Raw genomic sequence first — 56,771 nt, forward strand, 5'->3', positions numbered from 1 at the left:
CCAGTCAGTCTACAGATATCTCCCTGAGAGAGAGAGAGAGGACTGAGAGACACCAGTCAGTGTACAGATATCTCCCTAAGAGAGAGAGGACTGAGAGACACCAGTCAGTGTACAGATATCTCCCTGAGAGAGAGAGGGGACTGAGAGTCACCAGTCAGTGTACAGATATCTCGCTGAGAGCGAGAGGGGACTGAGAGACGCCAGTCAGTATACAGATATCTCCCTGAGAGAGAGAGGGGACTGAGAGACACCAGTCAGTGTACAGATATCTCCCTGAGAGAGAGAGGGGACTGCGAGACACCAGTCAGTGTACAGATATCTGACTGAGAAACAGCAGTCAGTGTACAGATATCTCCCTGAGAGAGAGAGGGGACTGAGAGACACCAGCCAGTGTACAGATATCTCGCTAATAGAGAGAGGGGACTGAGAGACACCAGTCAGTATACAGATATCTCCCTGAGAGAGAGAGGGGACTGAGAGACACCAGTCAGTGTACAGATATCTCCCTGAGAGAGAGAGGGGACTGAGAGACACCAGTCAGTGTACAGATATCTCCCTGAGAGAGAGGGGACTGAGAAACACCAGTCAGTGTACAGATATCTCTCTGAGAGAGAGGGGACTGAGAGACACCAGTCAGTCTACAGATATCTCCCTGAGAGAGAGAGAGAGAGAGAGAGAGAGAGAGAGTGAGAGGGGACTGAGAGACACCAGTCAGTCTACAGACATCTCCCTGAGAGAGAGGGGGGACTGAGAGACACCAGTCAGTCTACAGATATCTCCCTGAGAGGGGACTGAGAGACACCAGTCAGTGTACAGATATCTCCCTGAGAGAGAGAGAGGGGACTGAGAGACACCAGTTAGTCTACAGATATCTCCCTGAGAGAGAGAGGGGACTGAGAGACACCAGTCAGTCTACAGATATCTCCCTGAGAGAGAGAGGGGACTGAGAGACACCAGTCAGTGTACAGATATCTCATTGAGTGGGGACTGAGAGACACCAGTCAGTGTACAGATATCTCCCTGAGAGAGAGAGGGACTGAGAGACACCAGTCAGTGTATAGATATCTCCCTGAGAGACAGAGGGGACTGAGAGACACCAGTCAGTGTACAGATATCTCTCTGAGAGAGAGAGGGACTGAGAAACACCAGTCAGTGTACAGATATCTCCCTGAGAGAGAAAGGGGGTCTGAGAGACACCAGTCAGTGTACAGATATCTCCCTGAGAGAGAGAGGGGACTGAGAGACACCAGTCAGTGTACAGGTATCTCCCTGAGAGAGAGAGGGGACTGAGAGACACCAGTCAGTGTACAGATATCTCCCTGAGAGAGAGAGGGACTGAGAGACACCAGTCAGTGTATAGATATCTCCCTGAGAGACAGAGGGGACTGAGAGACACCAGTCAGTCTACCGATATCTCCCTGAGAGAGAGAGGGGACTGAGAGACACCAGTCAGTGTACAGATATCTCCCTGAGAGAGAGAGGGGACTGAGAGACACCAGTCAGTGTACAGATATCTCCCTGAGAGAGAGAGGGGACTGAGAGACACCAGTCAGTGTACAGATATCTCCCTGAGAGAGAGAGGGACTGAGAGACACCAGTCAGTGTACAGATATCTCCCTGAGAGAGAGAGGGGACTGAGAGACACCAGCCAGTGTACAGATATCTCGCTGAGAGAGAGAGGGGTGAGAGACACCAGTCAGTATACAGATATCTCCCTGAGAGAGAGAGGGGACTGAGGGACACCAGTCAGTGTACAGATATCTCCCTGAGAGAGAGAGGGGACTGAGAGACACCAGTCAGTGTACAGATATCTCCCTGAGAGAGAGGGGACTGAGAAACACCAGTCAGTGTACAGATATCTCTCTGAGAGAGAGGGGACTGAGAGACACCAGTCAGTGTACAGATATCTCCCTGAGAGAGAGGGGACTGAGAAACACCAATCAGTGTACAGATATCTCTCTGAGAGAGAGGGGACTGAGAGACACCAGTCAGTGTACAGATATCTCCCTGAGAGAGAGAGAGAGAGAGAGAGAGAGAGAGAGTGAGAGGGGACTGAGAGACACCAGTCAGTCTACAGATATCTCCCTGAGAGAGAGGGGGGACTGAGAGACACCAGTCACTCTACAGATATCTCCCTGAGAGGGGACTGAGAGACACCAGTCAGTGAACAGATATCTCCCTGAGAGAGAGAGGGGACTGAGAGACACCAGTCAGTGTACAGATATCTCCCTGAGAGAGAGAGAGAGAGAGAGAGAGAGAGAGAGAGAGTGAGAGGGGACTGAGAGACACCAGTCAGTCTACAGATATCTCCCTGAGAGAGAGGGGACTGAGAGACTCCAGTCAGTGTATAGATATCTCCCTGAGAGAGAGAGAGGGGACTGAGAGACACCAGTCAGTGTACATATATCTCCCTGAGAGAGAGAGAGGGGACTGAGAGACACCAGTCAGTGTACAGATATCTCCCTGAGAGAGAGAGAGAGAGAGAGAGAGAGAGAGAGAGAGAGTGAGAGGGGACTGAGAGACACCAGTCAGTCTACAGATATCTCCCTGAGAGAGAGGGGACTGAGAGACTCCAGTCAGTGTATAGATATCTCCCTGAGAGAGAGAGAGGGGACTGAGAGACACCAGTCAGTGTACAGATATCTCCCTGAGAGAGAGAGAGAGAGAGAGAGAGAGAGAGAGAGAGTGAGAGGGGACTGAGAGACACCAGTCAGTCTACAGATATCTCCCTGAGAGAGAGGGGACTGAGAGACTCCAGTCAGTGTATAGATATCTCCCTGAGAGAGAGAGAGGGGACTGAGAGACACCAGTCAGTCTACAGATATCTCCCTGAGAGAGAGAGAGAGCGAGAGAGTGAGAGGGGACTGAGAGACACCAGTTAGTCTACAGATATCTCCCTGAGAGAGAGAGGGGACTGAGAGACACCAGTCAGTCTACAGATATCTCCCTGAGAGAGAGAGGGCACTGAGAGACACCAGTCAGTGTACAGATATCTCCCTGAGAGAGAGAGGGACTGAGAGACACCTGTCAGTGTATAGATATCTCCCTGAGAGACAGAGGGGACTGAGAGACACCAGTCAGTCTACAGATATCTCCCTGAGAGAGAGAGGGGACTGAGAGACACCAGTCAGTGTCCAGATATCTCCCTGAGAGAGAGACGGGACTGAGAGACACCAGTCAGTGTACAGATATCTCCCTGAGAGAGAGAGGGGACTGAGAGACACCAGTCAGTGTACAGATATCTGACTGAGAAACAGCAGTCAGTGTACAGATATCTCCCTGAGAGAGAGAGGGGACTGAGAGACACCATCCAGTGTACAGATATCTCCCTGAGAGAGAGAGAGGGGACTGAGAGACACCAGTCAGTATACAGATATCTCCCTGAGAGAGAGAGGGGACTGAGAGACACCAGTCAGTGTACAGATATCTCCCTGAGAGAGAGAGGGGACTGAGAGACACCAGTCAGTGTACAGATATCTCCCTGAGAGAGAGGGGACTGAGAAACACCAGTCAGTGTACAGATATCTCTCTGAGAGAGAGGGGACTGAGAGACACCAGTCAGTCTACAGATATCTCCCTGAGAGAGAGAGAGAGAGAGAGAGAGAGAGAGTGAGAGGGGACTGAGAGACACCAGTCAGTCTACAGATATCTCCCTGAGAGAGAGGGTGGACTGAGAGACACCAGTCAGTCTACAGATATCTCCCTGAGAGGGGACTGAGAGACACCAGTCAGTGTACAGATATCTCCCTGAGAGAGAGAGGGGACTGAGAGACACCAGTCAGTGTACAGATATCTCCCTGAGAGAGAGAGAGGGGACTGAGAGACACCAGTCAGTGTACAGATATCTCCCTGAGAGAGAGAGAGGGGACTGAGAGACACCAGTCAGTATACAGATATCTCCCTGAGAGAGGGAGGGGACTGAGAGACACCAGTCAGTCTACAGATATCTCCCTGAGAGTGAGAGAGAGAGAGAGAGTGAGAGGGGACTGAGAGACACCAGTTAGTCTACAGATATCTCCCTGAGAGAGAGAGGGGACTGAGAGACACCAGTCAGTCTACAGATATCTCCCTGAGAGAGAGAGGGGACTGAGAGACACCAGTCAGTGTACAGATATCTCATTGAGTGGGGACTGAGAGACACCAGTCAGTGTACAGATATCTCCCTGAGAGAGAGAGGGACTGAGAGACACCAGTCAGTGTATAGTTATCTCCCTGAGAGACAAAGGGGACTGAGAGACACCTGTCAGTCTACAGATATCTCCCTGAGAGAGAGAGGGGAATGAGAGACACCAGTCAGTGTACAGATATCTCCCTGAGAGAGAGAGGGGACTGAGAGACACCAGTCAGTGTACAGATATCTCCCTGAGACAGAGAGGGACTGAGAGACACCAGTCAGTGTACAGATATCTCCCTGAGAGAGAGAGAGGGGACTGAGAGACACCAGTCAGTGTACAGATATCTCCCTAAGAGAGAGAGGGCTGAGAGACACCAGTCAGTGTACAAATATCTCCCTGAGAGAGAGAGGGGACTGAGAGACACCAGTCAGTGTACAGATATCTCGCTGAGAGAGAGAGGGGACTGAGAGACACCAGTCAGTATACAGATATCTCCCTGAGAGAGAGAGGGGATTGAGAGACACCAATCAGTGTACAGATATCTCCCTGAGAGAGAGAGGGGACTGAGAGACACCAGTCAGTGTACAGATATCTCCCTGAGAGAGAGGGGACTGAGAAACACCAGTCAGTGTACAGATATCTCCCTGAGAGAGAGGGGACTGAGAGACACCAGTCACTCTACAGATATCTCCCTGAGAGGGGACTGAGAGTCACCAGTCAGTGTACAGATATCTCCCTGAGAGAGACAGGGGACTGAGAGACACCAGTCAGTGTACAGATATCTCCCTGAGAGAGAGGGGACTGAGAGACACCAGTCAGTGTACAGATATCTCCCTGAGAGAGAGGGGGACTGATAGACAAGAGTCAGTCTACAGATATCTCCCTGAGAGAGAGGGGACTGAGAGATACCAGTCAGTGTACAGATATCTCCCTGAGAGAGAGAGAGGGCTGAGAGACACCAATCAGTGTACAGATATCTCCCAGAGAGAGAGAGAGGGGGACTGAGAGACACCAGTCAGTCTACAGATATCTTCCTGAGAGAGAGAGAGAGAGAGTGAGTTAGAGGGGACTGAGAGACACCAGTCAGTCTACAGATATCTCCCTGAGAGAGAGAGGGGACTGTGAGACACCAGTCAGTGTACAGATATCTCGCTGAGAGAGAGAGGGGACTGAGAGACACCAGTCAGTATACAGATATCTCCCTGAGAGAGAGAGGGGACTGATAGAAACCAGTCAGTGTACAGATATCTCCCTGAGAGAGAGAGAGGACTGAGAGACACCAGTCAGTGTACAGATATCTCCCTGAGAGAGAGGGGACTGAGAGACACCAGTCAGTCTACAGATATCTCCCTGAGAGGGGACTGAGAGACACCAGTCAGTGTACAGATATCTCCCTGAGTGGGGACTGAGAGACACCAGTCAGTGCACAGATATCTCCCTGAGAGAGAAAGGGACTGAGAGACACCAGTCAGTGTACAGATATCTCCCTAAGAGAGAGAGGACTGAGAGACACCAGTCAGTGTACAGATATCTCCCTGAGAGAGAGAGGGGACTGAGAGACACCAGTCAGTGTACAGATATCTCGCTGAGAGCGAGAGGGGACTGAGAGACGCCAGTCAGTATACAGATATCTCCCTGAGAGAGAGAGGGGACTGAGCGACACCAGTCAGTGTACATATATCTCCCTGAGAGAGAGAGGGGGCTGAGAGACACCTGTCAGTGTACAGATATCACCCTGAGAGAGAGGGGACTGAGAAACACCAGTCAGTGTACAGATATCTCCCTGAGAGAGAGAGGGGACTGTGAGACACCAGTCAGTGTACAGATATCTCGCTGAGAGAGAGAGGGGACTGAGAGACACCAGTCAGTATACAGATATCTCCCTGAGAGAGAGAGGGGACTGAGAGACACCAGTCAGTGTACAGATATCTCCCTGAGAGAGAGAGGGGACTGAGAGACACCAGTCAGTGTACAGATATCTCCCTGAGAGAGAGGGGACTGAGAAACACCAGTCAGTGTACAGATATCTCCCTGAGAGAGAGGGGACTGAGAGACACCAGTCAGTCTACAGATATCTCCCTGAAAGAGAGAGAGAGAGAGAGAGAGAGAGGGGACTGAGAGACACCAGTCAGTCTACAGATATCTCCCTGAGAGAGAGAGGGGACTGAGAGACACCAGTCAGTCTACAGATATCTCCCTGAGATAGAGGGGACTGAGAGACACCAGTCAGTGTACAGATATCTCCCTGAGAGAGAGGGGACTGAGAGACACCAGTCAGTGTACAGATATCTCCCTGAGAGAGGGAGGGGACTGAGAGACACCAGTCAGTCAACAGATATCTCCCTGAGAGAGAGAGGGGACTGAGAGACACCAGTCAGTGTACAGATATCTCCCTGAGAGAGAGAGAGGGGACTGAGAGACACCAGTCAGTGTACAGATATCACCCTGAGAGAGAGGGGACTGAGAGACACCAGTCAGTGTCCAGATATCTCCCTGAGAGAGAGAGGGGACTGAGAGACACCAGTTTGTGTACAGATATCTCCCTGAGAGAGAGGGACTGAGAGACACCAGTCAGTGTACAGATATCTCCCTGAGAGAGAGAGAGGGGACTGAGAGACACCAGTCAGTCTACAGATATCTCCCTGAGAGATAGAGAGAGAGAGAGTTAGAGGGGACTGAGAGACACCAGTCAGTCTACAGATATCTCCCTGAGAGAGAGACGGGACTGAGAGACACCAGTCAGTCTACAGATATCTCCCTGAGAGAGAGAGGGGACTGAGAGACACCAGTCAGTGTACAGATATCTCCCTGAGAGGGGACTGAGAGACACCAGTCAGTGTACAGATATCTCCCTGAGAGGGGACTGAGAGACACCAGTCAGTGTACAGATATCTCCCTGAGAGGGGACTGAGAGACACCAGTCAGTGTACAGATATCTCCCTGAGAGGGGACTGAGAGACACCAGTCAGTGTACAGATATCTCCCTGAGAGAGAGGGGACTGAGAGACACCAGTCAGTGTACAGATATCTCCCTGAGAGAGAGGGGACTGAGAGACACCAGTCAGTGTACAGATATCTCCTGAGAGAGAGGGGAGTGAGAGACACCAGTCAGTGTACAGATATCTCCCTGAGAGGGGACTGAGAGACACCAGTCAGTGTACAGATATCTCCCTGAGAGAGAGAGAGGGGACTGAGAGACACCAGTCAGTGTACAGATATCTCCCTGAGAGAGGGAGTGGACTGAGAGACACCATTCAGTCTACAGATATCTCCCTGAGAGAGAGAGGGAGAGAGAGAAAGAGAGTGAGAGGGGACTGAGAGACACCAGTTAGTCTACAGATATCTCCGTGAGAGAGAGAGGGTACTGAGAGACACCAGTCAGTCTACAGATATCTCCCTGAGAGAGAGAGGGGCATGAGAGACACCAGCCAGTGTACAGATATCTCCTTGAGTGGGGACTAAGAGACACCAGTCAGTGTACAGATATCTCCCTGAGAGAGAGAGGGACTGAGAGACAGCAGTCAATATACAGATATCTCCCTGAGAGAGAGAGGGGACTGAGAGACACCAGTCAGTGTATAGATATCTCCCTGAGAGGGGACTGAGAGACACCAGTCAGTGTACAGATATCTCCCTGAGAGAGAAGGAGGGGACTGAGAGACACCAGTCAGTGTATAGATATCTCCCTGAGATAGAGAGAGGGGACTGAGAGACACCAGTCAGTCTACAGATATCTCCCTGAGAGAGAGAGGGGACTGAGAGACACCAGTGTACAGATATCTCCCTAAGAGAGAGAGGGGACTGAGAGACACCAGTCAGTGTACAGATATCTCCCTGAGAGAGAGTGAGAGAGAGAGAGAGAGGGGACTGAGACACACCAGTCAGTGTACAGATATCTCCCTGAGAGAGAGAGAGGACTGAGAGACACCCGTCAGTGTACAGATATCTCCCTGAGAGAGAGGGGACTGAGAGACACCAGTCAGTATACAGATATCTTCCTGAGAGAGAGGGGACTGAGAGACACCAGTCAGTGTACAGATATCTCCCAGAGAGAGAGGGGACTGAGAGACACCAGTCAGTGTACAGATATCTCCCTGAGAGAGAGAGGGGACCGTGTGACACCAGTCAGTGTACAGATATCTCGCTGAGAGAGAGAGGGGACTGAGAGACACCAGTCAGTCTACAGATATCTCCCTGAGAGAGAGAGGGGACTGATAGAAACCAGTCAGTGTACAGATATCTCCCTGAGAGACAGAGAGGACTGAGAGACACCAGTCAGTGTACAGATATCTCCCTGAGAGAGAGGGGACTGAGAGACACCAGTCAGTGTACAGATATCTCCCTGAGAGAGAGAGGGGACTGAGAGACACCAGTCAGTCTACAGATATCTCCCTGAGAGAGAGAGGGGACTGAGAGACACCAGTCAGTCTACAGATATCTCCCTGAGAGGGGACTGAGAGACACCAGTCAGTGTACAGATATCTCCCTGAGAGAGAGAGGGGACTGAGAGACACCAGTCAGTGTGCAGATATCTCCCTGATTGGGGACTGAGAGACACCAGTCAGTGTACAGATATCTCCCTGAGAGAGAGAGGGACTGAGAGACACCAGTCAGTATACAGTTATCTCCCTAAGAGAGAGAGGACTGAGAGACACCAGTCAGTGTACAGATATCTCCCTGAGAGAGAGAGGGGACTGAGAGACACCAGTCAGTGTACAGATATCTCCCTGAGAGAGAGGGGACTGAGAAACACCTGTCAGTGTACAGATATCTCCCTGAGAGAGAGAGGGGTCTGTGAGACACCAGTCAGTGTACAGATATCTCCCTGAGAGAGAGAGGGGACTGAGAGACACCAGTCAGTATACAGATATCTGCCTGAGAGAGAGAGGGGACTGAGAGACACCAGTCAGTGTACAGATATCTCCCTGAGAGAGAGAGGGGACTGAGAGACACCAGTCAGTGTACAGATATCTCCCTGAGAGAGAGGGGATTGAGAAACACCTGTCAGTGTACAGATATCTCCCTGAGAGAGAGAGGGGTCTGTGAGACACCAGTCAGTGTACAGATATCTCGCTGATAGAGAGAGGGGACTGAGAGACACCAGTCAGTGTACAGATATCTCCCTGAGAGAGAGAGGGGACTGAGAGACACCAGTCAGTCTACAGATATCTCCCTGAGAGAGAGAGGGGACTGATAGAAACCAGTCAGTGTACAGATATCTCCCTGAGAGACAGAGAGGACTGAGAGACACCAGTCAGTATACAGATATCTCCCTGAGAGAGAGGGGACTGAGAGACACCAGTCAGTGTACAGATATCTCCCTGAGAGAGACGGGACTGAGAGACACCAGTCAGTCTACAGATATCTCCCTGAGAGAGAGAGGGGACTGAGAGACACCAGTCAGTGTACAGATATCTCCCTGAGAGGGGACTGAGAGACACCAGTCAGTGTACAGATATCTCCCTGAGAGAGAGAGGGGACTGAGAGACACCAGTCAGTGTACAGATATCTCCCTGAGAGAGAGGGGACTGAGAGACACCAGTCAGTGTACAGATATCTCCCTGAGAGAGAGGGGACTGAGAGACACCAGTCAGTGTACAGATATCTCCCTGAGAGAGGGAGGGGACTGAGAGACACCAGTCAGTGTACAGATATCTCCCTGAGAGAGGGAGGGGACTGAGAGACACCAGTCAGTGTACAGATATCTCCCTGAGAGAGAGAGGGGACTGAGAGACACCAGTCAGTGTACAGATATCTCCCTGAGAGAGAGAGGGGACTGAGAGACACCAGTTAGTGTGCAGATATCTCCCTCAGAGAGAGAGAGGGGACTGAGAGACACCAGTCAATGTACAGATATCTCCCTGAGAGAGAGAGGGGACTGAGAGACACCAGTTTGTGTACAGATATCTCCCTGAGAGAGAGGGACTGAGAGACACCAGTCAGTGTACAGATATCTCCCTGAGAGAGAGAGAGGGGACTGAGAGACACCAGTCAGTGTACATGATATCTCCCTGAGAGGGAGAGGACTGAGAGACACCAGTTAGTGTACAGATATCTCCCTGAGAGAGAGAGGGGACTGAGAGACACCAGTCAGTGTACAGATATCTCCCTGAGAGAGAGGGGGACTGATAGACAAGAGTCAGTCTACAGAAATCTCCCTGAGAGAGAGGGGACTGAGAGACACCAGTCAGTGTACAGATAACTCCCTGAGAGAGAGGGGACTGAGAGACACCAGTTAGTGTGCAGATATCTCCCTCAGAGAGAGAGAGGGGACTGAGAGACACCAATCAGTGTACAGATATCTCCCTGAGAGAGAGAGAGGGGGACTGAGAGACACCAGTCAGTCTACAGATATCTCCCTGAGAGAGAGAGAGAGAGAGTTAGAGGGGACTGAGAGACACCAGTCAGTCCACAGATATCTCCCTGAGAGAGAGAGGGGACTGTGAGACACCAGTCAGTGTACAGATATCTCCCTGAGAGAGAGAGAGGACTGAGAGACACCAGTCAGTGTACAGATATCTCCCTGAGAGAGAGGGGACTGAGAGACACCAGTCAGTGTACAGACATCTCCCTGAGAGAGAGAGAGGGGACTGAGAGACACCAGTCAGTGTACAGACATCTCCCTGAGAGAGAGAGAGGGGACTGAGAGACACCAGTCAGTGTACAGACATGTCCCTGAGAGAGAGAGAGGGGACTGAGAGACACCAGTCAGTGTACAGACATATCCCTGAGAGAGAGAGAGGGGACTGAGAGACACCAGTCAGTGCACAGATATCTCCCTGAGAGAGAGGGGACTGAGAGACACCAGTCAGTCTACAGATATCTCCCTGAGAGAGAGAGGGGACTGAGAGACACCAGTCAGTGTACAGATATCTCCCTGAGAGAGAGGGGACTGAGAGACACCAGTCAGTGTACAGATATCTCCCTGAGAGAGAGGGGACTGAGAGACACCAGTCAGTGTACAGATATCTCCCTGAGAGAGAGGGGACTGAGAGACACCAGTCAGTGTACAGATATCTCCCTGAGAGAGAGGGGACTGAGAGACACCAGTCAGTGTACAGATATCTCCCTGAGAGAGAGGGGACTGAGAGACACCAGTCAGTGTACAGATATCTCCCTGAGAGAGAGAGAAGGGATTGAGAGACACCAGTCAGTCTACAGATATCTCCCTGAGAGAGAGAGGGGACTGAGAGACACCAGTCAGTCTACAGATATCTCCCTGAGAGGGGACTGAGAGTCACCAGTCAGTGTACAGATATCTCCCTGAGAGAGAGAGAGGGGACTGAGAGACACCAGTCAGTCTTCAGATATCTCCCTGAGAGAGAGAGAGAGAGAGAGAGAGAGAGAGAGTGAGAGGGAACTGAGAGACACCAGTTAGTCTACAGATATCTCCCTGAGAGAGAGAGGGTACTGAGAGACACCAGTCAGTGTACAGATATCTCGCTGAGAGCAAGAGGGGACTGAGAGACGCCAGGCAGTATACAGATATCTCCCTGAGAGAGAGAGGGGACTGAGAGACACCAGTCAGTGTACAGATATCTCCCTGAGAGAGAGAGGGGACTGAGAGACACCAGTCAGTGTACAGATATCACCCGGAGAGAGAGGGGACTGAGAAACACCAGTCAGTGTACAGATATCTCCCTGAGAGAGAGAGAGAGAGAGAGAGAGTGAGAGGGGACTGAGAGACACCAGTCAGTCTACAGATATCTCCCTGAGAGAGAGAGGGGACTGAGAGACACCAGTCAGTATACAGATATCTGCCTGAGAGAGAGAGGGGACTGAGAGACACCAGTCAGTGTACAGATATCTCCCTGAGAGACAGAGGGGACTGAGAGACACCAGTCAGTGTACAGATATCTCCCTGAGAGAGAGGGGATTGAGAAACACCTGTCAGTGTACAGATATCTCCCTGAGAGAGAGAGGGGTCTGTGAGACACCAGTCAGTGTACAGATATCTCGCTGAGAGAGAGAGGGGACTGAGAGACACCAGTCAGTGTACAGATATCTCCCTGAGAGAGAGAGGGGACTGAGAGACACCAGTCAGTGTACAGATATCTCCCTGAGAGAGAGGGGACTGAGATACACCAGTCAGTGTACAGATATCTCCCTGAGAGAGACGGGACTGAGAGACACCAGTCAGTCTACAGATATCTCCCTGAGAGAGAGAGGGGACTGAGAGACACCAGTCAGTGTACAGATATCTCCCTGAGAGGGGACTGAGAGACACCAGTCAGTGTACAGATATCTCCCTGAGAGAGAGGGGGACTGATAGACAAGAGTCAGTCTACAGAAATCTCCCTGAGAGAGAGGGGACTGAGAGACACCAGTCAGTGTACAGATATCTCCCTGAGAGAGAGGGGACTGAGAGACACCAGTTAGTGTGCAGATATCTCCCTCAGAGAGAGAGAGGGGACTGAGAGACACCAATCAGTGTACAGATATCTCCCTGAGAGAGAGAGAGGGGGACTGAGAGACACCAGTCAGTCTACAGATATCTCCCTGAGAGAGAGAGAGAGAGAGTTAGAGGGGACTGAGAGACACCAGTCAGTCCACAGATATCTCCCTGAGAGAGAGAGGGGACTGTGAGACACCAGTCAGTGTACAGATATCTCCCTGAGAGAGAGAGAGGACTGAGAGACACCAGTCAGTGTACAGATATCTCCCTGAGAGAGAGGGGACTGAGAGACACCAGTCAGTGTACAGACATCTCCCTGAGAGAGAGAGAGGGGACTGAGAGACACCAGTCAGTGTACAGACATCTCCCTGAGAGAGAGAGAGGGGACTGAGAGACACCAGTCAGTGTACAGACATGTCCCTGAGAGAGAGAGAGGGGACTGAGAGACACCAGTCAGTGTACAGACATGTCCCTGAGAGAGAGAGAGGGGACTGAGAGACACCAGTCAGTGTACAGATATCTCCCTGAGAGAGAGGGGACTGAGAGACTCCAGTCAGTCTACAGATATCTCCCTGAGAGAGAGAGGGGACTGAGAGACACCAGTCAGTGTACAGATATCTCCCTGAGAGAGAGGGGACTGAGAGACACCAGTCAGTGTACAGATATCTCCCTGAGAGAGAGGGGACTGAGAGACACCAGTCAGTGTACAGATATCTCCCTGAGAGAGAGGGGACTGAGAGACACCAGTCAGTGTACAGATATCTCCCTGAGAGAGAGGGGACTGAGAGACACCAGTCAGTGTACAGATATCTCCCTGAGAGAGAGGGGACTGAGAGACACCAGTCAGTGTACAGATATCTCCCTGAGAGAGAGAGAGGGGACTGAGAGACACCAGTCAGTCTACAGATATCTCCCTGAGAGGGGACTGAGAGTCACCAGTCAGTGTACAGATATCTCCCTGAGAGAGAGAGAGGGGACTGAGAGACACCAGTCAGTCTTCAGATATCTCCCTGAGAGAGAGAGAGAGAGAGAGAGAGAGAGAGTGAGAGGGAACTGAGAGACACCAGTTAGTCTACAGATATCTCCCTGAGAGAGAGAGGGTACTGAGAGACACCAGTCAGTGTACAGATATCTCGCTGAGAGCAAGAGGGGACTGAGAGACGCCAGGCAGTATACAGATATCTCCCTGAGAGAGAGAGGGGACTGAGAGACACCAGTCAGTGTACAGATATCTCCCTGAGAGAGAGAGGGGACTGAGAGACACCAGTCAGTGTACAGATATCACCCTGAGAGAGAGGGGACTGAGAAACACCAGTCAGTGTACAGATATCTCCCTGAGAGAGAGAGAGAGAGAGAGAGAGTGAGAGGGGACTGAGAGACACCAGTCAGTCTACAGATATCTCCCTGAGAGAGAGAGGGGACTGAGAGACACCAGTCAGTATACAGATATCTGCCTGAGAGAGAGAGGGGACTGAGAGACACCAGTCAGTGTACAGATATCTCCCTGAGAGAGAGAGGGGACTGAGAGACACCAGTCAGTGTACAGATATCTCCCTGAGAGAGAGGGGATTGAGAAACACCTGTCAGTGTACAGATATCTCCCTGAGAGAGAGAGGGGTCTGTGAGACACCAGTCAGTGTACAGATATCTCGCTGAGAGAGAGAGGGGACTGAGAGACACCAGTCAGTGTACAGATATCTCCCTGAGAGAGAGAGGGGACTGAGAGACACCAGTCAGTGTACAGATATCTCCCTGAGAGAGAGGGGACTGAGATACACCAGTCAGTGTACAGATATCTCCCTGAGAGAGACGGGACTGAGAGACACCAGTCAGTCTACAGATATCTCCCTGAGAGAGAGAGGGGACTGAGAGACACCAGTCAGTGTACAGATATCTCCCTGAGAGGGGACTGAGAGACACCAGTCAGTGTACAGATATCTCCCTGAGAGAGAGGGGACTGAGAGACACCAGTCAGTGTACAGACATCTCCCTGAGAGAGAGAGAGGGGACTGAGAGACACCAGTCAGTCTACAGATATCTCCCTGAGAGAGAGAGAGAGAGAGTTAGAGGGGACTGAGAGACACCAGTCAGTCCACAGATATCTCCCTGAGAGAGAGAGGGGACTGTGAGACACCAGTCAGTGTACAGATATCTCCCTGAGAGAGAGAGAGGACTGAGAGACACCAGTCAGTGTACAGATATCTCCCTGAGAGAGAGGGGACTGAGAGACACCAGTCAGTGTACAGACATCTCCCTGAGAGAGAGAGAGGGGACTGAGAGACACCAGTCAGTGTACAGACATCTCCCTGAGAGAGAGAGAGGGGACTGAGAGACACCAGTCAGTGTACAGACATGTCCCTGAGAGAGAGAGAGGGGACTGAGAGACACCAGTCAGTGTACAGACATGTCCCTGAGAGAGAGAGAGGGGACTGAGAGACACCAGTCAGTGTACAGATATCTCCCTGAGAGAGAGGGGACTGAGAGACACCAGTCAGTCTACAGATATCTCCCTGAGAGAGAGAGGGGACTGAGAGACACCAGTCAGTGTACAGATATCTCCCTGAGAGAGAGGGGACTGAGAGACACCAGTCAGTGTACAGATATCTCCCTGAGAGAGAGGGGACTGAGAGACACCAGTCAGTGTACAGATATCTCCCTGAGAGAGAGGGGACTGAGAGACACCAGTCAGTGTACAGATATCTCCCTGAGAGAGAGGGGACTGAGAGACACCAGTCAGTGTACAGATATCTCCCTGAGAGAGAGGGGACTGAGAGACACCAGTCAGTCTACAGATATCTCCCTGAGAGGGGACTGAGAGTCACCAGTCAGTGTACAGATATCTCCCTGAGAGAGAGAGAGGGGACTGAGAGACACCAGTCAGTCTTCAGATATCTCCCTGAGAGAGAGAGAGAGAGAGAGAGAGAGAGAGTGAGAGGGAACTGAGAGACACCAGTTAGTCTACAGATATCTCCCTGAGAGAGAGAGGGTACTGAGAGACACCAGTCAGTGTACAGATATCTCGCTGAGAGCAAGAGGGGACTGAGAGACGCCAGGCAGTATACAGATATCTCCCTGAGAGAGAGAGGGGACTGAGAGACACCAGTCAGTGTACAGATATCTCCCTGAGAGAGAGAGGGGACTGAGAGACACCAGTCAGTGTACAGATATCACCCGGAGAGAGAGGGGACTGAGAAACACCAGTCAGTGTACAGATATCTCCCTGAGAGAGAGAGAGAGAGAGAGAGAGAGTGAGAGGGGACTGAGAGACACCAGTCAGTCTACAGATATCTCCCTGAGAGAGAGAGGGGACTGAGAGACACCAGTCAGTATACAGATATCTGCCTGAGAGAGAGAGGGGACTGAGAGACACCAGTCAGTGTACAGATATCTCCCTGAGAGAGAGAGGGGACTGAGAGACACCAGTCAGTGTACAGATATCTCCCTGAGAGAGAGGGGATTGAGAAACACCTGTCAGTGTACAGATATCTCCCTGAGAGAGAGAGGGGTCTGTGAGACACCAGTCAGTGTACAGATATCTCGCTGAGAGAGAGAGGGGACTGAGAGACACCAGTCAGTGTACAGATATCTCCCTGAGAGAGAGAGGGGACTGAGAGACACCAGTCAGTGTACAGATATCTCCCTGAGAGAGAGGGGACTGAGATACACCAGTCAGTGTACAGATATCTCCCTGAGAGAGACGGGACTGAGAGACACCAGTCAGTCTACAGATATCTCCCTGAGAGAGAGAGGGGACTGAGAGACACCAGTCAGTGTACAGATATCTCCCTGAGAGGGGACTGAGAGACACCAGTCAGTGTACAGATATCTCCCTGAGAGAGAGGGGGACTGATAGACAAGAGTCAGTCTACAGAAATCTCCCTGAGAGAGAGGGGACTGAGAGACACCAGTCAGTGTACAGATATCTCCCTGAGAGAGAGGGGACTGAGAGACACCAGTTAGTGTGCAGATATCTCCCTCAGAGAGAGAGAGGGGACTGAGAGACACCAATCAGTGTACAGATATCTCCCTGAGAGAGAGAGAGGGGGACTGAGAGACACCAGTCAGTCTACAGATATCTCCCTGAGAGAGAGAGAGAGAGAGTTAGAGGGGACTGAGAGACACCAGTCAGTCCACAGATATCTCCCTGAGAGAGAGAGGGGACTGTGAGACACCAGTCAGTGTACAGATATCTCCCTGAGAGAGAGAGAGGACTGAGAGACACCAGTCAGTGTACAGATATCTCCCTGAGAGAGAGGGGACTGAGAGACACCAGTCAGTGTACAGACATCTCCCTGAGAGAGAGAGAGGGGACTGAGAGACACCAGTCAGTGTACAGACATCTCCCTGAGAGAGAGAGAGGGGACTGAGAGACACCAGTCAGTGTACAGACATGTCCCTGAGAGAGAGAGAGGGGACTGAGAGACACCAGTCAGTGTACAGACATGTCCCTGAGAGAGAGAGAGGGGACTGAGAGACACCAGTCAGTGTACAGATATCTCCCTGAGAGAGAGGGGACTGAGAGACACCAGTCAGTCTACAGATATCTCCCTGAGAGAGAGAGGGGACTGAGAGACACCAGTCAGTGTACAGATATCTCCCTGAGAGAGAGGGGACTGAGAGACACCAGTCAGTGTACAGATATCTCCCTGAGAGAGAGGGGACTGAGAGACACCAGTCAGTGTACAGATATCTCCCTGAGAGAGAGGGGACTGAGAGACACCAGTCAGTGTACAGATATCTCCCTCAGAGAGAGGGGACTGAGAGACACCAGTCAGTGTACAGATATCTCCCTGAGAGAGAGGGGACTGAGAGACACCAGTCAGTGTACAGATATCTCCCTGAGAGAGAGAGAAGGGATTGAGAGACACCAGTCAGTCTACAGATATCTCCCTGAGAGAGAGAGAGGGGACTGAGAGACACCAGTCAGTCTACAGATATCTCCCTGAGAGGGGACTGAGAGTCACCAGTCAGTGTACAGATATCTCCCTGAGAGAGAGAGAGGGGACTGAGAGACACCAGTCAGTCTTCAGATATCTCCCTGAGAGAGAGAGAGAGAGAGAGAGAGAGAGAGAGAGTGAGAGGGAACTGAGAGACACCAGTTAGTCTACAGATATCTCCCTGAGAGAGAGAGGGTACTGAGAGACACCAGTCAGTGTACAGATATCTCGCTGAGAGCAAGAGGGGACTGAGAGACGCCAGGCAGTATACAGATATCTCCCTGAGAGAGAGAGGGGACTGAGAGACACCAGTCAGTGTACAGATATCTCCCTGAGAGAGAGAGGGGACTGAGAGACACCAGTCAGTGTACAGATATCACCCTGAGAGAGAGGGGACTGAGAAACACCAGTCAGTGTACAGATATCTCCCTGAGAGAGAGAGAGAGAGAGAGAGAGTGAGAGGGGACTGAGAGACACCAGTCAGTCTACAGATATCTCCCTGAGAGAGAGAGGGGACTGAGAGACACCAGTCAGTATACAGATATCTGCCTGAGAGAGAGAGGGGACTGAGAGACACCAGTCAGTGTACAGATATCTCCCTGAGAGAGAGAGGGGACTGAGAGACACCAGTCAGTGTACAGATATCTCCCTGAGAGAGAGGGGATTGAGAAACACCTGTCAGTGTACAGATATCTCCCTGAGAGAGAGAGGGGTCTGTGAGACACCAGTCAGTGTACAGATATCTCGCTGAGAGAGAGAGGGGACTGAGAGACACCAGTCAGTGTACAGATATCTCCCTGAGAGAGAGAGGGGACTGAGAGACACCAGTCAGTGTACAGATATCTCCCTGAGAGAGAGGGGACTGAGATACACCAGTCAGTGTACAGATATCTCCCTGAGAGAGACGGGACTGAGAGACACCAGTCAGTCTACAGATATCTCCCTGAGAGAGAGAGGGGACTGAGAGACACCAGTCAGTCCACAGATATCTCCCTGAGAGAGAGAGGGGACTGTGAGACACCAGTCAGTGTACAGATATCTCCCTGAGAGAGAGAGAGGACTGAGAGACACCAGTCAGTGTACAGATATCTCCCTGAGAGAGAGGGGACTGAGAGACACCAGTCAGTGTACAGACATCTCCCTGAGAGAGAGAGAGGGGACTGAGAGACACCAGTCAGTGTACAGACATCTCCCTGAGAGAGAGAGAGGGGACTGAGAGACACCAGTCAGTGTACAGACATGTCCCTGAGAGAGAGAGAGGGGACTGAGAGACACCAGTCAGTGTACAGACATGTCCCTGAGAGAGAGAGAGGGGACTGAGAGACACCAGTCAGTGTACAGATATCTCCCTGAGAGAGAGGGGACTGAGAGACACCAGTCAGTCTACAGATATCTCCCTGAGAGAGAGAGGGGACTGAGAGACACCAGTCAGTGTACAGATATCTCCCTGAGAGAGAGGGGACTGAGAGACACCAGTCAGTGTACAGATATCTCCCTGAGAGAGAGGGGACTGAGAGACACCAGTCAGTGTACAGATATCTCCCTGAGAGAGAGGGGACTGAGAGACACCAGTCAGTGTACAGATATCTCCCTGAGAGAGAGGGGACTGAGAGACACCAGTCAGTGTACAGATATCTCCCTGAGAGAGAGGGGACTGAGAGACACCAGTCAGTGTACAGATATCTCCCTGAGAGAGAGAGAAGGGATTGAGAGACACCAGTCAGTCTACAGATATCTCCCTGAGAGAGAGAGAGGGGACTGAGAGACACCAGTCAGTCTACAGATATCTCCCTGAGAGGGGACTGAGAGTCACCAGTCAGTGTACAGATATCTCCCTGAGAGAGAGAGAGGGGACTGAGAGACACCAGTCAGTCTTCAGATATCTCCCTGAGAGAGAGAGAGAGAGAGAGAGAGAGAGAGAGTGAGAGGGAACTGAGAGACACCAGTTAGTCTACAGATATCTCCCTGAGAGAGAGAGGGTACTGAGAGACACCAGTCAGTGTACAGATATCTCGCTGAGAGCAAGAGGGGACTGAGAGACGCCAGGCAGTATACAGATATCTCCCTGAGAGAGAGAGGGGACTGAGAGACACCAGTCAGTGTACAGATATCTCCCTGAGAGAGAGAGGGGACTGAGAGACACCAGTCAGTGTACAGATATCACCCTGAGAGAGAGGGGACTGAGAAACACCAGTCAGTGTACAGATATCTCCCTGAGAGAGAGAGAGAGAGAGAGAGAGTGAGAGGGGACTGAGAGACACCAGTCAGTCTACAGATATCTCCCTGAGAGAGAGAGGGGACTGAGAGACACCAGTCAGTATACAGATATCTGCCTGAGAGAGAGAGGGGACTGAGAGACACCAGTCAGTGTACAGATATCTCCCTGAGAGAGAGAGGGGACTGAGAGACACCAGTCAGTGTACAGATATCTCCCTGAGAGAGAGGGGATTGAGAAACACCTGTCAGTGTACAGATATCTCCCTGAGAGAGAGAGGGGTCTGTGAGACACCAGTCAGTGTACAGATATCTCGCTGAGAGAGAGAGGGGACTGAGAGACACCAGTCAGTGTACAGATATCTCCCTGAGAGAGAGAGGGGACTGAGAGACACCAGTCAGTGTACAGATATCTCCCTGAGAGAGAGGGGACTGAGATACACCAGTCAGTGTACAGATATCTCCCTGAGAGAGACGGGACTGAGAGACACCAGTCAGTCTACAGATATCTCCCTGAGAGAGAGAGGGGACTGAGAGACACCAGTCAGTGTACAGATATCTCCCTGAGAGGGGACTGAGAGACACCAGTCAGTGTACAGATTTCTCCCTGAGAGAGAGAGGGGACTGAGAGACACCAGTCAGTGTACAGATATCTCCCTGAGAGAGAGGGGACTGAGAGACACCAGTCAGTGTACAGATATCTCCCTGAGAGAGAGGGGACTGAGAGACACCAGTCAGTGTACAGATATCTCCCTGAGAGAGGGAGGGGACTGAGAGACACCAGTCAGTGTACAGATATCTCCCTGAGAGAGGGAGGGGACTGAGAGACACCAGTCAGTGTACAGATATCTCCCTGAGAGAGAGAGGGGACTGAGAGACACCAGTCAGTGTACAGATATCTCCCTGAGAGAGAGAGGGGACTGAGAGACACCAGTTAGTGTGCAGATATCTCCCTCAGAGAGAGAGAGGGGACTGAGAGACACCAGTCAATGTACAGATATCTCCCTGAGAGAGAGAGGGGACTGAGAGACACCAGTTTGTGTACAGATATCTCCCTGAGAGAGAGGGACTGAGAGACACCAGTCAGTGTACAGATATCTCCCTGAGAGAGAGAGAGGGGACTGAGAGACACCAGTCAGTGTACATGATATCTCCCTGAGAGGGAGAGGACTGAGAGACACCAGTTAGTGTACAGATATCTCCCTGAGAGAGAGGGGGACTGATAGACAAGAGTCAGTCTACAGAAATCTCCCTGAGAGAGAGGGGACTGAGAGATACCAGTCAGTGTACAGATATCTCCCTGAGAGAGAGAGAGCACTGAGAGACACCAATCAGTGTACAGATATCTCCCTGAGAGAGAGAGAGGGGGACTGAGAGACACCAGTCAGTCTACAGATATCTCCCTGAGAGAGAGAGAGAGAGAGAGTTAGAGGGGACTGAGAGACACCAGTCAGTCCACAGATATCTCCCTGAGAGAGAGAGGGGACTGTGAGACACCAGTCAGTGTACAGATATCTCCCTGAGAGAGAGAGAGGACTGAGAGACACCAGTCAGTGTACAGATATCTCCCTGAGAGAGAGGGGACTGAGAGACACCAGTCAGTGTACAGACATCTCCCTGAGAGAGAGAGAGGGGACTGAGAGACACCAGTCAGTGTACAGACATCTCCCTGAGAGAGAGAGAGGGGACTGAGAGACACCAGTCAGTGTACAGACATCTCCCTGAGAGAGAGAGAGGGGACTGAGAGACACCAGTCAGTGTACAGATATCTCCCTGAGAGAGAGGGGACTGAGAGACACCAGTCAGTCTACAGATATCTCCCTGAGAGAGAGAGGGGACTGAGAGACACCAGTCAGTGTACAGATATCTCCCTGAGAGAGAGGGGACTGAGAGACACCAGTCAGTGTACAGATAACTCCCTGAGAGTGAGGGGACTGAGAGACACCAGTCAGTGTACAGATATCTCCCTGAGAGAGAGGGGACTGAGAGACACCAGTCAGTGTACAGATATCTCCCTGAGAGAGAGGGGACTGAGAGACACCAGTCAGTGTACAGATATCTCCCTGAGAGAGAGGGGACTGAGAGACACCAGTCAGTGTACAGATATCTCCCTGAGAGAGAGAGAAGGGATTGAGAGATACCAGTCAGTCTACAGATATCTCCCTGAGAGAGAGAGAGGGGACTGAGAGACACCAGTCAGTCTACAGATATCTCCCTGAGAGGGGACTGAGAGACACCAGTCAGTGTACAGATATCTCCCTGAGAGAGAGAGAGGGGACTGAGAGACACCAGTCAGTGTACAGATATCTCCCTGAGAGAGAGAGAAGGGATTGAGAGACACCAGTCAGTCTACAGATATCTCCCTGAGAGAGAGAGAGGGGACTGAGAGACACCAGTCAGTCTACAGATATCTCCCTGAGAGGGGACTGAGAGACACCAGTCAGTCTACAGATATCTCCCTGAGAGGGGACTGAGAGTCACCAGTCAGTGTACAGATATCTCCCTGAGAGAGAGAGAGGGGACTGAGAGACACCAGTCAGTCTTCAGATATCTCCCTGAGAGAGAGAGAGAGAGAGAGAGAGAGAGAGAGAGTGAGAGGGAACTGAGAGACACCAGTTAGTCTACAGATATCTCCCTGAGAGAGAGAGGGTACTGAGAGACACCAGTCAGTGTACAGATATCTCGCTGAGAGCAAGAGGGGACTGAGAGACGCCAGGCAGTATACAGATATCTCCCTGAGAGAGAGAGGGGACTGAGAGACACCAGTCAGTGTACAGATATCTCCCTGAGAGAGATAGGGGACTGAGAGACACCAGTCAGTGTACAGATATCACCCTGAGAGAGAGGGGACTGAGAAACACCAGTCAGTGTACAGATATCTCCCTGAGAGAGAGAGAGAGAGAGAGAGAGAGTGAGAGGGGACTGAGAGACACCAGTCAGTCTACAGATATCTCCCTGAGAGAGAGAGGGGACTGAGAGACACCAGTCAGTATACAGATATCTGCCTGAGAGAGAGAGGGGACTGAGAGACACCAGTCAGTGTACAGATATCTCCCTGAGAGAGAGAGGGGACTGAGAGACACCAGTCAGTGTACAGATATCTCCCTGAGAGAGAGGGGATTGAGAAACACCTGTCAGTGTACAGATATCTCCCTGAGAGAGAGAGGGGTCTGTGAGACACCAGTCAGTGTACAGATATCTCGCTGAGAGAGAGAGGGGACTGAGAGACACCAGTCAGTGTGCAGATATCTCCCTGAGAGAGAGAGGGGACTGAGAGACACCAGTCAGTGTGCAGATATCTCCCTGAGAGAGAGGGGACTGAGATACACCAGTCAGTGTACAGATATCTCCCTGAGAGAGACGGGACTGAGAGACACCAGTCAGTCTACAGATATCTCCCTGAGAGAGAGAGGGGACTGAGAGACACCAGTCAGTGTACAGATATCTCCCTGAGAGGGGACTGAGAGACACCAGTCAGTGTACAGATATCTCCCTGAGAGAGAGAGGGGACTGAGAGACACCAGTCAGTGTACAGATATCTCCCTGAGAGAAAGGGGACTGAGAGACACCAGTCAGTGTACAGATATCTCCCTGAGAGAGAGGGGACTGAGAGACACCAGTCAGTGTACAGATATCTCCCTGAGAGAGGGAGGGGACTGAGAGACACCAGTCAGTGTACAGATATCTCCCTGAGAGAGGGAGGGGACTGAGAGACACCAGTCAGTGTACAGATATCTCCCTGAGAGAGAGAGGGGACTGAGAGACACCAGTCAGTGTACAGATATCTCCCTGAGAGAGAGAGGGGACTGAGAGACACCAGTTAGTGTGCAGATATCTCCCTCAGAGAGAGAGAGGGGACTGAGAGACACCAGTCAATGTACAGATATCTCCCTGAGAGAGAGAGGGGACTGAGAGACACCAGTTTGTGTACAGATATCTCCCTGAGAGAGAGGGACTGAGAGACACCAGTCAGTGTACAGATATCTCCCTGAGAGAGAGAGAGGGGACTGAGAGACACCAGTCAGTGTACATGATATCTCCCTGAGAGGGAGAGGACTGAGAGACACCAGTTAGTGTACAGATATCTCCCTGAGAGAGAGAGGGGACTGAGAGACACCAGTCAGTGTACAGATATCTCCCTGAGAGAGAGGGGGACTGATAGACAAGAGTCAGTCTACAGAAATCTCCCTGAGAGAGAGGGGACTGAGAGATACCAGTCAGTGTACAGATATCTCCCTGAGAGAGAGAGAGCACTGAGAGACACCAATCAGTGTACAGATATCTCCCTGAGAGAGAGAGAGGGGGACTGAGAGACACCAGTCAGTCTACAGATATCTCCCTGAGAGAGAGAGAGAGAGAGAGTTGGAGGGGACTGAGAGACACCAGTCAGTCCACAGATATCTCGCTGAGAGAGAGAGGGGACTGTGAGACACCAGTCAGTGTACAGATATCTCCCTGAGAGAGAGAGAGGACTGAGAGACACCAGTCAGTGTACAGATATCTCCCTGAGAGAGAGGGGACTGAGAGACACCAGTCAGTGTACAGACATCTCCCTGAGAGAGAGAGAGGGGACTGAGAGACACCAGTCAGTGTACAGACATCTCCCTGAGAGAGAGAGAGGGGACTGAGAGACACCAGTCAGTGTACAGACATCTCCCTGAGAGAGAGAGAGGGGACTGAGAGACACCAGTCAGTGTACAGATATCTCCCTGAGAGAGAGGGGACTGAGAGACACCAGTCAGTCTACAGATATCTCCCTGAGAGAGAGAGGGGACTGAGAGACACCAGTCAGTGTACAGATATCTCCCTGAGAGAGAGGGGACTGAGAGACACCAGTCAGTGTACAGATAACTCCCTGAGAGAGAGGGGACTGAGAGACACCAGTCAGTGTACAGATATCTCCCTGAGAGAGAGGGGACTGAGAGACACCAGTCAGTGTACAGATATCTCCCTGAGAGAGAGGGGACTGAGAGACACCAGTCAGTGTACAGATATCTCCCTGAGAGAGAGGGGACTGAGAGACACCAGTCAGTCTACAGATATCTCCCTGAGAGAGAGAGAGGGGACTGAGAGACACCAGTCAGTCTACAGATATCTCCCTGAGAGGGGACTGAGAGACACCAGTCAGTGTACAGATATCTCCCTGAGAGAGAGAGAGGGGACTGAGAGACACCAGTCAGTGTACAGATATCTCCCTGAGAGAGAGAGAGAGAGAGAGAGAGAGAGTGAGAGGGGACTGAGAGACACCAGTTAGTCTACAGATATCTCCCTGAGAGAGAGAGGGTACTGAGAGACACCAGTCAGTCTACAGATATCTCCCTGAGAGAGAGAGTGGACTGAGAGACACCAGTCAGTGTACAGATATCTCCTTGAGTGGGGACTGAGAGACACCAGTCAGTGTACAGATATCTCCCCGAGAGAGAGGGACTGAGTGACACCAGTCAGTGTATAGATATCTCCCTTAGAGAGAGAGAGGACTGAGAGACACCAGTCAGTGTACAGATATCTCCCTGAGAGAGAGAGGGGACTGAGAGACACCAGTCAGTGTGTAGATATCTCCCTGAGAGAGAGAGAGGGGACTGAGAGACACCAGTCAGTGTACAGATATCTCCCTGAGAGAGAGAGAGAGAGAGAGAGAGAGAGGACTGAGACACACCAGTCAGTGTACAGATATCTCCCTGAGAGAGAGAGGACTGAGAGACACCCGTCAGTGTACAGATATCTCCCTGATAGAGAGGGGACTGAGAGACACCAGTCAGTATACAGATATCTCCCTGAGAGAGAGGGGACTGAGAGACACCAGTCAGTGTACAGATATCTCCCAGAGAGAGGGGACTGAGAGACACCAGTCAGTGTACAGATATCTCCCTGAGAGAGAGAGGAGACTGAGAGGCACCAGTCAGTGTACAGATATCTCCCTGAGAGAGAGAGGGGACTGAGAGACACCAGTCAGTGTACAGATATCTCCCTGAGAGAGAGAGGGGACTGAGAGACACCAGTCAGTATACAGATATCTGCCTGAGAGAGAGAGGGGACTGAGATACACCAGTCAGTGTACAGATATCTCCCTGAGAGAGAGAGAGAGAGGGGACTGAGAGACACCAGTCAGTGTACAGACATCTCCCTGAGAGAGAGAGGGGACTGAGAGACACCAGTCAGTGTACAGATATCTCCTTGAGTGGGGACTGAGAGACACCAGTCAGTGTACAGATATCTCCCCGAGAGAGAGGGACTGAGTGACACCAGTCAGTGTACAGATATCTCCCTGAGAGAGAGAGGGGACTGAGAGACACCAGTCAGTGTACAGATATCTCCCTGAGAGAGAGAGAGAGAGGGGACTGAGAGACACCAGTCAGTGTACAGACATCTCCCTGAGAGAGAGAGGGGACTGAGAGACACCAGTCAGTGTACAGATATCTCCCTGAGAGAGAGAGGGGGACTGAGACACACCAGTCAGTGTACAGATATCTCCCTGAGAGAGAGAGTGGACTGAGAGACACCAGTCAGTGTACAGATATCTCCTTGAGTGGGGACTGAGAGACACCAGTCAGTGTACAGATATCTCCCCGAGAGAGAGGGACTGAGTGACACCAGTCAGTGTACAGATATCTCCCTGAGAGAGAGAGGGGACTGAGAGACACCAGTCAGTGTACAGAAACCTACCTGAGAGAGAGAGAGGGGACTGAGAGACGCCAGTCAGTGCACAGATATCTCCCTGAGAGAGAGAGGGACTGAGAGACCCCAGTCAGTGTACAGATATCTCCCTGAGAGAGAGGGACTGAGAGACACCAGTCAGTGTACAGATATCTCTCTGAGAGAGAGGGGACTGAGAGACACCAGTCAGTGTACAGATATCTCCCAGAGAGAGAGAGAGGGGACTGAGAGACACCAGTCAGTGTACAGAAACCTACCTGAGAGAGAGAGAGGGGACTGAGAGACGCCAGTCAGTGCACAGATATCTCCCTGAGAGAGAGAGGGACTGAGAGACACCAGTCAGTGTACAGATATCTCCCTGAGAGAGAGAGAGAGGGGACTGAGAGACGCCAGTCAGTGTACAGATATCACCCTGAGAGAGAGAGGGACTGAGAGACACCAGTCAGTGTACAGATATCTCCCTGAGAGAGAGAGGGACTGAGAGACACCAGTCAGTGTACAGATATCTCCCTGAGAGAGAGAGGGGTCTGAGAGACACCAGTCAGTGTACAGATATCTCCCTGAGAGAGAGAGGGACTGAGAGACACCAGTCTGTTGAGATATTTTTATTCGATCACTGTCTGGTTTTTGCTGGGTGGGTGGGATTTGACTAGCAGCCTCTGATTTTTCCCGAAGATTGTGACCTGCCCTGGAGAGAGTGGGTTTGTCTGCTGATCATGTCCTGGTGGTCACCTTCCTCTGATCGTAGGCAGAGGTTCCAGGATTTGCACTCCGTCCGAGGCTGAATGGCCTCCTCCTGTTCCTGTGTAACAGGCTCGAGGAGAGGGGCTGAATGGCCTCCTCCTGTTCCTGTGTAACAGGCTCGAGGAGAGGGGCTGAATGGCCTCCTCCTGTTCCTGTGTAACAGGCTGGAGGAGAGGGGCTGAATGGCCTGACCGTGTGTATTTTCTCTGGTTTGTGCCCTGTGAGTCTGTGATCTTTCTCTGATCTCTTGTCTTTTTGATATTATTTTTCTATTATGATCATTAATATACACGAACAGCAAGAGGATCATTAACCTTGGACCCATTCACCCCGGCCCGAGCAGCCCAGAACCTCCCCCGTCCGGGATTCGGGTCATCTGTGGGCACTGCAGAAACACATTCCTGGTGAGTTGCCCCTTCTGTCCTGGGCAGGGTGGGGTCCTTGTCCATTTAGTGCACAGGCACTCGAGGGCGTGTGTGAGGGTGCACGTGATGTCTTGTGCGCGTGAGGGCGGGTGTGTGTGCGCGAGGGCGCGAGTGTGCGCGCGCGTGTGAGGGTGGGTGTGTGTGCGCACGCGCCTGAGGGCGCGTGAGTGTGTGGGCGCGTGTGGCGCATGTGTGTGAGGGCGCGTGTGTGCGCGCGAGGGCGGGTGTGTGTGTGCGCGCCTGAGGACGCGTGTGCCAGGGCGCGAGAGTGTGCGCGCGTGCGAGGGCGCGAGTGTGTGTGTGCGCGCGTGAGGGTGCGAAGGCGCGAGTGTGTGCGTGCGAGGGCGCGTGTGTGCGAGGGCGCGAGTGTGTGCACGCGTGAGGGCGCATGTGTGCGAGGGCGCGAGTGTGTGGGTGCGAGGGCGGGTGTGTGTGCGCGCCTGAGGGCGCGTGAGTGCGAGGGCGCGCGAGGGCGCGAGTGTGTGCACGCGTGAGGGCGCGCGAGGGCGCGAGTGTGTGTGTGCGCGCCTGAGGGCGGGTGTGTGTGCGCGCCTGAGGGCGCGTGTGCGAGGGCGCGTGAGTGCGAGGGCGCGTGTGCGAGGGCGCGTGAGTGCGAGGGCGCGAGTGTGTGCATGCGTGAGGGCGCATGTGTGCGAGGGCGCGAGTGTGTGTGCGCGCGAGTGCGCGTGTGTGCGAGGGCGCGAGTGTGTGCACGCGCGTGGGAGTGTGTGGGTGCCTGAGGGCGCATGTGTGTGAGGGCGCGAGTGTGCGAGGTCATGAGTGTCTGTGTGCGCGTGCGAGTGCGCACGTGTGCGCGCCTGAGGGCAATGGCGTGTGCGTGCGCGCCTGAGGGCGATGGCGTGTGTGTGCGTGTGTGCACACGCGTGCGCCTGAGGGCAATGGCGTGTGCGTGCGCACCTGAGGGCGATGGCGTGTGTGCGTGTGTGCGCACGCGTGCGTCTGAGGGCGATGGCGTGTTTGCGCGCGCGAGTGTGTGTGTGGGCGTGAGCATTTTGATTGGAACATGATGAGTTGAGTTTTGCTGCTGTAACCTATGTAAGTGAACGTGATAAGTAATTAAAATACAGATAGAAAGACGCGAGGGTTTCAGATGGGCCTGTGAAAGATACAGCCGTGGGCCCATCACTTGCGGTGGAACTGTCGTTTGCCTGGGGAGTGAAGGTTTGCGTTCAGCAGCTGTGATGGCTTCTACAGCCGATGGGCGGGCGTCTGCCTTTTCAGCAGGTACAGCAGCTCCGAGGTGAGAGTGCAGGCCCCCCCCTCCCCACCCTTTGGCTTTACCGGTGCTGCTGGTGGGCGGTGCGAGCGAAGCCAGCCTGGATGCCTTCCCCAGCCAATCAGCCGTGATTTTGGGGACAAGCTCCGCTGGGAGCCACGGAGGCAGAGGGGAAAACCAGCCCCTTCACTGGCTGCTCGGAGTTGAGCCGGCCGCCCTCCCAGGTTTGAGGAGTTGGGAGCTTCTTCTCGCCACTGGGGGGGGTCAACGAGAAGATCGACTGCCTCGGAGGGGTATAAACTTCAGGTGACGCTAGGCAGCCATCGTTTAAGGTTTCTTGGTGACCAGGGAGAGAGTTTCACAGGGGACGCAGCATCGCACCCAGGCGTTGGTGACACCCCCTCCTTTTGTGTATTTTTTTGCAGTGGAGGGAGTTCACAGACAGAACGTTAGCCCGGTGTCCGCACTGCCGCCGTGTGTAAGTATAACTCCGGTCCCTGGTGTGCACCTTTTCCCACAGGAACCGGACTGCTTCCCGTGCACTGCCCGCACCTCTCGGGGACTGAGGGCCCCTGATGTCCGGGGTCGCTCACCCTCCCTCCCCCCTGCTGCCTGGCACGTCTCTCTCTCTCTCTTTGTCTGTCTGTCTCTCACTTTGTCTGTCTGTCTCTCTCTTTGTCTGTCTGTCTCTCTCTTTGTCTGTCTGTCTCTTCTTTGTCTGTCTGCGCCTCTCTCTTTGTCTGTCTGCGCCTCTCTCTTTGTCTGTCTGCGCCTCTCTCTCTGTCTGTCTGCGCCTCTCTCTCTGCCTGTCTGCGCCTCTCTCTCTGCCTGTCTGCGCCTCTCTCTCTGCCTGTCTGCGCCTCTCTCTCTGCCTGTCTGCGCCTCTCTCTCTGCCTGTCTGCGCCTCTCTCTCTGCCTGTCTGCGCCTCTCTCTCTGCCTGTCTGCGCCTCTCTCTCTGCCTGTCTGCGCCTCTCTCTCTGCCTGTCTGCGCCTCTCTCTCTGCCTGTCTGCGCCTCTCTCTCTGCCTGTCTGCGCCTCTCTCTCTGCCTGTCTGCGCCTCTCTCTCTGCCTGTCTGCGCCTCTCTCTCTGCCTGTCTGCGCCTCTCTCTCTGCCTGTCTGCGCCTCTCTCTCTGCCTGTCTGCGCCTCTCTCTCTGCCTGTCTGCGCCTCTCTCTCTGCCTGTCTGCGCCTCTCTCTCTGCCTGTCTGCGCCTCTCTCTCTGCCTGTCTGCGCCTCTCTCTCTGCCTGTCTGCGCCCCTCTCTCTGCCTGTCTGCGCCCCTCTCTCTGCCTGTCTGCGCCCCTCTCTCTGCCTGTCTGCGCCCCTCTCTCTGCCTGTCTGCGCCCCTCTCTCTGCCTGTCTGCGCCCCTCTCTCTGCCTGTCTGCGCCCCTCTCTCTGCCTGTCTGCGCCCCTCTCTCTGCCTGTCTGCGCCCCTCTCTCTGCCTGTCTGCGCCCCTCTCTCTGCCTGTCTGCGCCCCTCTCTCTGCCTGTCTGCGCCCCTCTCTCTGCCTGTCTGCGCCCCTCTCTCTGCCTGTCTGCGCCCCTCTCTCTGCCTGTCTGCGCCCCTCTCTCTGCCTGTCTGCGCCCCTCTCTCTGCCTGTCTGCGCCCTCTCTCTGCCTGTCTGCGCCCCTCTCTCTGCCTGTCTGCGCCCCTCTCTCTGCCTGTCTGCGCCCCTCTCTCTGCCTGTCTGCGCCCCTCTCTCTGCCTGTCTGCGCCCCTCTCTCTGCCTGTCTGCGCCCCTCTCTCTGCCTGTCTGCGCCCCTCTCTCTGCCTGTCTGCGCCCCTCTCTCTGCCTGTCTGCGCCCCTCTCTCTGCCTGTCTCTGCCCCTCTCTCTGCCTGTCTGCGCCCCTCTCTCTGCCTGTCTGCGCCCCTCTCTCTGCCTGTCTGCGCCCCTCTCTCTGCCTGTCTGCGCCCCTCTCTCTGCCTGTCTGCGCCCCTCTCTCTGCCTGTCTGCGCCCCTCTCTCTGCCTGTCTGCGCCCCTCTCTCTGCCTGTCTGCGCCCCTCTCTCTGCCTGTCTGCGCCCCTCTCTCTGCCTGTCTGCGCCCCTCTCTCTGCCTGTCTGCGCCCCTCTCTCTGCCTGTCTGCGCCCCTCTCTCTGCCTGTCTGCGCCCCTCTCTCTGCCTGTCTGCGCCCCTCTCTCTGCCTGTCTGCGCCCCTCTCTCTGCCTGTCTGCGCCCCTCTCTCTGCCTGTCTGCGCCCCTCTCTCTGCCTGTCTGCGCCCCTCTCTCTGCCTGTCTGCGCCCCTCTCTCTGCCTGTCTGCGCCCCTCTCTCTGCCTGTCTGCGCCCCTCTCTCTGCCTGTCTGCGCCCCTCTCTCTGCCTGTCTGCGCCCCTCTCTCTGCCTGTCTGCGCCCCTCTCTCTGCCTGTCTGCGCCCCTCTCTCTGCCTGTCTGCGCCCCTCTCTCTGCCTGTCTGCGCCCCTCTCTCTGCCTGTCTGCGCCCCTCTCTCTGCCTGTCTGCGCCCCTCTCTCTGCCTGTCTGCGCCCCTCTCTCTGCCTGTCTGCGCCCCTCTCTCTGCCTGTCTGCGCCCCTCTCTCTGCCTGTCTGCGCCCCTCTCTCTGCCTGTCTGCGCCCCTCTCTCTGCCTGTCTGCGCCCCTCTCTCTGCCTGTCTGCGCCCCTCTCTCTGCCTGTCTGCGCCCCTCTCTCTGCCTGTCTGCGCCCCTCTCTCTGCCTGTCTGCGCCCCTCTCTCTGCCTGTCTGCGCCCCTCTCTCTGCCTGTCTGCGCCCCTCTCTCTGCCTGTCTGCGCCCCTCTCTCTGCCTGTCTGCGCCCCTCTCTCTGCCTGTCTGCGCCCCTCTCTCTGCCTGTCTGCGCCCCTCTCTCTGCCTGTCTGCGCCCCTCTCTCTGCCTGTCTGCGCCCCTCTCTCTGCCTGTCTGCGCCCCTCTCTCTGCCTGTCTGCGCCCCTCTCTCTGCCTGTCTGCGCCCCTCTCTCTGCCTGTCTGCGCCCCTCTCTCTGCCTGTCTGCGCCCCTCTCTCTGCCTGTCTGCGCCCCCCTCTCTGCCTGTCTGCGCCCCTCTCTCTGCCTGTCTGCGCCCCCCTCTCTGCCTGTCTGCGCCCCTCTCTCTGCCTGTCTGCGCCCCTCTCTCTGCCTGTCTGCGCCCCTCTCTCTGCCTGTCTGCGCCCCTCTCTCTGCCTGTCTGCGCCCCTCTCTCTGCCTGTCTGCGCCCCTCTCTCTGCCTGTCTGCGCCCCTCTCTCTGCCTGTCTGCGCCCCTCTCTCTGCCTGTCTGCGCCCCTCTCTCTGCCTGTCTGCGCCCCTCTCTCTGCCTGTCTGCGCCCCTCTCTCTGCCTGTCTGCGCCCCTCTCTCTGCCTGTCTGCGCCCCTCTCTCTGCCTGTCTGCGCCCCTCTCTCTGCCTGTCTGCGCCCCTCTCTCTGCCTGTCTGCGCCCCTCTCTCTGCCTGTCTGCGCCCCTCTCTCTGCCTGTCTGCGCCCCTCTCTCTGCCTGTCTGCGCCCCTCTCTCTGCCTGTCTGCGCCCCTCTCTCTGCCTGTCTGCGCCCCTCTCTCTGCCTGTCTGCGCCCCTCTCTCTGCCTGTCTGCGCCCCTCTCTCTGCCTGTCTGCGCCCCTCTCTCTGCCTGTCTGCGCCCCTCTCTCTGCCTGTCTGCGCCCCTCTCTCTGCCTGTCTGCGCCCCTCTCTCTGCCTGTCTGCGCCCCTCTCTCTGCCTGTCTGCGCCCCTCTCTCTGCCTGTCTGCGCCCCTCTCTCTGCCTGTCTGCGCCCCTCTCTCTGCCTGTCTGCGCCCCTCTCTCTGCCTGTCTGCGCCCCTCTCTCTGCCTGTCTGCGCCCCTCTCTCTGCCTGTCTGCGCCCCTCTCTCTGCCTGTCTGCGCCCCTCTCTCTGCCTGTCTGCGCCCCTCTCTCTGCCTGTCTGCGCCCCCCTCTCTGCCTGTCTGCGCCCCCCTCTCTGCCTGTCTGCGCCCCTCTCTCTGCCTGTCTGCGCCCCTCTCTCTGCCTGTCTGCGCCCCTCTCTCTGCCTGTCTGCGCCCCTCTCTCTGCCTGTCTGCGCCTCTAACTCCTCCCTCTTTTCTCGTTTCCCTCAGCTCCTCGATAGGTCGTCAATACCCTCGGAAGCGCTGCATGTGGATATTCGCCGTGGGATTGCTGTTCGCCATTGTGGCTGCCGGGGTCACAGTGAGTATCCGATCAGTCATGTTCCCCCGCCCAACCACTCCGTCCGGGATATTAACCCCCCCGTCCGCCTGGGATATTAACCCCTCTGCCTGTCTGCCTGTCTGGGTTATTGACCCCTCTGCCTGTCTGGGTTATTGACCCCTCTGCCTGTCTGGGTTATTGACCCCTCTGCCTGTCTGGGTTATTGACCCCTCTGCCTGTCTGGGATATTGACCCCTCTGCCTGTCTGGGATATTGACCCCTCTGCCTGTCTGGGATATTGACCCCTCTGCCTGTCTGGGATATTGACCCCTCTGCCTGTCTGGGATATTGACCCCTCTGCCTGTCTGGGATATTGACCCCTCTGCCTGTCTGGGATATTGACCCCTCTGCCTGTCTGGGATATTGACCCCTCTGCCTGTCTGGGATATTGACCCTCTGCCTGTCTGGGATATTGACCCCTCTGCCTGTCTGGGATATTGACCCCTCTGCCTGTCTGGGATATTGACCCCTCTGCCTGTCTGGGATATTGACCCCTCTGCCTGTCTGGGATATTGACCCCTCTGCCTGTCTGGGATATTGACCCCTCTGCCTGTCTGGGATATTGACCCCTCTGCCTGTCTGGGATATTGACCCCTCTGCCTGTCTGGGATATTGACCCCTCTGCCTGTCTGGGATATTGACCCCTCTGCCTGTCTGGGATATTGACCCCTCTGCCTGTCTGGGATATTGACCCCTCTGCCTGTCTGGGATATTGACCCCTCTGCCTGTCTGGGATATTGACCCCTCTGCCTGTCTGGGATATTGACCCCTCTGCCTGTCTGGGATATTGACCCCTCTGCCTGTCTGGGATATTGACCCCTCTGCCTGTCTGGGATATTGACCCCTCTGCCTGTCTGGGATATTGACCCCTCTGCCTGTCTGGGATATTGACCCCTCTGCCTGTCTGGGATATTGACCCCTCTGCCTGTCTGGGATATTGACCCCTCTGCCTGTCTGGGATATTGACCCCTCTGCCTGTCTGGGATATTGACCCCTCTGCCTGTCTGGGATATTGACCCCTCTGCCTGTCTGGGATATTGACCCCTCTGCCTGTCTGGGATATTGACCCCTCTGCCTGTCTGGGATATTGACCCCTCTGCCTGTCTGGGATATTGACCCCTCTGCCTGTCTGGGATATTGACCCCTCTGCCTGTCTGGGATATTGACCCCTCTGCCTGTCTGGGATATTGACCCCTCTGCCTGTCTGGGATATTGACCCCTCTGCCTGTCTGGGATATTGACCCCTCTGCCTGTCTGGGATATTGACCCCTCTGCCTGTCTGCCTGCCTGTCTGGGATATTGACCCCTCTGCCTGTCTGCCTGCCTGTCTGGGATATTGACCCCTCTGCCTGTCTGCCTGCCTGTCTGGGATATTGACCCCTCTGCCTGTCTGCCTGCCTGTCTGGGATATTAACCCGTCTGTCCGTCTGTCCGTCTGTCCGTCTGTCCGTCTGTCCGTCTGTCCGTCTGTCCGTCTGTCCGTCTGTCCGCCTGTCTGGGATATTAACCCCTCCGCCTGTCTGTCTGCCTGCCTGCCTGTCTGGGATATTAACCCCCTCCGCCTGTATGTCTGCCTGTCTGCCTGTCTGGGATATTAACCCCTCCGCCTGTCTGTCTGTCTGTCTGCCTGTCTGGGATATTAACCCCTCCGCCTGTCTGTCTGGGATATTAACCCCTCCGCCCGTCTGTCTGCCTGCCTGTCTGGGATATTAACCCCTCCGCCTGTCTGTCTGTCTGCCTGCCTGTCTGCCTGTCTGGAATATTAACCCCTCCGCCTGCCTGTCTGTCTGCCTGCCTGTCTGTGATATTAACCCCTCCGCCTGTCTGTCTGCCTGTCTGGGATATTAACCCCTCCGCCTGTCTGCCTGGGATATTAACCCCTCCGCCTGTCTGTCTGGGGCATTAACCCCTCTGTCTGGGATATTAACCCCTCTGTCCGTCTGTCTGTCCGTCTGTCTGTTCGGGATATTAACCCCTCTGCCTGTCTGTCTGTGCCTTCCCCAGGCTGCCACTTGGAAACATGCTGAGGAGTACCACGGGATCTATGCGGGCTGGGTTGTGCTGGTTATCCTGTCCGTCTGCTGTCTGGCTCGTGCCTGTTACTGGAGCTGTTTAAAGATCAGTCACCCCATCCAGAACTACTCCTGACTTCCCTCTCTCTCAATCTCTCTCACCATCTCTCACTCTGTCTCCCTCTCTCTCAATCTCTCTCACCATCTCTCTGTCTCTCTCTCTCTCAATCACTCTCACCATCTCTCTCGCTCACTGTCTCTCAATCTCTCTCACCATCTCTGTCTCTCTCTCTCTCAATCTCTCTCACCATCTCTCTCTATCAATCTCTCTCACCATCTCTCTCTCTGTCTCTGTCTCAATCTCTCTCACCATCTCTCTGTCTCCCACTCTCTCCCTCTCTCTCACCATCTCTCTCTCTCTCCCTCTCTCTCACCTCTCTCTCTCTCCCTCTCTCTCCATCTCTCTCTCTGTCTCCCTCTATGTCTCTCTCTCACAATCTCTCTCTCTCCTTCTCTCACCATCTCTCTCTCTGTCTCCTCTTTCTCACTCTCTCTCACCATCTCTCTCTCTCCTCTCTCTCTCCTCTCTCTCTCTCCTCTCTCTTTCTCTCTCCAGTAACACCCCCTCTCACTACAGACCCTGTCTGTGTGTCCCAGTAAAGTCCCCTCTCACTACAGACCCTGTCTCTGTGTCCCAGTAACGTCCCCTCTCACTACAGACCCTGTCTCTGTGCCCAGTAACACCCCCTCTCACTACAGACCCTGTCTATGTCCCAGTAACACACCCTCTCACTACAGACCCTGTCTCTGTGCCCAGTAAGACCCGTTTCCTGTCCTGCTGCCCTCGATCTTGATGCTCCGTTCTCATTAATAACTAACGTTGAGAGGGGAGTTTTCCTTGTGAGTCCTCGCTCAGCCTGGACCCAGCTGCTGGACTCATCTCCGCCCCCATCTCCTGGTCTGGCCGCTAGACACCGCAGTAGATGAAAACATGACTTGTCGGTCTGGGACCAGCTTCAGAAACTCTGCGCTCGCTGTCTCTGACGTGAGACCCTCACCGTGTCAGTGTCGATTAGTTAAACCCCCGCTTGACCTCTGTCTGGTACCCTGGGGGCAGCGAGAGATGCCGTCTCCCACCCTCAGCACAGGCGCTGAATGCAATCGGGGTTCATCGTCCCCCTCCCCCCCACCTTCAAACTGACCACCACTCACCGTCCCCCTCTCCCCCCGTCAAACTGACCACCACTCACCGTCCCCCTCCCCCCCCATCAAACTGACCACTACTCACCGTCCCCCTCCCCCCCTTCAAACTGACCACCACTCTCCGTCCCCCTCCCCCCATCAAACTGACCACTACTCACCGTCCCCCTCCCCCCCCATCAAACTGACCACTACTCACCGTCCCCCTCCCCCCCTTCAAACTGACCACCACTCTCCGTCCCCCTCCCCCCCCATCAAACTGACCACTACTCACCGTCCCCCTCCTCCCCCATCAAACTGACCACTACTCACCGTCCCCCTCCCCCCCATCAAACTGACCACTACTCACCGTCCCCCTACCCCCCCATCAAACTGACCACCACTCACCGTCCCCCTCCCCCCCATCAAACTGACCACCACTCTCCGTCCCCCTCCACCCCTTCAAACTGACCACCACTCTCCGTCCCCCTCCCCCCATCAAACTGACCACCACTCACCGTCCCCCTCCCCCCCTTCAAACTGACCACCACTCACCGTCCCCCTCTCCCCCCGTCAAACTGACCACCACTCTCCGTCCCCCTCCCCCCATCAAACTGACCACCACTCACCGTCCCTCTCCCCTCCCCCCCCTTCAAACTGACCACCACTCTCCGTCCCTCTCCCCTCCCCCCCTTCAAACTGACCACCACTCTCCGTCCCCCTCCCCCCCCTTCAAACTGACCACCACTCTCCGTCCCCCTCCCCCCATCAAACTGACCACCACTCACCGTCCCCCTCCCCCCCTTCAAACTGACCACCACTCACCGTCCCCCTCTCCCCCCGTCAAACTGACCACCACTCTCCGTCCCCCTCCCCCCATCAAACTGACCACCACTCACCGTCCCTCTCCCCTCCCCCCCCTTCAAACTGACCACCACTCTCCGTCCCTCTCCCCTCCCCCCCTTCAAACTGACCACCACTCTCCGTCCCCCTCCCCCCCCTTCAAACTGACCACCACTCTCCGTCCCCCTCCCCCCATCAAACTGACCACCACTCACCGTCCCCCTCCCCCCCTTCAAACTGACCACCACTCACCGTCCCCCTCTCCCCCCGTCAAACTGACCACCACTCTCCGTCCCCCTCCCCCCATCAAACTGACCACCACTCACCGTCCCTCTCCCCTCCCCCCCCTTCAAACTGACCACCACTCTCCGTCCCTCTCCCCTCCCCCCCTTCAAACTGACCACCACTCTCCGTCCCCATCCCCCCCCCTTCAAACTGACCACCACTCTCCGTCCCTCTCCCCTCCCCCCCTTCAAACTGACCACCACTCTCCGTCCCCCTCCCCCCCCTTCAAACTGACCACCACTCTCCGTCCCCCTCCCCCCCCCACCCTTCAAATTGACCACCACTCACTGTCCCCCTCCCCCCCCCACCAAACTGACCACCACTCACCGTCCCCCTCCCCCCTCTTCAAACTGACCACCACTCTCCGTCCCCCTCCCCCCATCAAACTGACCACCACTCACCGTCCCTCTCCCCTCCCCCCCTTCAAACTGACCACCACTCTCCGTCCCCCTCCCCCCCCATCAAACTGACCACCACTCTCCGTCCCCCTCCCCCTCCTTCAAACTGACCACCACTCTCCGTCCCCCTTCAAACTGACCACCACTCACCGTCCCCCTCCCCCCCATCAAACTGACCACCACTCTCCGTCCCCCTCCCCCTCCTTCAAACTGACCACCACTCTCCGTCCCCCTTCAAACTGACCACCACTCTCCGTCCCCCTCCCCCCCATCAAACTGACCACTACTCACCGTCCCCCTCCCCCCCCCATCAAACTGACCACCACTCTCCGTCCCCCTCCCCCCTTCAAACTGACCACCACTCACCGTCCCCCTTCAAACTGACCACTCACTCTCCATCCCTGCTCCCGTACAAACTGACCGGAACATTCCCTTGTCGGGGGTCCGAGGTGTTGGATCCTCCCCCTCCCTGCATCCCCCTCGCTTGGTGGGGGTCCTGTTTGCCCTGATGGACATACCCACCCTGGGTGGGGTGGGTTAGAGCAGGGGAACTGCAGACCACCCTCCCCCTCTGCATCGTGCTGTACCCCAGTGGTCTCAGGCTGGGAATCATGTTGACTGTATTACTCGATGTATCATGCACCCTATTTAAATTGTCGGAAATGAGTTCCACATTGCTTTAAGATAATAAAAACATAACCGATTTTAGATCTTAACCCAGCCCCTTTCCTCTCAGCTCCTTGTCCTCCGCTGGGTCGGGTAGTGTGTCCTGGCTCGGAGGGAGGCTCGGGGTGGGGACACTATTCCCCTCCCCCCTCCCGGGGTTTGAGCACGTGACGGGTGGTCAGCACCACGAGGTGGACAGCAGGCACTATGGCTGCTGCCTGTTCATACCGGGTTTGAGCACGTGGCGGGTGGTCAGCACCACGAGGTGGACAGCAGGCACTATGGCTGCTGCCTGTTCGCGCCGGGTTTGAGCACGTGGCGGGTGGTCAGCACCACGAGGTGGACAGCAGGCACTATGGCTGCTGCCTGTTCGCGCTGGGTTTGAGCACGTGGCCGGTGGTCAGCACCACGAGGTGGACAGCAGGCACTATGGCTGCTGCCTGTTCACACCGGGTTTGAGCACGTGGCGGGTGGTCAGCACCACGAGGTGGACAGCAGGCACTATGGCTGCTGCCTGTTCGCGCTGGGTTTGAGCACGTGGCCGGTGGTCAGCACCACGAGGTGGACAGCAGGCACTATGGCTGCTGCCTGTTCACACCGGGTTTGAGCACGTGGCGGGTGGTCAGCACCACAAGGTGGACAGCAGGCGCTATGGCTGCTGCCTGTTCACGCCGGGTTTGAGCACGTGGCCGGTGGTCAGCACCACGAGGTGGACAGCAGGCACTATGGCTGCTGCCTGTTCGCGCCGGGTTTGAGCACGTGGCCGGTGGTCAGCACCACGAGGTGGAGAGCAGGCACTATGGCTGCTGCCTGTTCGCGCCGGGTTTGAGCACGTGGCCGGTGGTCAGCACCACGAGGTGGAGAGCAGGCACTATGGCTGCTGCCTGTTCGCGCCGGGTTTGAGCATGTGGCCGGTGGTCAGCACCACGAGGTGGACAGCAGGCGCTATGGCTGCTGCCTGTTCACGCCGGGTTTGAGCACGTGGCCGGTGGTCAACACCACGAGGTGGAGAGCAGGCACTATGGCTGCTGCCTGTTCGCGCCGGGTTTGAGCACGTGGCCGGTGGTCAGCACCACGAGGTGGAGAGCAGGCACTATGGCTGCTGCCAGTTCACGCCCTGGGTTGCAGGTCGGTGTAGAGAGCGCGCATGGCAGGCTGGGGGGTGAGGGGTGGTGTTAGAGAGCCCGAGGGCATCGGAGAGCCCGATTTCTCTTTCTCCTCCTCCTCCTCCCAACCCCCCATGGCAGATGGTGGGATTTGAATTCAATCAAAATCAGGAATGAAAAGTCTTGACGGTGACCGACTGCCGATCGTTGTTTGAAAAAAAAACCCCATCTGGTTCACTCATCCCTTGTTTACCAAAAAAACCCCATCTGGTTCACTCATCCCTTGTTTATAAAAAAAAAACCCCATCTGGTTCACTCATCCCTTGTTTATAAAAAAAAAACCCCCATCTGGTTCACTCATCCCTTGTTTATAAAAAAAAAAACCCATCTGGTTCACTCATCCCTTGTTTATAAAAAAAAAAACCCCCATCTGGTTCACTCATCCCTTGTTTACCAAAAAAACCCCATCTGGTTCACTCATCCCTTGTTTACCAAAAAAACCCCATCTGGTTCACTCATCCCTTGTTTACCAAAAAAACCCCAAAAAAACCCCATCTGGTTCACTCATCCCTTGTTTATAAAAAAAAACCCCATCTGGTTCACTCATCCCTTGTTTACCAAAAAAACCCCATCTGGTTCACTCATCCCTTGTTTACCAAAAAAACCCCATCTGGTTCACTCATCCCTTGTTTACCAAAAAAACCCCATCTGGTTCACTCATCCCTTGTTTACCAAAAAAACCCCATCTGGTTCACTCATCCCTTGTTTATAAAAAAAAACCCCATCTGGTTCACTCATCCCTTGTTTACCAAAAAAACCCCATCTGGTTCACTCATCCCTTGTTTATAAAAAAAAACCCATCTGGTTCACTCATCCCTTGTTTATAAAAAAAAACCCATCTGGTTCACTCATCCCTTGTTTATAAAAAAAAACCCCATCTGGTTCACTCATCCCTTGTTTACCAAAAAAACCCCATCTGGTTCACTCATCCCTTGTTTACCAAAAAAACCCCATCTGGTTCACTCATCCCTTGTTTATAAAAAAAAAACCCCATCTGGTTCACTCATCCCTTGTTTATAAAAAAAAACCCATCTGGTTCACTCATCCCTTGTTTACCAAAAAAACCCCATCTGGTTCACTCATCCCTTGTTTATAAAAAAACCCCATCTGGTTCACTCATCCCTTGTTTATAAAAAAAAACCCCATCTGGTTCACTCATCCCTTGTTTACCAAAAAAACCCCATCTGGTTCACTCATCCCTTGTTTACCAAAAAAACCCCATCTGGTTCACTCATCCCTTGTTTATAAAAAAAAAACCCCATCTGGTTCACTCATCCCTTGTTTACCAAAAAAACCCCATCTGGTTCACTCATCCCTTGTTTATAAAAAAAAACCCCATCTGGTTCACTCATCCCTTGTTTACCAAAAAAACCCCATCTGGTTCACTCATCCCTTGTTTATAAAAAAAAAACCCCATCTGGTTCACTCATCCCTTGTTTATAAAAAAAAACCCCATCTGGTTCTCTCATCCCTTGTTTACCAAAAAAACCCCATCTGGTTCACTCATCCCTTGTTTACCAAAAAAAACCCCATCTGGTTCTCTCATCCCTTGTTTATAAAAAAAAACCCCATCTGGTTCACTCATCCCTTGTTTACCAAAAAAACCCCATCTGGTTCACTCGTCCCTTGTTTATAAAAAAAAAACCCATCTGGTTCACTCATCCCTTGTTTATAAAAAAAACCCCATCTGGTTCACTCATCCCTTGTTTACCAAAAAAACCCCATCTGGTTCACTCATCCCTTGTTTATAAAAAAACCCCATCTGGTTCACTCATCCCTTGTTTACCAAAAAAACCCCATCTGGTTCACTCATCCCTTGTTTACCAAAAAAACCCCATCTGGTTCACTCATCCCTTGTTTATAAAAAAAAAAACCCCATCTGGTTCACTCATCCCTTGTTTATAAAAAAAAACCCCATCTGGTTCACTCATCCCTTGTTTACCAAAAAAACCCCATCTGGTTCACTCATCCCTTGTTTATAAAAAAAAAACCCCATCTGGTTCACTCATCCCTTGTTTATAAAAAAAAACCCATCTGGTTCACTCATCCCTTGTTTACCAAAAAAACCCCATCTGGTTCACTCATCCCTTGTTTATAAAAAAAAAAACCCCATCTGGTTCACTCATCCCTTGTTTATAAAAAAAAAACCCCATCTGGTTCACTCATCCCTTGTTTACCAAAAAAACCCCATCTGGTTCTCTCATCCCTTGTTTATAAAAAAAAACCCCATCTGGTTCACTCATCCCTTGTTTACCAAAAAAACCCCATCTGGTTCACTCATCCCTTGTTTACCAAAAAAACCCCATCTGGTTCACTCATCCCTTGTTTATAAAAAAAAAACCCCATCTGGTTCACTCATCCCTTGTTTACCAAAAAAACCCCATCTGGTTCTCTCATCCCTTGTTTATAAAAAAAAACCCCATCTGGTTCACTCATCCCTTGTTTATAAAAAAAAAACCCCATCTGGTTCACTCATCCCTTGTTTATAAAAAAAACCCCATCTGGTTCACTCATCCCTTGTTTATAAAAAAACCCCATCTGGTTCACTCATCCCTTGTTTATAAAAAAAAACCCCATCTGGTTCACTCATCCCTTGTTTATAAAAAAAAAACCCCATCTGGTTCACTCATCCCTTGTTTATAAAAAAAAAACCCCATCTGGTTCACTCATCCCTTGTTTATAAAAAAAAACCCCATCTGGTTCACTCATCCCTTGTTTATAAAAAAAAAACCCATCTGGTTCACTCATCCCTTGTTTATAAAAAAAAAACCCCATCTGGTTCACTCATCCCTTGTTTACCAAAAAAACCCCATCTGGTTCACTCATCCCTTGTTTATAAAAAAAAACCCCATCTGGTTCACTCATCCCTTGTTTATAAAAAAAAACCCCATCTGGTTCACTCATCCCCCCACACCCTTTAGGGAGGGAAACCTGCCGTCCTTAACCCGGCCTGGCCTACATGTGACTCCAGACCCACGCAGCGATGCGCTTGATTCTTAACTGCCCCTCTGAACGAGGGCAATTAGGAACGGGTACCTGGTCAGCAACGCCCACACCCCATGGCTGAATAGTAAGTAGAGGAGGAGCGAGGAGCAGAGAAGTGTACGGAGGAGAGGGAGAGAGGGAGGGAGGTGAGGTGAGGGTACAGAGGGCATTCGAAAACGAGGACGAGGATTTCCAAGCCGTGGGCGTGACCCGGTCACGAGCCGGCGCGTGGGGTCAGCGGGCGCGCACGGTGGTGGAGGGGGTGGGGGTGTTGAGGAACGCGGGACTCGGAGCGAGTGGGGGGGAGGGGTGCCACGGGCGGAGTTTTGGTCGAGCTGAAGTTTACGGAGGGTAGGACGTTGGAGCGGAGCCTGGAGTCACGAGGGGGGTGTTGAGGGTTTCAGCAGCGGATCAGCCGAGACCGGAGCGAAGCCGGGAGTGGGAAACAGGGCGGCCTTGGTGACGGGTGCAGACGTGAGGTCGGAAGCTCACCCTCCGGGTCGGATGCGGACGCCGAGGACGTGAAGGCTTAACCCCAGACTGTCGCCGGGGAGAGGGTCGGCGTCGGTCACTCTGGATCGGAGTCCGGAGCGTGGACGGATAGCACCGGCTGCAGACTTCCCGGTTGTTAATTGGAGGGGATTCCGGCCCCTCCAGGGGCTGGAGGGTGAGATCGGCGGTCCGACGATTTGGAGAGTGGAGGAGTGAAAGGGAGGTGATGGTGGGGGGAGTCAGCGTTCATACGAAAAGTAACGCAAGGCTCTCGATGTTGCTGACCAGGGGCAGGGTGCAGATGGGAAATAGGAGGGGGAGAGGGTGGGGTCACTGATCGAACCCTGGGGGACACTGGATGTAACGGTGGGGAAATAGGAAAAGCCATTGTCATTGATACCCTGACTACAATTAGATAGATAAGATCGACGCACACACTCCCACAAACTCACGCGTGCACACAGACCCACTCATACACGCGCACACACTCTCACGCACACAAAAACCCACTCATACACGCGCTCACTCTCTCACGCACACAGACCCACTCATACACGAGCTCTCTCTCACGCACAGACCCACTCATACACGCGCTCTCGCACGCGCACAAACCCACTCATACACGCGCTCTCTCTCTCACGCACAGACCCACTCATACACGCGCTCTCTCTCTCACGCACACAAACCCACTCATACACGTGCTCACTCTCTCACGCACGCGCACAGACACAGACCCACTCATACACGCGCTCACTCTCTCACGCACACAAACCCACTGATACACGCGCTCACTCTCTCACGCACACAGACCCACTCATACACGCGCTCACTCTCTCACGCACACAGACCCACTCATACACGCGCTCACTCTCTCACGCACAGATCCACTCATACACGCGCTCACTCTCTCACGCACACAGACCCACTCATACACGAGCTCTCTCTCACGCACAGACCCACTCATACACGCGCTCTCGCACGCGCACAAACCCACTCATACACGCGCTCTCTCTCTCACGCACAGACCCACTCATACACGCGCTCTCTCTCTCACGCACACAAACCCACTCATACACGTGCTCACTCTCTCACGCACGCGCACAGACACAGACCCACTCATACACGCGCTCACTCTCTCACGCACACAAACCCACTCATACACGCGCTCACTCTCTCACGCACACAGACCCACTCATACACGTGCTCACTCTCTCACGCACGCGCACAGACACAGACCCACTCATACACGTGCTCACTCTCTCACGCACGCGCACAGACACAGACCCACTCATACACGCGCTCACTCTCTCACGCACAGACCCACTCATACACGTGCTCACTCTCTCACGCACAGATCCACTCATACACGCGCTCACTCTCTCACGCACAGACCCACTCATACACGTGCTCACTCTCTCACGCACAGACCCACTCATACACGTGCTCACTCTCTCACGCACAGACCCACTCATACACGTGCTCACTCTCTCACGCACAGACCCACTCATACACGCGCTCACTCTCTCACGCACGCGCACAAACCCACTCATACACACGCTCACTCTCTCACGCACAGACCCACTCATACACACGCTCACTCTCTCACGCACACAAACCCACTCATACACACGCTCACTCTCTCACGCACAGACCCACTCATACACGCGCTCACTCTCTCACGCACAGACCCACTCATACACGTGCTCACTCTCTCACGCACAGATCCACTCATACACGCGCTCACTCTCTCACGCACAGACCCACTCATACACGTGCTCACTCTCTCACGCACAGACCCACTCATACACGCGCTCACTCTCTCACGCGCACAAACCCACTCATACACACGCTCACTCTCTCACGCACAGACCCACTCATACACACGCTCACTCTCTCACGCACACAAACCCACTCATACACACGCTCACTCTCTCACGCACACAAACCCACTCATACACACGCTCACTCTCTCACGCACACAAACCCACTCATACACACGCTCACTCTCGCGCACGCACACAGACGTACTCATACACACGCTCACTCTCTCTCGCGCGCACACAGACCCACTCATACACGTGCTCACTCGTGCGCGCACACAGACCCACTCATACACGCGCTCACTCTCTCACGCGCGCACACAGACCCACTCATGCACGCGCTCACTCTCACGCACGCGCACAGACCCACTCATACACATGCTCACTCTCTCACGCACACAAACCCACTCATACACACGCTCACTCTCGCGCGCGCACACAGACGTACTCATACACACGCTCTCTCTCGCGCGCGCACAGACCTAATACACGTGCTCACTCTCGCGCGCGCGCACAGACCTACTCATACACACGCTCACTCTCTCTCGCGCGCGCACACAGACCTAATACACGCGCTCACTCTCGCGCGCGCGCACAGACCTACTCATACACACGCTCACTCTCTCTCGCGCGCGCACACAGACCCACTCATACACGCGCTCTCTCTCTCGCGCACGTGCACAGACCCACTCATACACGCGCTCACTCTCTCACGCACACAGACCCACTCATACACGTGCTCACTCTCTCACGCACAGACCCACTCATACACGCGCTCACTCTCTCACGCACAGACCCACTCATACACGTGCTCACTCTCTCACGCACAGATCCACTCATACACACGCTCACTCTCTCACGCACAGACCCACTCATACACGTGCTCACTCTCTCACGCACAGACCCACTCATACACGCGCTCACTCTCTCACGCACAGACCCACTCATACACGCGCTCACTCTCTCACGCACAGACCCACTCATACACGTGCTCACTCTCTCACGCACAGACCCACTCATACACGTGCTCACTCTCTCACGCACAGATCCACTCATACACGCGCTCACTCTCTCACGCACAGACCCACTCATACACGTGCTCACTCTCTCACGCACAGACCCACTCATACACACGCTCACTCTCTCACGCACAGACCCACTCATACACGCGCTCACTCTCTCACGCACAGACCCACTCATACACGCGCTCACTCTCTCACGCACAGACCCACTCATACACGTGCTCACTCTCTCACGCACAGACCCACTCATACACGTGCACTCTCTCACGCACAGACCCACTCATACACGCGCTCACTCTCTCACGCACAGACCCACTCATACACGCGCTCACTCTCTCACGCACAGACCCACTCATACACGTGCTCACTCTCTCACGCACAGACCCACTCATACACACGCTCACTCTCTCACGCACAGACCCACTCATACACACGCTCACTCTCTCACGCGCACAGACCCACTCATACACGTGCTCACTTTCTCACGCACGCGCACAGACACAGACCCACTCATACACACGCTCACTCTCTCACGCACAGACCCACTCATACACACGCTCACTCTCTCACGCACACAGATCCACTCATACACACGCTCACTCTCTCACGCACAGACCCACTCATACACACGCTCACTCTCTCACGCACAGACCCACTCATACACACGCTCACTCTCTCACGCACACAGATCCACTCATACACGCGCTCACTCTCTCACGCACAGACCCACTCATACACGCGCTCACTCTCTCACGCACAGACCCACTCATACACGCGCTCACTCTCTCACGCACACAGACCCACTCATACACGCGCTCACTCTCTCACGCACAGACCCACTCATACACGCGCTCACTCTCTCACGCACACAGACCCACTCATACACGCGCTCACTCTCTCACGCACAGACCCACTCATACACGCGCTCACTCTCTCACGCACACAGACCCACTCATACACGCGCTCACTCTCTCACGCACAGACCCACTCATACACGCGCTCACTCTCTCACGCACACAGACCCACTCATACACGCGCTCACTCTCTCACGCACAGACCCACTCATACACACGCTCACTCTCTCACGCACAGACCCACTCATACACGCGCTCACTCTCTCACGCACAGACCCACTCATACACACGCTCACTCTCTCACGCACACAAACCCACTCATACACGCGCTCACTCTCTCACGCACACAAACCCACTCATACACACGCTCACTCTCTCACGCACACAAACCCACTCATACACGCGCTCACTCTCTCACGCACAGACCCACTCATACACACGCTCACTCTCTCTCGCGCGCGCACACAGACCCACTCATACACGCGCTCACTCTCTCACGCACACAAACCCACTCATACACGCGCTCACTCTCTCACGCACACAAACCCACTCATACACACGCTCACTCTCTCACGCACAGACCCACTCATACACGCGCTCACTCTCTCACGCACAGACCCACTCATACACGCGCTCACTCTCTCACGCACACAAACCCACTCATACACGCGCTCACTCTCTCACGCACACAAACCCACTCATACACGCGCTCACTCTCTCACGCACACAAACCCACTCATACACACGCTCACTCTCTCACGCACAGACCCACTCATACACGCGCTCACTCTCTCACGCACAGATCCACTCATACACGTGCTCACTCTCTCACGCACACAGACCCACTCATACACGCGCTCACTCTCTCACGCACAGATCCACTCATACACGTGCTCACTCTCTCACGCACAGACCCACTCATACACGTGCTCACTCTCTCACGCACAGACCCACTCATACACGCGCTCACTCTCTCACGCACAGACCCACTCATACACGCGCTCACTCTCTCACGCACAGATCCACTCATACACGCGCTCACTCTCTCACGCACAGACCCACTCATACACGCGCTCACTCTCTCACGCACACAGACCCACTCATACACACGCTCACTCTCTCACGCACAGATCCACTCATACACGCGCTCACTCTCTCACGCACAGACCCACTCATACACGCGCTCACTCTCTCACGCACACAGACCCACTCATACACACGCTCACTCTCTCACGCACAGATCCACTCATACACGCGCTCACTCTCTCACGCACAGACCCACTCATACACGCGCTCACTCTCTCACGCACACAGACCCACTCATACACACGCTCACTCTCTCACGCACAGACCCACTCATACACGCGCTCACTCTCTCACGCACAGACCCACTCATACACGCGCTCACTCTCTCACGCACAGACCCACTCATACACGCGCTCACTCTCTCACGCACAGACCCACTCATAAACGTGCTCACTCTCTCACGCACACAAACCCACTCATACACGCGCTCACTCTCTCACGCACAGATCCACTCATACACGCGCTCACTCTCTCACGCACAGACCCACTCATACACGTGCTCACTCTCTCACGCACAGACCCACTCATACACACGCTCACTCTCTCACGCACAGACCCACTCATACACGTGCTCACTCTCTCACGCACAGATCCACTCATACACGCGCTCACTCTCTCACGCACAGACCCACTCATACACGTGCTCACTCTCTCACGCACAGACCCACTCATACACACGCTCACTCTCTCACGCACAGACCCACTCATACACGTGCTCACTCTCTCACGCACAGATCCACTCATACACGCGCTCACTCTCTCACGCACAGACCCACTCATACACACGCTCACTCTCTCACGCACAGACCCACTCATACACGCGCTCACTCTCTCACGCACACAGACCCACTCATACACGCGCTCACTCTCTCACGCACAGACCCACTCATACACGTGCTCACTCTCTCACGCACAGACCCACTCATACACACGCTCACTCTCTCACGCACAGATCCACTCATACACGCGCTCACTCTCTCACGCACAGACCCACTCATACACGCGCTCACTCTCTCACGCACAGATCCACTCATACACGTGCTCACTCTCTCACGCACAGATCCACTCATACACGCGCTCACTCTCTCACGCACAGACCCACTCATACACGTGCTCACTCTCTCACGCACAGATCCACTCATACACGCGCTCACTCTCTCACGCACAGATCCACTCATACACGCGCTCACTCTCTCACGCACAGACCCACTCATACACGTGCTCACTCTCTCACGCACAGACCCACTCATACACGTGCTCACTCTCTCACGCACAGACCCACTCATACACACGCTCACTCTCTCACGCACAGACCCACTCATACACGCGCTCACTCTCTCACGCACAGACCCACTCATACACACGCTCACTCTCTCACGCACAGACCCACTCATACACACGCTCACTCTCTCACGCACACAGACCCACTCATACACACGCTCACTCTCTCACGCACACAGACCCACTCATACATACGCTCACTCTCTCACGCACAGATCCACTCATACACGCGCTCACTCTCTCACGCACAGACCCACTCATACACGCGCTCACTCTCTCACGCACAGACCCACTCATACACGCGCTCAATCTCTCACGCACAGACCCACTCATACACACGCTCACTCTCTCACGCACAGACCCACTCATACACGCGCTCACTCTCTCACGCACACAGACCCACTCATACACGCGCTCACTCTCTCACGCACAGACCCACTCATACACGCGCTCACTCTCTCACGCACAGACCCACTCATACACGCGCTCACTCTCTCACGCACAGACCCACTCATACACGCGCTCACTCTCTCACGCACACAAACCCACTCATACACGCGATCACTCTCTCACGCACACAGACCCACTCATACACGCGCTCACTCTCTCACGCACAGATCCACTCATACACGCGCTCACTCTCTCACGCACAGATCCACTCATACACGTGCTCACTCTCTCACGCACAGATCCACTCATACACACGCTCACTCTCTCACGCACAGACCCACTCATACACGCGCTCACTCTCTCACGCACAGACCCACTCATACACACGCTCACTCTCTCACGCACAGACCCACTCATACACGCGCTCACTCTCTCACGCACAGACCCACTCATACACGCGCTCACTCTCTCACGCACACAGACCCACTCATACACGCGCTCACTCTCTCACGCACACAGACCCACTCATACACGCGCTCACTCTCTCACGCACAGATCCACTCATACACACGCTCACTCTCTCACGCACAGACCCACTCATACACGTGCTCACTCTCTCACGCGCACAGACCCACTCATACACGCGCTCACTCTCTCACGCACACAGACCCACTCATACACACGCTCACTCTCTCACACACAGACCCACTCATACACACGCTCACTCTCTCACGCACAGACCCACTCATACACGTGCTCACTCTCTCACGCACAGACCCACTCATACACGCGCTCACTCTCTCACGCACAGATCCACTCATACACACGCTCACTCTCTCACGCACAGACCCACTCATACACGCGCTCACTCTCTCACGCACAGACCCACTCATACACACGCTCACTCTCTCACGCACAGATCCACTCATACACGCGCTCACTCTCTCACGCACAGACCCACTCATACACGTGCTCACTCTCTCACGCACAGATCCACTCATACACGCGCTCACTCTCTCACGCACAGACCCACTCATACACGCGCTCACTCTCTCACGCACAGATCCACTCATACACACGCTCACTCTCTCACGCACAGATCCACTCATACACGCGCTCTCTCTCACGCACACAGACCCACTCATACACGCGCTCACTCTCTCACGCACAGACCCACTCATACACGCGCTCACTCTCTCACGCACAGATCCACTCATACACACGCTCACTCTCTCTCTCACGCACACAGACCCACTCATACACGCGCTCACTCTCTCACGCACAGACCCACTCATACACGCGCTCACTCTCTCACGCACAGACCCACTCATACACACGCTCACTCTCTCACGCACAGACCCACTCATACACACGCTCACTCTCTCACGCACAGACCCACTCATACACGCGCTCACTCTCTCACGCACAGACCCACTCATACACGCGCTCACTCTCTCACGCGCACAAACCCACTCATACACACGCTCACTCTCTCTCGCGCGCACACAGACCCACTCATACACGTGCTCACTCGTGCGCGCACACAGACCCACTCATACACGCGCTCACTCTCTCACGCGCGCACACAGACCCACTCATACACGTGCTCACTCGTGCGCGCACAGACCCACTCATACTCGCGCTCACTCGCACGCACGCGTACACAGACCCACTCATGCACGCGCTCACTCTCACGCACGCGCACAGACCCACTCATACACACGCTCACTCTCTCACGCACACAAACCCACTCATACACGCGCTCACTCTCTCACGCACACAAACCCACTCATACACACGCTCACTCTCTCACGCACAGACCCACTCATACACACGCTCACTCTCTCACGCACACAAACCCACTCATACACACGCTCACTCTCTCACGCACACAAACCCACTCATACACACGCTCACTCTCGCGCGCGCACACAGACGTACTCATACACACGCTCTCTCTCGCCCGCACACAGACCTAATACACGCGCTCACTCTCGCGCACGCGCACAGACCTACTCATACACACGCTCACTCTCTCTCGCGCGCGCGCACAGACCTACTCATACACACGCTCACTCTCTCTCGCGCACGCGCACAGACCCACTCATACACGCGCTCACTCTCTCACGCACACAAACCCACTCATACACGCGCTCACTCTCTCACGCATAGATCCACTCATACACGCGCTCACTCTCTCACGCACAGATCCACTCATACACGCGCTCACTCTCTCACGCACAGATCCACTCATACACGCGCTCACTCTCTCACGCACAGACCCACTCATACACGCGCTCACTCTCTCACGCACACAAACCCACTCATACACGCGCTCACTCTCTCACGCACACAAACCCACTCATACACGCGCTCACTCTCTCACGCACACAAACCCACTCATACACGCGCTCACTCTCTCACGCACAGACCCACTCATACACGCGCTCACTCTCTCACGCGCACAAACCCACTCATACACGCGCTCACTCTCTCACGCACAGACCCACTCATACACGCGCTCACTCTCTCACGCGCACAAACCCACTCATACACACGCTCACTCTCTCTCGCGCGCACACAGACCCACTCATACACGTGCTCACTCTCTCACGCGCACAAACCCACTCATACACACGCTCACTCTCTCTCGCGCGCACACAGACCCACTCATACACGTGCTCACTCTCTCACGCGCACAAACCCACTCATACACACGCTCACTCTCTCTCGCGCACACACAGATCCACTCATACACGCGCTCACTCTCTCACGCACAGACCCACTCATACACGCGCTCACTCTCTCACGCACAGACCCACTCATACACGCGCTCACTCTCTCACGCACAGACCCACTCATACACGCGCTCACTCTCTCACGCACAGACCCACTCATACACACGCTCACTCTCTCTCGCGCGCACACAGACCCACTCATACACGTGCTCACTCGTGCGCGCTCACAGACCCACTCATACACGCGCTCACTCTCTCACGCGCGCACACAGACCCACTCATACACGTGCTCACTCGTGCGCGCACAGACCCACTCATACTCGCGCTCACTCGCACGCACGCGTACACAGACCCACTCATGCACGCGCTCACTCTCACGCACGCGCACAGACCCACTCATACACACGCTCACTCTCTCACGCACACAAACCCACTCATACACACGCTCACTCTCTCACGCACACAAACCCACTCATACACACGCTCACTCTCGCGCGCGCACACAGACGTACTCATACACACGCTCTCTCTCGCGCGCACACAGACCTAATACACGCGCTCACTCTCGCGCACGCGCACAGACCTACTCATACACACGCTCACTCTCTCTCGCGCGCGCGCACAGACCCACTCATACACACGCTCACTCTCTCTCACACGCGCACACAGACCCACTCATACACGCGCTCTCTCTCTCGCGCACGCGCACAGACCCACTCATACACGCGCTCACTCTCTCGCGCACGCGCACAGACCCACTCATACACGCGCTCACTCTCTCACGCGCGCACACAGACCTACTCATACGCCCACTCTCTCTCGCGCACGCGCACAGACCTACTCATGCACGTGCTCACTCTCACGCGCACACGCACAGACCTACTCATACACACGCTCACTCTCTCTCGTGCGCGCACAGACCTACTCATACACGCGCTCTCTCTCGCGTACGCACGCAGAACCACACATACACGCGCTCACTCTCTCACGCACAGACCCACTCATACACGCGCTCACTCTCTCACTCACAGATCCACTCATACACACGCTCACTCTCTCACGCACAGACCCACTCATACACACGCTCACTCTCTCACGCACACAAACCCACTCATACACACGCTCACTCTCTCACGCACAGACCCACTCATACACACGCTCACTCTCTCACGCACACAAACCCACTCATACACGCGCTCACTCTCTCACTCACAGATCCACTCATACACGCGCTCACTCTCTCACGCACAGATCCACTCATACACACGCTCACTCTCTCACTCACAGATCCACTCATACACGCGCTCACTCTCTCACTCACAGATCCACTCATACACGCGCTCACTCTCTCACGCACAGATCCACTCATACACACGCTCACTCTCTCACGCACAGACCCACTCATACACGCGCTCACTCTCTCACGCACAGACCCACTCATACACGCGCTCACTCTCTCACGCACAGACCCACTCATACACGCGCTCACTCTCTCACGCACAGATCCACTCATACACACGCTCACTCTCTCACGCACAGACCCACTCATACACGCGCTCACTCTCTCACGCACAGACCCACTCATACACGCGCTCACTCTCTCACGCACAGATCCACTCATACACACGCTCACTCTCTCACGCACAGACCCACTCATACACGCGCTCACTCTCTCACGCACAGACCCACTCATACACACGCTCACTCTCTCACGCACAGACCCACTCATACATACGCTCACTCTCTCACGCACAGATCCACTCATACACGCGCTCACTCTCTCACGCACAGATCCACTCATACATACGCTCACTCTCTCACGCACAGATCCCACTCATACACGCGCTCACTCTCTCACGCACACAGACCCACTCATACACGCGCTCACTCTCTCACGCACAGACCCACTCATACACGCGCTCACTCTCTCACGCACAGATCCACTCATACACGCGCTCACTCTCTCACGCACAGATCCACTCATACACGCGCTCACTCTCTCACGCACAGACCCACTCATACACGTGCACTCTCTCACGCACAGACCACTCATACACGCGCTCACTCTCTCACGCACAGACCCACTCATACACGCGCTCACTCTCTCACGCACAGACCCACTCATACACGTGCTCACTCTCTCACGCACAGACCCACTCATACACACGCTCACTCTCTCACGCACAGACCCACTCATACACACGCTCACTCTCTCACGCGCACAGACCCACTCATACACGTGCTCACTTTCTCACGCACGCGCACAGACACAGACCCACTCATACACACGCTCACTCTCTCACGCACAGACCCACTCATACACACGCTCACTCTCTCACGCACACAGATCCACTCATACACACGCTCACTCTCTCACGCACAGACCCACTCATACACACGCTCACTCTCTCACGCACAGACCCACTCATACACACGCTCACTCTCTCACGCACACAGATCCACTCATACACGCGCTCACTCTCTCACGCACAGACCCACTCATACACGCGCTCACTCTCTCACGCACAGACCCACTCATACACGCGCTCACTCTCTCACGCACACAGACCCACTCATACACAGCGCTCACTCTCTCACGCACAGACCCACTCATACACGCGCTCACTCTCTCACGCACACAGACCCACTCATACACGCGCTCACTCTCTCACGCACAGACCCACTCATACACGCGCTCACTCTCTCACGCACACAGACCCACTCATACACGCGCTCACTCTCTCACGCACAGACCCACTCATACACGCGCTCACTCTCTCACGCACACAGACCCACTCATACACGCGCTCACTCTCTCACGCACAGACCCACTCATACACACGCTCACTCTCTCACGCACAGACCCACTCATACACGCGCTCACTCTCTCACGCACAGACCCACTCATACACACGCTCACTCTCTCACGCACACAAACCCACTCATACACGCGCTCACTCTCTCACGCACACAAACCCACTCATACACACGCTCACTCTCTCACGCACACAAACCCACTCATACACGCGCTCACTCTCTCACGCACAGACCCACTCATACACACGCTCACTCTCTCTCGCGCGCGCACACAGACCCACTCATACACGCGCTCACTCTCTCACGCACACAAACCCACTCATACACGCGCTCACTCTCTCACGCACACAAACCCACTCATACACACGCTCACTCTCTCACGCACAGACCCACTCATACACGCGCTCACTCTCTCACGCACAGACCCACTCATACACGCGCTCACTCTCTCACGCACACAAACCCACTCATACACGCGCTCACTCTCTCACGCACACAAACCCACTCATACACGCGCTCACTCTCTCACGCACACAAACCCACTCATACACACGCTCACTCTCTCACGCACAGACCCACTCATACACGCGCTCACTCTCTCACGCACAGATCCACTCATACACGTGCTCACTCTCTCACGCACACAGACCCACTCATACACGCGCTCACTCTCTCACGCACAGATCCACTCATACACGTGCTCACTCTCTCACGCACAGACCCACTCATACACGTGCTCACTCTCTCACGCACAGACCCACTCATACACGCGCTCACTCTCTCACGCACAGACCCACTCATACACGCGCTCACTCTTCTCACGCACAGATCCACTCATACACGCGCTCACTCTCTCACGCACAGACCCACTCATACACGCGCTCACTCTCTCACGCACACAGACCCACTCATACACACGCTCACTCTCTCACGCACAGATCCACTCATACACGCGCTCACTCTCTCACGCACAGACCCACTCATACACGCGCTCACTCTCTCACGCACACAGACCCACTCATACACACGCTCACTCTCTCACGCACAGATCCACTCATACACGCGCTCACTCTCTCACGCACAGACCCACTCATACACGCGCTCACTCTCTCACGCACACAGACCCACTCATACACACGCTCACTCTCTCACGCACAGACCCACTCATACACGCGCTCACTCTCTCACGCACAGACCCACTCATACACGCGCTCACTCTCTCACGCACAGACCCACTCATACACGCGCTCACTCTCTCACGCACAGACCCACTCATAAACGTGCTCACTCTCTCACGCACACAAACCCACTCATACACGCGCTCACTCTCTCACGCACAGATCCACTCATACACGCGCTCACTCTCTCACGCACAGACCCACTCATACACGTGCTCACTCTCTCACGCACAGACCCACTCATACACACGCTCACTCTCTCACGCACAGACCCACTCATACACGTGCTCACTCTCTCACGCACAGATCCACTCATACACGCGCTCACTCTCTCACGCACAGACCCACTCATACACGTGCTCACTCTCTCACGCACAGACCCACTCATACACACGCTCACTCTCTCACGCACAGACCCACTCATACACGTGCTCACTCTCTCACGCACAGATCCACTCATACACGCGCTCACTCTCTCACGCACAGACCCACTCATACACACGCTCACTCTCTCACGCACAGACCCACTCATACACGCGCTCACTCTCTCACGCACACAGACCCACTCATACACGCGCTCACTCTCTCACGCACAGACCCACTCATACACGTGCTCACTCTCTCACGCACAGACCCACTCATACACACGCTCACTCTCTCACGCACAGATCCACTCATACACGCGCT

The 56,771-nt window shown here is 54.6% G+C and overlaps 1 protein-coding gene and 1 long non-coding RNA gene across 2 annotated transcripts; both read left to right on the forward strand.

Moving 5' to 3' along the window:
- Positions 1-27,031: 27,031 nt before the first annotated feature.
- Positions 27,032-35,020, forward strand: LOC144676972 (type 1 phosphatidylinositol 4,5-bisphosphate 4-phosphatase-like). The gene is made up of 5 exons (XM_078537237.1): positions 27,032-27,039; positions 27,358-27,463; positions 29,147-29,199; positions 32,761-32,851; positions 34,877-35,020. Exons 1-5 carry the CDS (start codon positions 27,032-27,034, stop codon positions 35,018-35,020), a joined length of 402 nt encoding a protein of 133 aa, XP_078393363.1.
- A 443-nt stretch (positions 35,021-35,463) lies between these two features.
- Positions 35,464-35,637, forward strand: LOC144676971 (uncharacterized). The gene is made up of 2 exons (XR_013575457.1): positions 35,464-35,540; positions 35,583-35,637. It is a non-coding gene; the product is annotated as an uncharacterized LOC144676971 (long non-coding RNA).
- The last annotated feature ends 21,134 nt before the right edge of the window (positions 35,638-56,771 follow it).

Source organism: Cetorhinus maximus, unplaced genomic scaffold, assembly GCF_964194155.1.
Source record: "Cetorhinus maximus unplaced genomic scaffold, sCetMax3.hap1.1 HAP1_SCAFFOLD_2085, whole genome shotgun sequence".
Lineage (NCBI taxonomy): Eukaryota > Metazoa > Chordata > Chondrichthyes > Lamniformes > Cetorhinidae > Cetorhinus > Cetorhinus maximus.

Bases quoted from the DNA above. Each gene is read 5' to 3' on its own strand.
- LOC144676972 (XM_078537237.1), top strand. The intron at 27,464-29,146 runs GTGAGTTGCCCC...ATTTTTTTGCAG, and splicing joins ACTGCAGAAACACATTCCTG to TGGAGGGAGTTCACAGACAG. The intron at 29,200-32,760 runs GTAAGTATAACT...CGTTTCCCTCAG, and splicing joins TGTCCGCACTGCCGCCGTGT to CTCCTCGATAGGTCGTCAAT.